Source organism: Hemiscyllium ocellatum, chromosome 45 (assembly GCF_020745735.1).
Source record: "Hemiscyllium ocellatum isolate sHemOce1 chromosome 45, sHemOce1.pat.X.cur, whole genome shotgun sequence".
Classification (NCBI taxonomy): domain Eukaryota; kingdom Metazoa; phylum Chordata; class Chondrichthyes; order Orectolobiformes; family Hemiscylliidae; genus Hemiscyllium; species Hemiscyllium ocellatum.
The window spans coordinates 12,256,002-12,328,090 of NC_083445.1; the positions used below are offsets into that span (position 1 = coordinate 12,256,002).

General features: G+C 46.0%; 1 protein-coding gene across 1 annotated transcript; it reads right to left on the reverse strand.

The window, feature by feature from the left end:
* Positions 1–16,255: 16,255 nt before the first annotated feature.
* LOC132836065 (G-protein coupled receptor 54-like) lies at positions 16,256–51,867 on the reverse strand. Its single transcript, XM_060855313.1, has 5 exons — positions 51,765–51,867; positions 26,012–26,136; positions 23,373–23,508; positions 19,928–20,175; positions 16,256–16,649 (listed from the first exon to the last, which is right to left on the reverse strand). Exons 1-5 carry the CDS (start codon positions 51,850–51,852, stop codon positions 16,290–16,292), a joined length of 957 nt encoding a protein of 318 aa, XP_060711296.1. The 5' UTR covers positions 51,853–51,867; the 3' UTR covers positions 16,256–16,289.
* Between the last annotated feature and the right edge of the window lie 20,222 nt (positions 51,868–72,089).

A 72,089-nucleotide genomic window follows, 5' to 3' on the forward strand; every position in this document is an offset into this window, starting at 1 on the left:
AGCATCGATGTAGAGTGGACCAAATGACAAGAAAACTCACATTGCCTTCTGAGAAAATCAGATCTTTCTTGGCGCATTCAGCCAGAGAATGTGTGTCACTCCAGTTCCAGATTTCACCGCTAACTTTCTCCCCTAAAGCTCTGCATGGATAGCCGTCAAGTCCAAACTGCGCTGGGTCAATTCTTGCTCAGTAAGATTGTTGAGGGGCCAAGGTGGGTAAATACAGTTACTGATATAGATGACAGAATAGGCTTGAAGGGATGAACGGCCTGGTCTGGTGGCCCATGTTCCTGTCACACACATGCCCCACAGCTTCTCCTTGACTGGGGGGGGGGGGTGGGGGTGGGTTCACTCTATGGGTGGCAGCCAATTTAATGAACCCCCTACTCCTGGCAGTGGGTAAGGAGTGAGGAGCAGAACTCCCCTTCCCTCGAAACAGCTCATCACCACCCTCCCCATCCTCCTGGTCGCCACCAGATCAGTGATTCCATCCTCTATGTGAGATAGGATTAATTACGCACCTCCAGTAATCTTAAATGGTTAAATTTTACATTCAGTGTGAGGGAGAGAAGAATGGGTCTAAGATGAGTGTTTTAAACTTAATTAAGGACCAGTATCAGGGCCTGAAAGCAAAACCGGCTGAAGTGAAGTGAAGTAGGTTAAGGGGGTTAGACCAATCGAGATACGGCGGCAGATATTTAAGGCGATATTTCAAAAGACACAAAACAGATTCATTCCAATGAAAAAGAAAAGATGACGGTCCTTCCCAGCTCAGATACTGGATGCTTCGGTTCCTGGTGAGTTGGGACTCCCACTTCCACAATGTCCACTCCAGATCCTGATCCCATGTTTGGCACACATCATTGATGGGTTGGCCATTTGGCCCCCCCAGAGCCTGCTCTCCCAGTTCATAAGATCACGGCTGTTCTCGCTGAAAAACCTACCCCCACATTCCCATCCACCTCGACAACCTTTCATGCCTTTGCTCACCAGGGTTCTATCCAGACCTGCCTTTAAAACAATATTCCACTGCAGCGATTCCAAACCGTACAAGATAGACAGGCAGGAAGCTGGAAGAACACAGCAGGCCAGGCAGCATCGGGAGGTAGAGAAGCTGATGTTTTGCGTGTAACCCTTCTTCAGGACAAATATCCACTCCAAACAAATCCAACATTTGCAATCCTCTTAGAGAAAAAAACTTTCCTAATTTCATCTTAAACAGGTGACCCCATCCTTTATTAAACAATAATCCTAAGTTCCATATTCTCCCGTAGGAGTATGCATCCACCCTGTCAGCACCTTCAGGATCCTGCACATTTCATTACGTCACCGGCCCCTTCATTAATTGTTCAGTCATTTTTTTTTAAGTCCTGCCAATCTTCTGACCTGCCACCTACGTTTGTGAAATTATATACTTTTCCTTTAAGTTTAACACTGGCTTTAACATTTTTAGTTAAATGGGGATAGTGGGGCCTCCCCTTAAAAGTTTTCCTTTCTCATTGGAATGGATTTGTTTCGTGGATTCTGAAATATTTCCTCAAATATCTGCCACTGTACCTCAATTGATCTAACCCCGAAACCGAGTTCACTTCAGCCAGTTTTGCTTTCATGTCCTCATATTTGTCCTAGACCCAATCTTCTCTCCCTCACACTGAATGTAAAATCTGATCATTTACGATTGCTGATACCTAGAGGAGCTGAATTAATCCTGTTCAGTTGCACAATATCGGATCTATTGCAGGCTTTTCTCTGGTCAGCCCCAAAAAGTGATGCTCTAAGAAACAAATCTGAAACATTCTGTGAACTCCTCTTAAGAGTTATAGAGTCCGACAGCACAGAAACTGGCCCTTCGGTCCAACCAGTCCATGCCAAACATAATCCCAAACTAAACTAGTCCCACATGCCTGCTCCAGGCCCATATCCCTCCAAACCTTTCCTATTCATTTACTTATCCAAATATCTTTTAAACATTGTAACTGTCCCCACGTCCACCACTTCCTCTGGCAGTTCATTCCACACACGAACCACCCTCTGTAAAACATTTGCCTCTTATGTCTTTTTAAAATCTCTCTCCTCTCACCTTAAAAATGTGCCCCTTAGTCTTGAAATTCCCCATCTTAGGGAAAAGACAATTCCCATGAACTCTACCCATAACCCCTGTGATTTTATAAACCTCTATGAGGCCGCTTCTCAACCTCCTACGCTCCAGTGAAAAAGGTCCCAGCCTATCCAACCTATCTGTATAACTCAAACCATCCTTACCTGGCAACATCCTGGTAAATCTCTTCAGTTATCCTTATGTCGATTCTAGATTTTATTGACTCATTTGATGTTTAGAGTCTATATGTAGATTAAAATCCTCCATAATCATTGCCTTAGCTTTCTAATACGTTCCCACTGTGTCTTCCTTTATACTGCCCCCTAGTGACTTATTTTCTCTAGTTGATCCAATGGCTTCTACTTCATGATTTTCTCAAAGTAGGTCATCCCTTTCTATTGTGCTAACGCTATAATTAATTAACATAGCCACCCTTCCACATTCTCCTCACTTCCTGTCATAACTAACTGTCCTGTAGCCTTCAATATTAAGGTCCCATTTTATCAACCTACAGTGAGGACTTTGTCACAGCTATCAGATCATTCACAGCGTCAAGTAGAGGTACAGCACGGAAACAGACCCTTTGGTCCAACTCGTCCATGCAGACCAGATATCCCAACCTAATCTACTCCCATTTGCCAGCACCCGGCCCATATCCCTCCAAACCCTTCCTATTCATGTACCCTCCCAGATGCCTTTTAAATATTGTAATTATACCAGCCTCCACCACTTCCTCTGGCAGCTCATACATACACGCACCACCCTCTGTGTGAAAACGTTGCCCCTTCAGTCCCTTTTAAATCTTTTCCCTCTCACCTTAAAACTATGCCCTCTAGTTTTGGACTCTCCTACCCTGAGGAAAAAGGTCTTGGCTAATCACCCTATCCATGCCCCTCATGATTTTATAAATCTCTATAAAGTCACCCTTCAGCCTCCAAGGCTCCAGGGAAAACAGCCCCAGCCTATTCAGCCTATCCCTACAGCTCATACCCTCCAACCCTGGCAACATCCTTATTTCAATTTGGGTTCAGTTAATCTGTTTTGTTCTGATGCCATAAGTTTTCAGATACAGAGACTTTAAATTTTTCCTTTTATGTGTTTACTTAACCTCTAGCATTATTAGATTACTTTCTGTGTGGAAACAGGCCTTTCGGCCCAACAAGTCCACACCGACCTGCCAATGCACAACCCACCCATATCCCTACATTTACCCCTTACCTAACACTACGGGCAATTTAGCATGGCCAATTCACCTGACCCGCACATTTTGGACTGTGGGAGGAAACCGGAGCACCCGGAGGAAACCCACGCAGACACGGGGAGAACGTGCAAACTCCACACAGACAGTCGCTTGAGGCGGGAATTGAACCCGGGTCTCTGGCGCTGTGAGGCAACAGTGCTAACCACTGTGCCACCGTGCCGCCCATTTGTTGATACAATCATGGATTTGTACTCTCCATCCTTCTCTGCTGTGGTCTTTTTTATCATTTCTCATATTAGCATCTTCCTCTTTTGCTTTATTGACCAAATCCTCCCAAATTTGATCCCTTGCCTCCACTACATCTCTACATCTTCCGTTGTCCAGCTCAGTAATGGATAGATGCATGAGTAGATGGGGAGCAGAGGGATACAGATACTTAGGAAGTGGGCGAAAGGTTTAGACAGTGGATTTGGATCGGTTCAGGCCTGGAGGGCCGAAGGGCCTGATCTTGGGCTGTAAATTTTCTTTGTTCTTGTTCTTAGTAGAGCAGCAGACCCAGGTGTAGGTCCATCCCAATGGTACCAAATCCACGTGCCCCCAGTCCTGGTGCCACAGACTGGACCCTATCTCTCCCACACCGGTCTTCACTCATTGCTCGGGCTTTATTTGGTCTACAATTTGCATGTGGCTCAGGAACTAATCCTGAGAGTATAACTTTTTGGGTTCCTCCATTTTTAAAAAAAATTGGCACCTAGGCCTCCTTACTGCCTGGGCAGAACGTCTCTCCTTGCCCTTCGTGGACCATTATGACTGGAACATTCCCCTCCAGCTGTGAGAGAGGGGGGTCCTAGAACTGGACAGGTAACATGGATTCTCTTGGCTGTGCAGAATGATGTCTATCCCCTCAGTATACTGCCACCTAGTGGAAACACATTTGTTTTCACTCAGCCCTCTCGCACCAAGTGACCATGGTCACTTCACTCATCCTCCCCTTAGACCTCACATGCATCCAAACAGGCTTACCTGGTGGGCATCACTGGCTGGGCCAACATTCATTGCCCGGAGGGCTGTTAAGAGTCAACCATGTTGTAGTGGGTCTGGAGTCACATGTAGGCCAGACCAGGTAAGGATGGCAGATTCCTTCCCTGACAGGCATTAATGAACCAGACGGGGTTTTCCCCAACAATGGTCGGCGTCCAATTCTTAATTCCAGATTTTTATTGAATTCACATTTCACCAAATGCCATGACGGGATTGAACCCAGCTTCTCAGAACATTAGTTGAGTGTCTGGATTAATAGGACCTGGCGATAATACCACGAGCCCACTGCCTCCCAAGGCTGTGGAAACCTCAAACCTAGCTTTCAATTGCAAAGGCCGAGGCTTCATGGACTCCCACCACCTGAGTCCCTTCACTCACTTCACTCTCTGTCACTGTCCCCTGTCCCCATTGATGGATCAGATCAGAACTCCGGGTGCTCCGGTTTCCTCCCACAATCCAAAGATGTGCAGGTTAGGTGAATTGGCCGTGATAAATTGCCCGTAGTGTTAGGTGTAGAGGAGTGGGTCTGGGTGGGTTGTGCATCGGAGGGTCGGTGTGGACTTGTTGGGCCAAAGGGCCTGTTTCCACACTGTAAGTAATCTAATCTAAAGACCCTATAGTAAGGGGCCCTCCCCGGTAACCTTTCCCCATTCACAGCTTGTAGCCCAGTCTGCTGCTCATAAACCCTGACATTTGAAAACAAATGTTTACAGCAGGCATGTCTGCCCCCATCACATAGGCATCAGAGAGCACCCACAGGCTGTAGTCATGGCACATTACCACGTCCTCGCCATCCTTAATGTACGATCATTAGATTAGATTCCCTACAGTATGGAAACAGGCCCTTCAGCTCAACAAGTCCACACCAACCCTCCGCAGTGCAACCCACCCAGACCCATACCCTTACCCCTACCCCTACCCCATATTCACCTCTGACTAATGCACCTGACACTATGGGACAATTCAGCCTAACCTGCACAGCTTTGGACTGTGGGGGGAAACCGGAGCACCCAGAGGAAACCCACGCAGGCACGGGGAGAATGCTCAAACTCCACACAGACAGTCTGCCCGAGGCTGGAATCGAACCCGGGTCCCTGGTGCTGGGAGGCAGCAGTGCTAACCACTGAGCCACCGTGCCACCCCACTTGATTATTTTATTCCTTTTTATTTCATGTGTTTTTGTTCTCTTTAATATATTTTATGAACTTTACCACCACTTCCTAAACTATTTGACACATCAGTAGTAGAATAGACCACTTCACAGATACTCAGCAAACAGTTTGTTTCTTTCATTCCCCCACCCCATCCCGGAGTGGAGTGAGAATCAATTCCTGTAGGTTAGAAGCTAAGAAACACTTCTTTTCCCCCTCAACACTGAACTCCCCTAATTCCCAAACTCTGGGCACTCTGCACATAGCCACACTCTCCACTAAATGCCTGGCTTCATACATGTCTGAAGTGATCCAATTAGTTGACCCTGGTAACCGTTTCCACATCGTTCCTGAATAATCTAATTTCAGCTCCTGTTCCAGTGAGGACCTGGTACAGCCCTGCTTAAGGCTGGGAGATTTATAACTGAAACAGTAGAAGCAATCCCTCACTCACTGACTGCCAATAGAACTGGGCCTATCTCTTTTCACGGTGCTCCGTCAATCCCACACAGCAGAGGTATCGCAACGAAATTCTCCACCCTGTCACACTGAGGGATGAGAGTATGTTCCTTTAATTCAGCACAGAGGGAGGCCATTTGGCCTAGCATTTCTGTATTGGCTCTCTGAATGAGCAATTCACCTAGTGCCAATCTCCCTGCAGCCCTGCCTGTAGTTGCTGGTTAGCGAGTAGACTAATTCCCTCTTGAATCCACCTCCACCACACTCTCAGGTGATACATTGCAGCTCCTCTGCACAAAGGCCTTTCAGCGATGTGGCCAATGCTTCTTTTGCAAATTAAATCTGTGCTTTCAGCCCTTTCACCACCTTGTTTTCCTCCCAGGACACCTTGCTCACACCTTCTCTCAACCTCATCCTCTGCAAAGAGCATTTCCAATCTCACTAAAGTGTATTCTGTTTGCTATTGTTGGTATTCCCCGCGATCCGAAAGCAGAGCGTTCCTATGAACCCTTTCACAAGCCAAAAAGGTGCAAAGCGAAGAAGTATCAACTTATTTGGGAAAAGGATCGCCTTTTCTTGTAAGAGTGAAAATCCTCTATGTGTTTTTGTCTTGGTTAGTGAAAGTAGGTCTTTCGTAAAAGCGAAGAGGCCTAAAACGAACTTTTGAAAAGCAGAGGGATACCTGCATTTAATTCCTCCCTTCCACTTGTCTCAGGTAACAGCCTCAACTCTGTGCACGGCCCATCCCCTCTCTGTCAGAAGATCAGACGTTCAATTTACGCTTGAAAGATGACACCCCGGCAGCCGAGGTCAGTGCAGTACTGGGGGAGTGCAGCACTGTCAGAGGTACCATCTTTCAGATGAGACACTAAACGTTATGACAACTGGAAGGTTTGACCTAGGAGGAGAGGCTGGATATGCTGGGACTTTTTGACTGGAGCATACGAGGTTGAGGTGGGAGCTTTGATTTGATTTGATTTATTATTGTCACATGTACCTAGATAGAGTGAAAGGTTTTGCATTATGAGCAGTACAGGCAGGTCATACCGTACAGAGCGCATTAGTATAATAGAACAGAGTGAGGAACACAAAGGTATGGCTGCAGAGAAGGTGAATAGAGAGTGAGATCAACATTAAATGTAAAATTTGGAAGTTCCAGAGGTTTATAAAATCATGAGGGGCGCAGATAAGGTGAATAGCAAAGGTCTTCTCCCTGGGATAGAGGGGTTCAAAACTAGAGGGTGTAGGTTTAAGGTGAGAGGAGTGAGGTTTAAAAGGGACCTGAGGGGCAACGTTTTCACATGGAAGGTGGTTTGTACGTGGAATGAACTGCCAGAGGAAGTGGTAGATGCAGGGATGGTTACAACAGCTAAAAGACATTTGGACTGGTATGTGAATAGGAAAGACTTGGTGGGATATGGGTTAAATGGCTCAGTGGTTAGCACGGCTGCCTCACAGCACCAGCGTCCCAGGTTCAAACCCAGCCATGGGTGACTGTCTGGGTGAAATTTGCATATTCTCCCTGTGTCTGCGTGAGTTTTCTCTGGTTTCTTCCCACAGTCCGAAGATGTGCAGGTCAGGCCAGGTGGATTGGCCACGCAAAATTGCCCATAGTGTTAGGTGCATTAGTCAGAGGGAAATGGGTCTGCGTGGGTTACTCTTTGGAGGGTGGGTGCCGACTGATTGGGCCCACATTGTAGGGGATCTAATCTAATCTGAAGTGGGGCTAGATTAGTTTGGGAAAGTTGGTCAGTATGGATGAATTGGACTGAAGGGCCGTACGTACTGGAGATGCACCCATCGATCACAAGATGGGTATTGAATGATGCATGGCCCCGTGCACAGAGAGTTTTATTGAAACACCCGGCTGTCTTTGTGGATCAGAAATTTAGTAGCACAAAAAAATAAAATCAAAGTCAGACGAAAGATGATGGTGAAACGTCGCACAACTTGCGGGCTGTAAATAATTACTGGGAGGGGAATCGAGCCAAAAGTACCACAGAGAGGAGCACAAATAAACAGGGAGAAAATAGCCTACAGCCGGGAAATACGTCTCCAGAGCAGAGCACTGGCTACTGCCATTTCGGGTCAGTTTATTGAAGATCTGACTGCAAGTCACATCTGTCAGACACTTGATATTCCCCTCCCGTTCTGTAGGGAATTATCCTTGGGATAACCTTGTCTGATTCGGCACAGGGTCCACTCAAAAGAGAACAACTCTTGCTGCGTTAACTGTCCTTGCCAATGGTCAACAGATCGCAATCGAGATGGCCAGTGTAAGGTCGGAAGCCATCTTTCTTACCCAGGGGTCAGTGAGAGTAGAACTGCATGAATGCTGTAGATAGATTTTTGAGGAGCTAGAGCAGCGAGTGATGGAGAAAGGAGTGGGAGGATAAGCTGATGGGGAAGGGTGGGAGGAGATTTGTGTGAAGACCAATGCAGACTAGCCCAGCTGAATGGCCTGAATACAATCTGCATTGGACAGAAACCAAGAATGGTGAGTGCTGACGAGAACTCTTCTCCCAAAATTTTCTGGAGTTAGAAATATTTTTTGTCAAGCTTCCTACCCCCTCCCCACCACCACCACCCCCTGCCACAAAGATCCTGTCTGTCTCTCAGCCAGTTGCCCTCTTTTGGCATTGCCCATGGGAGGTCAGGATGAAGCAAAGAGCCCTCCGATGGCGGGTATTGGTATCAGCACCCGGTGCCCAATGAAGCTCCACCTAGTGCTGGAAACGTGCAGCTGCAGAGTGGCCCATGGGAATCTGCTCATGGGAAAATCGCGCTGAGGCGCCACCAAGAGGCCTGGTGGAGAAGTGCTGACATTGGAAACACATCTTGCGAAGCTGCCCCAGATCCTGCAGCCGAGGGTTCGAGTCCCACTCCAGGACTTGAGGGCTGAGGAAGTTCATAACATGGACAAACAGGCCAATGATCAAATAGAAATTGCTAGAGAAACTCATCAGGGTCTGTGGAGAGAGAGAAAGCAGAGTTAACGTTTCAGGTCTAGTAACCCTTCGTCAAAATTTTGGAGTGTTGAATAAATCCTTTGGAAGAGATTCCTGGTCAACCATGTGAGGAAAGGAACAGTGCAGCCTTGACCATAGCTCCAAGCTACAACACGCTGCAACTAAAATTGGACTCCCTGTGTGAACTATGAGCCCCGTACCATCAAACCTCTCCCTCTGTACAGATACAATCATATAGAAGTTGCGGCAAGATCATAAATCGCTCTAGAGCCAAGTCAGATAAAGCATTTCAACTGAAACTCAACCTTCACATTCAGCGTTCAGCAATAGTTAGGAATGACTGCAAACAGGGACTCATTTACATCCGAGAGGCCGCACTTATCCATGATAAGATTGCTTTGGGTAATCATTTCTTGACACCCAGAAATACCCTCTCACCTTTGATTTGACCAGTTTACCCCTAACGCTTCAACCAACCCCAGCTAAGAAGATCATCTTAAGTATCAGGATTAAATTTTCCCTTCTCCATCGAGTCGTGCAGCACAGGGACAGACTGTTTGGTCCAACCAGTTCATAATCCCAAACTGAACCAGTCCCACCTGCCTACTCCTGGCCCATATCCCTCCAAACCTTTCCTGTTCATGTCCTTATCCAAATGTCTTTTAAACATTGTAACTGTACCCACATCCACCACTTCCTCAGGAAGTTCACTCCACACATGAGCTATCCTCTGTGTAAAGAAATTTGCCCCCTCATGTCTTTTTTAAATCTCTCTCCTCTCAAAAATCTTAAAACATTGTATAAAATGTCCCCCTCCACACACACACACACACACACACACACACACATCGAAGCTACTTCCATTTTCCCAGTGCCCCAAAGGTCTGGGTGAGTTACTCTTTGGAGGGTCAGTGTGGACTGGTTGGGCCGAAGGGCCTATTTCCACACTGTAGGGAATCTAATCTAATCTAATCTAAAATACTGGAAGTGCAGAGAGATGCTTCTCCTTATATCCCCTCTAACCCTCCTGCCCCTTACCTTTAATCGATGCTCTCAGTCGCTGATCCCAAGGGGCAAGTCCCTTCCTGTCTATGCCCATCATCATGTTAAACATCTCAATCATGTCCCCTCTCAGTCAGCTCTGCTCCAGTCTATCTAATCTCTCCAGTCCAGGCAACATCCTGGTAAATCTCCCTCTGCACCCTCTCCACATCCCTCCTATAATATGGGTTCCAGAACTGCACACAATACTCTAGCTGTGGCCTAACCAACCCATTCCAGCATCACTTCCCTGCTCTAAAACCCCATGCCTCAGCTAAAGAAGGCAAGTAGCCAATAGTCCTGCAAATAAAAGCTTTAAGACATAGGGGCAGTAGGCCATTCAACCCATCAACTCTGCTGCAATATTCAGTAAGCTCAAGGCTGATTGGATGATCATCAACTCTGCTGAACAAAGAGACCTTGGAGTGCAGGTTCATAGCTCCTTGAAAGTGGAGTCGCAGGTAGATAGGATAGTGAAGAAGGAGTTTGGTATGCTTTCCTTTATTGGTCAGCGCATTGAGTACAGGAGTTGGGAGGACATTGGTTAGGTCACTGTTGGAATATTGTGTGCAATTCTGGTCTCCTTTCTATTGGAAGGATGTTGTGAAACTTGAAAAGGCTCAGAAATTATTTACAAGGCTGTGCCAGAGTTGGAGGATTTGAGCTACAGGGAGAGGCTGAACAGGCTGGGACTGTTTTCCCGGGAGTGTCAGAGGCTGAGGGGTGACCTTATAGAGGTTTATAAAATCACGAGGGACATGGATAGGGTAAATAGGCAAAATCATTTCCCTGGGATGTGGGAGTCCAGAAGGAGATGGCATAGGTTTAGGATGAGAGGGGAAAGATATAAATGAGACCTAAGGGGCAACTTTTTCACGTAGAGGGTGGTATGTGTATGGAACGAGCTGCCAGAGGAAGTGGTACAATTACAATATTTAAAAGGCATTTGGAGGGGTATATGAATAGGAAGGGTTTGGAGGGATAGAGGTCGGGTGCAGGCAGGTGGGACTAGATTGGGTTGGGATATCTGGTCGGCATGGACAGGTTGGACCGAAGGGTCTGTTTCCATGCTGTACATCTCTATGACTCTATAAACCTCACTCTCCTCCCTTGTCCCTACAACCCTTGACTCCCTAACTGATTAAAAATGTCTACCTTAGCTGTGCATATGGGTAACATAGCAGACCTGAGCGTGATCGATAGTGAGGAATTCTATAGATTCACCACCCTCTTGAGAGAAGCAATTCCTCCTCATCTCTATCTCAAAGGTGCGACTGCTTGCTCTGAGGTGAAGCCCTGACATCCTCGATTCTCAGGCCCAAGGGGAAACAGCCTCTGTTTAAGATGAGAGCCTTCTTCTCATTAACGCTCACTCATGGTTATTCCTCTACCACTGCGGCCCTTCAACGCAGTCAAGAGGATGGTGCCAACAAACTAGCCCAACCATGAGCTGGCAGGGTTTGGTATCTCACCAGATTGCAGTGGTAGTGTCACTACCCTGGGCAGGGAGGCCCAGCTGCTCCAAAGGTGTGTAATACCATCTCTGAACCGGCTGCAGAGAAGAGGGGAGGTGATGGCCTGATGGCTTTATCAGTAGGCTATCAATCCCAAGACTCAGCTAAAGTCTGGGAGCCTGGGTTCAAATCCCCTCATGGCAGGTGACGAAATTTGAATTCAATAAAATTTTGGAATTAAGAATCTCATGATGACAATGAATCGATTGTCAGAAAAATTCATCTGGGTCACTAATGTCCCTTGAGGGAAGGAAGCTGCCATCTTTACCTGGCCTGGCCTGGCCTACACATGAATCCAGACGCAGCAATGGGGTGGACTCTTAAAAACCCTGTGGGCAATAAACGGTGGCCTAGCCAGTGACACCCTCATCCTGTGAATCAATGGAAAATAAAAGGTTCAACAGAATGCACATCAATTCAGAAGATTCAAGTGGAGGGATTGAAGGCCCAAATGCTGGATAAAATCTCGGCCCTTTCCTTTAGGTATCATAAGCTGGAATGTGCTGGGATGTAGCCCTTTACTCGCTTTCTCACTAATTTATACTGCACAGCACAATGCGCACATCGCGTCCTCTCACCCAGCGTTCAGAGCTGAAATGCCAAGTGATCCCAATATAGGGAATTATTCCCTATAGAGACAAAATGGACTGATTCCCCACCACCTGACTCCCTCCTTCACACTGGCTAGATACAGGAATACCACACACACACTTAACACACGTCGATTTTCCTGCTCCTCGGATGCTGCCTGACCTGCTGTGCTTTTCCACTCTAATCTAGATTTAACACAGCAGACAGGTTCACTAATGGAGCTGGTACACATTGTTAGAAACAGACTGGAAGAACACAACACAAATCATCTTTGCTTCCTCACTCCAATTTACTTTAACTCCAGCTGGTACTTCCAATTAGAATTAGCAACATGTGGATTTAAAATTAATTGAAATTCATCAGGATTTGAATCCCCCTCCTTTTAATAATATTTCAAGGCTTTGGGGGCATGCTGACCTTATAGTGGTTTATAAAATCAAGAGGGGCTGAGATAAGACAAATAGCAGATATCTTTTCCCTCAGATTTCAAGTTGGGGGGGGGGTGAATTTTTAAGGTGTAAGTAAGAACATTTTAAGAAGTGGCAATTTTTTTTACACAGAGAGTGGTTTGTGTGTGGAATGAACTTCCAGAGGGATGGTGGATGTGGGGACAGTTACAATGTTTAAAAGACATTTGGATAAGTCCATGAATAGGAAAGGTTTGGAGGGTTATGGGCCAGGAGCAGGCAGGTGGGACTAGTTTACTTTGGAACTATGATCGGCTGATTGGGCCAAAGGGTCTGTTTCCGTGCTGTAGGACTCTATGAACTCACAAAAACAGTCTTTATATAAAATGCAAGTTTCTTCATTTTTTTTTACCCTCTTTTATTTTCAGACGGTGGAATGGCTTTTGTAGTTATAGGGAGAGCAATAATTGAACAAGCCTCGCAATCCAGCTCCAAATGTCTACACTGTCTACACTCTGGTCAAAGCTGCCTCTCTATTGCAACTGGAATTACACCAGTCACAGGACAGTGGGTGGCACTCTTGCCTTTGTATCTGTCAGACACTGTCTTTGCAAAGAAAATATACAGTGGTTTTTGTTGAGATGCGTCCCGAGCAGCTCTGTGACGTGGGACTCTGTGCTCTACGGTCTGTTCCCCGAGATGGACACCTAGACAAATATTGACTGCGCCTGGATTCAGTGAGAGGTGAAGTCTGCCCGAAATGTGCTGGTCTTCCAATGCCAAGAGTTTGATTTGATTTTGATTTATTATTGTCACATGGTTTTGCGTGCAGTACAGGCAAATCTTACCATACAAAGTGCATCAGGGTAATAGAACAGAGCGAGGAATACAATGTCACAGCTACAGAGAAAGTGCACAGAGAGCGAGATCAACTTTAACTTTGAGAGGTGCATTCAGAACAGCAAGGAAGAAATTGCTGTCCAATCTATTGGTGCGTGTGTTTAAGCCTTTGTACCTTCTGCCTGACAGAAGAGGTTGGAAGAGATTCTAACCGGGGTTGGGAGGGTTCTTTGATGATGTTGGCTGCCTTCCCGAGATAGCGGGAAGTGTCGATGGAGTCAATGGATGGAAGGCTGGTTAGCGTGGGCTGTATTCACAACTCTCTGTAGTTTCTTACAGTGTTAGCCAGAGCAGTTGTCATCCCCAAGCCGCGATTCGTCCAGATAGCATGCGGTGCATCTCCAAACCTTGGTAAAAGTCTGTATGGATGTGCCGAATTCCCTCAGCCGCCTGAGGAAGTAGAGGTGCTGTTGGTCTTTCTTGACCAGTGAGTCAACGTGGGTGGATTAGGACAGATTGTTGGTAAGCGTAACTCCCAGGAACTTGATGGCTTCGACCCTGTCCACCTCAGCTCCATTGGTGTGGATAGAGACATGCCTGTCACCTTGCTTCCTGATGTCAATGACCACGTATTACAGATTGGAACATAGTCCACTATTCAAGCTTAGAGCAGTGGGGAAAGACAACAGTCCAAAGGCCTTTCAGCCACAGTACATTAAGAAGCTGGGGAAAAATACTTTGTGCTCGATGTTTGACAAGTAATGAGTCTTCAAAATACGAAATGTAATTCCAAATGTACTGTGTAACATAATGGTATAGGAAGAAAGGGGTTTTCGTTTGTTCATTATCATAGAGTCCCTACAGTGTGGAAACAGGCCATTCAGCCCACACTGACCCTCTGAAAAGTATCGCACCCAAACCCATTCCCCCTGACTAACGCACCTAACCCTCACATTCCTGAACACAATGGGCAATTTAGCACAGCCAATTTACCTAACATCTTTGGACCATGGGAGGAAACCCATGCAGATCCAGGGAGAATGCACAAACTCCACACAGTCACCTGAGGCTGGAATCGAACCCAGGTCCCTGGTGATGTAAGGCAGCAGTGCTAACCATTCAGCCACCATGTCACTTTATACATAATGTCAACTGTGCGCACTCACCTAATATGGTTTTAAAAACGTTATGAATAAAGTAGAGTTTTGGAAAAATAAAGTTTGAGGGTTATGGGTCCAAACTTCTGGATGATTGGACTCATAATCTAGGCTGACACTTCAGTGTGGTAGATGAGGTGCGTGACCATACTGGGGTTTTAAGAGGTCTATTGTCCTGAGTTATTTTTAATAAGAGGTTTTAAGACAGAGGTATAGAGTAGTCTACCAGAGCTACAGAGTAAACAGCTTGTGAGGCCTTGCATTTTTTTTTAAAGTTGCAACAATAGAAGCACCCTGAATGGGTGGGGTCAAGCTCCCACAGAACCAGGATTTTTTTTGTTTCTTTATTTTCAATAGCATTTGTTGCTGCAGTACCTTACTCCACGCTGGTCTCTCTCAGAGTTTTCTCTTGATGTTTTGCCTCTTGGGCTGCTGGAATTGCACGTGAGACAATTTGTTTTCTGAATGTGCTGTTTGCCAAGAGTGTGTTTATGGGATGTTACCATATTGGAACAGTTAATTAATAATAACTACAATATCTATTATTCTGTTAGCTTTTCCAATAAAGTTATTCCAATTTCTTCTTTCTTCTGTTGTATTTTAACTGCAGTGTTTGAATAAATTGTGATTTGCTTAATGTTGAGTCGTTTGACCAGTCGAATTGCATCTGGAACGCAACATCTTGAATTTCCCTTAAAAATAAGAGAAAGTTTGGGTCTAGGCTATCTTCTTGATATATTTTGAGGGGGTTTGGTCTGGTTCATAACAGTTGTTAAAACAAGACTCCACACTGTTTGAAATACAATTGAAGTACTCTTGCCTGTGTCCTGAACAAAGGCCATATTGCAGACATCACTGAAAACACATATCTTTTTATCATGCATTTCCACAGCTGCTTGTGCTCCTTTATTGTGAATAAAATGACTTGGATATTTCTAAATTACAACATGAAGCTACACTGTCAAAAGTAAAATTAACTGACATTGAAAGTGCAGAGGGTACCAAATGTTAATGTAAATCCCCATGTTACACTGCAACCTCCTTTCTTATGGGGAGTCAGCTCCCAGCATTTGTCTGTTCAAGCACGAGTCAATGATGCTCAACCCTCTTGCCCCCTACATAACCAAGAGCCTGTTAGCAACTTTTACCAACTTCCTCTCATCCATTAATCGCGTGGCTAATCTAGAATTTTGCAGTTTGGAATGTGACTCCTGTGTTAGCTCCGGCCCTATGGGTCTGGGTGGGTTACTCTTCGGAGGGTCGGTGTGGACTTGTTGGACCAAAGGGCCTGTTTCCAAACTGTAGGGAATCTAACCTAAACTAATCTATCTGACGAAGTGTTATGAATATCTGCAGTTGACCCAACATATGTACTATTTGACAACAATAAGCCATGCAGTCACACCTCACTCGAAGACTGGAAGTTTGTCCTTGACTCTGAGTTGGGTTGGGTTGATGTCAAGAGATGAGTTGAGTTGGATAGCTCCAATAGAGCGTCGATGGATCATTGGAATAGTTAAACTCCAAGATGGGGGGGGGGTTGGGTGGTTAGTATGTTAGATGCGTCATGGAGGGAATGGATTTAGAATCATACAGTGGAGATGAGGCCCTCCAGCCAATCGAGTCTACACCGAGTTGTTGGGCTGAATTGTGAACTCTCCGACACATGGAAATCATTCACAAGGTCTTTATCTAGAAGCTTGGCAAATGTCTCACTAATTCCAAGCATTATGAGTCAATGACGAAGAATTTCCATTTGCCATTCAGTTAACGATAACTGATTTATCGATAGTCAAAGTCAATTGTCATCTTCCAAGACCTTAAGACTCCTCTGTGACAAACTTCATTTCTGCATTCCTGGAGCCATTGGCAATACTGCTGTCTCTTACTCGTTTCCTGAACATAAAGGGGAAAGCTTTCTTGAAGGACTTTCTGAAACTCTCGCCCATGAAGGCATAGACGATAGGGTTGATCAAAGAGTTAGCGTATGACATGCAGTTGGCCCAAGTTTTGATCTTGTAGGTCTCATAGGTGGCCTGGAAGTTGATGTAAAAGCCCTGGAAGAGGATGAAGAGTTGGATGGGCCCCCAACAAATGGTAAACAGCAAGACAATCACCACCACCATCTTGGTCACCTTGGTCCTCATAGCGACCGACCTCTCCGATAGGTGGGGGACTTGCTGCAAGAAAGCACATGGGAATTCACAAGTAGCAATGCAACCTCATCCAACCGTCTGTTGTTCTGGTCCCACTTTTAACGAATCCCTACAGCGTGGAAGCAGATTATTCAGCCCACACTAATCCTCCAAAGTCCCACCCCATCCCTCATGGCCAATCCACCCTAACCTGCACATCTTTGGACTGTGGGAGAAATGTGCAAACTCCACCCGGTGAGTCACCCCGAGAGTAGAATCGAACCCAGGTCCCTGGCACTGTGAGGCAGGGGTGCTAACCACTGTGCCACCCATTTCATTGAATGGATCCACGGCAGATAGCAAAATATGAAACTAGACACAAATCCTTTTCTTGACGATGCAGTTACTCAGAGTGCACCATTACAGATCTCAGCCCCCCTACGTACCAATGCTCAGTAAGTTCCTTTCTAATCTCTTCCAAAAGGAATAAATGTTGATACAACTGCTGGTGGGCACCGTAACAAAACAATCAAAAGATCCACAGAATCTTAGAAAGGAAATTATATCCAAATGAAGTTAAAGTGTTACTTCTGGTTGTGATAATGCATCCTGTGGGGCCCTACCTGTTATAGGTGACTGGTTCCAAGCTGACGGACCCCTGCCCCTTCTACAAGCGGGAAAAGGGGTAGGTGGGTCCTGGTGCCACAAAGCCCCTCCCCAGTCGCTGCCCATATCCTTTAATGGGCACCTTGACCATGAGGCAGGGCCAGGCTCACTAGAAAGGTGGGTACCACTCCAGCTGACCCACTCCCCCCACCTGTGATAGGCAGCTGAAGGCCAGGAGGTGGGACTGAGCTGTGACCAAATGTTCAGGATCAGCCTCTTCAAATACTAAAAGGAGAACGTCCACCTCGGCAAATCTCGACACCTCCTACCTTTCCTCTCCTTGAGTTCCCTCGCTGAGGTCGGTCTAACCCATCACGATGGGTGAGCCAGTGAGGTGGGACTTGAATTCACCCTCAGCCATAACAGGATCGAACCCCGTGCTGTTGGCACCACTCTTAGTCCCGTTCAAATGTTCTCCAAATACTTTATCGAAAATGTCCCTCAACCTCTTCCCCCAAGTCTCTCCCTTTCACCCCCAGTCAGTCTTTCTCTCCCCCCACTATTCACACACTCACACTCTCTACTCACCCTTTGTCTCTCTCTCTCTCCTCTTCTCCCTATCCCCACCTCCAGATTCTCTATCTCCCCCTCTCCCAATCTCAAGTCTCTCTCCCTCCGTCTCCTGATCTCTAGTCTCTCTCTATCTATCTACCCCTCTCCCTATCCCCAGTCTCTCTCACTCCCTCTGCCTATCTGCAGTCTCTCCCTCTCTCTCTCTATCCCCTCCCTACCTCCCAGTCTCTCTCTCTCTGTCTCTCTACCCTCCTCTCCCTATCCTCAGTCTCTCTCCCCCTCCCTATCCTCAATCTCTCTCTCTTCTCCACCCCTCTCTATCTCCAGTCTCTCCCTCTCCCTTTCCCTATCCCCCGCCATTCTCTCTGTCTCTCCCCAACCCCTCCCTAATCCCAAACTCTCTTTCTCCCCATTCCCTCCCTATCTGAGGGCGGCACGGTGGCACAGTGGTTAGCACTGCTGCCTCACAGCGCCAGGGACCTGGGTTCGATTCCCACCTCAGGCGACTGACTGTGTGGAGTTTGCACGTTCTCCCCGTGTCTGCATGGGTTTCCTCCGGGTGCTCCGGTTTCCTCCCACAGTCCAAAGATGTGCGGGTCAGGTGAATTGGCCATGCTAAATTGCCCGTAGTGTTAGGTAAGGGGTATATGTAAGGGTATGGGTGGGTTGCGCTTCGCCGGGTCGGTGTGGACTTGTTGGGCCGAAGGGCCTGTTTCCACACTGTAAGTAATCTAATCTAATCTAATCCCCAGTCTCTTCCTCCCCCTTTTCCCATCCCCCGGACTCTCCTCTCCTTACACCCCCCAACCACTGTCTCTTTCTACTCCACCCCCTCCCTATCCAGTCTCTCTCTCCCCCTTTCCCTAAATCCTGCCACTCTCGCTCTCTCTCTTCCCACACCCTCCTACCTATCCCCATTTCTCTCAACATCAAAAGACAATTCGGAGAGAGAGAGAGAGTGGAGCAGTTGGGAGAGATTTCCCTGCTTTCCGATCCTGCTGACCACTCAGCAAGACCTACCAAAAGCGAACTAAAATCCAGGATTTGCAAGAGCTTGACCACACCCAGTCAGGGTACTTCTATTGTTCTATATTTTACAAAAAAAATACAAGGCCTCACAAGTTGTTTTTCTTTTCATAGATTGCACCACGCCTGTCCCCCAGTAAAGAAACCAGGTCAAAAAACAGCTCTTCAAGCCACATCGTCACTCACTCTCTCTCTTCCACTCCCTTCCCCAGTCTCTCTCTCTCTCTCGCCCTCTTTTCCCCTCCCTTCCCCAGTCTCTCTCTCTCTCTCTCTCTCTCTCCTCCCCTCCCTTCCCCACATTGCTTTCTCACCTCCACTCCCTTCCCCAACCTCTCTTCCCCTCCTTGCCTCCAGTCTCTCTCTCTCTCTCTCTCTCTCTCCCTCTCTCCTCCTGCTCCCTTCCCCAACCTCTCTCCCCTTCCTGACACCAGTCTCTCTCTCTCTCTCCTCCCTCTCCTTGCCCCAGTCTCTCTCTCTCTCTCTCTCTCTCTCCCTCTCTCCTCCTGCTCCCTTCCCCAACCTCTCTCCCCTTCCTGACACCAGTCTCTCTCTCTCTCTCCTCCCTCTCCTTGCCCCAGTCTCTCTCTCTCTCTCTCTCTCTCTCCCTCTCTCCTCCTGCTCCCTTCCCCAACCTCTCTCCCCTTCCTGACACCAGTCTCTCTCTCTCTCTCCTCCCTCTCCTTGCCCCAGTCTCTCTCTCTCTCTCTCTCTCTCTCCCTCTCTCCTCCTGCTCCCTTCCCCAATCTCTCTCCCCTTCCTGACACCAGTCTCTCTCTCTCCTCCCTCTCCTTGCCCCCAGTCTCTCTCTCTCTTCCCCCTTACCTTATCCCTAGCCTTTCTCTCGCTCTCTCTCCCATTCTCCCTACTCCCCAGTCTCTGTCTCTCTCCCCAGTCTCTTTCTCACTCTTTCTTCCCCCTCCCCCATCCTCAGTTTTTCTCTATCCCTCCCCCCAGCCTCACTCTCTCTCCTCCCCCTCCTTCCCCCCAGTCTCTCTCTCTCTCTCTTTTTCACCTCCCAAATCTGGTTCCCATTTTCCAAACGGACACTTCAAAAACTGTGTTGACTGTGAAGGTCACTGGGACACCTCAGGAAGCACCCGGCGAAGGGGCCTTCCCACTCTCTTTACCTGATAGTTGTTATCGATGGGTTCGACCATGGGCTGGCCCACTCGTTTCAACATGATGGTGTAGCACACGCAGATGGTGAGCAAGGGAAGCAGGTAGACTGCGAGAAACGTGTAGACGATGAAGGCTCGCTGCTGCGATGCTGTCGGAAAGGCTTCAATGCAATAAGTCTGCAGCCCATACCAGTAACCCCGCTCCAACCTGTGGTACATTGCCATGGGAACGGACAAGAGGAAGGAACCTGCAGAGGGACAACGGAGCGATGGAAAGTCAGAAACGAGCTCCTGGATCACGGAAGAGAAATCTGAGAATTAAAAGAGGTGAGAGGTTTACGAGCTCGGGATAGGATTCCGTCTTTATTCCCCGGGTTGGGGGATCGAGAGCTAGAGGGCATCAGTTTAAGGTTGGAGGGGAAAGAATAAAAAGGAACCTGAGGGGCAACTTTTTTTACACAGAGGGTGGCACGCATATGGTATGAGCTGCCCATGGAAGTGGCTGAGGCGGGTACATTAACAACATTTAAAAGGCATTTGGACAGATACATGGACAGAATATGCGCCAAATGGGGTTAGTGTGGGCAGACATTTTGGTTGAGACAGACCAGTTTGTGCCAAAGGGCCTGTCTCCGTGCTGTAAGAACAGCTGAAGGTGAAGCAGAAAAGTCTTGCTTTGAGATTTTTAACCCTGTCAAGTGAGACCGTGATATGAATGTTCCCATATAATCCCACCATTCCATAAAGATTCCATTAATCCTTGTAGTCTCGTGGTGATTCAGCAGAGAGAAGGATACGCGGGATTTATAATTCCATCCTTGCAGAGTGTGTCTTCAGGTGTCTGGGCTCCTTATCCCAGAATCTCCTCCCTGAAACTCTCCGCCTCTGCATATCGCCTGACAGCACACTCCGACCTACTGCTAATCCTTCGTAATATGCCCTTTTGATCTGAGGTTCAACTTTTTTTTCTGCAATTCATGAAGACTCCTGCAGTATTGAGGACATTCTTCTGCGCTGGTGAATGTTAAAGATGCCACTGGTACTATTTCAAACAGAACAGCAGGCACTTTCCCTGCCCAATGCTGTGGGACATTGCTGCTGGCAGCCCCAAAATGGCTGCCGCAAAATGGCCACAAGATGGCTGCCACACCAGAGCAAAACTAAGGAAGCCAATTATGTGAAGTTTTTTTTTAATTCATTCAGTGGATGAAGGCCGGGCCAGCATTTATTCCCCATCGGGCAGGTAAGAGTCAATCACATTGCTGTGGGTCTGGAGTCATATGGAGGCCAGACTAGATAAGAACGGCCATTTCCTTCCCTAAAGGAACATTAATGAACCAGACTGGCAATTGACAATGGAGTCATGGTCATCGTTTGACGCTTATCTCCATTTTTTTAAAAATTGAATTCAGGTGCCACCAGCTGCCACAGCAGGATTCCAACCCAGGTCCTCAGAATATTTCCTGGGTTTCTGGATTAACAGACAATATCACTACGCCAACACCTGATGTTGGCTACAGAATCAGACAGCGTGGAAACAGACCTCTCTGTCAGGATTTGTGTTTCTGATTGACCATAGGTGTCATCTCGTTTTATTGTCATTCTTACCACGTTAATCCAGACCCTGAAACGTAGCAGGTTATATAGTTGTACTTGTCATGACAGCTAGATCTCATTTTGCTCCCCCTGTCTAGCCCCAGCTCTCCTGTTTCAACTCAAGTACTTCCACAAGTGTGTGGCAATGAAATGAACTGAAGCAGCCCTTTCCTTGCCAGTGCCTCGTTATACGCTGCTTGAGGGCCCAGGTCACAACTTTGCTGAGCTCAAGAGTTTGCTTCCAACTTGGCCAGTACACGTGGAAGATGAGCCCAGACTGTGAGACACCCCTGAGGGTCAACAGCAAAATGTAATGCCTGAAGTCATACTGAGGGATCTGCCTCCAAACCATGTGAATAAAAGCTTTGTGATATAAGTCAATGCACAGCCATCTCATACGCAAGCATCTCCATTTGGTTCCTTCGTTGCTGGCTGTCCGAGCAGAAAGTCCCATTGGTCCAGGACTTAGCTCATCTGAAAGAATCTGTTTATACCAAGTTCCCAGCCATCTTTCCTACATGATTTGGAAGGCTCTAGACTGGTCACTCAGTGGTTAGCACTGCTGCCTCACAGCACCAGGGACCCAGGTTCAATTCCACCCTCAGGTAACTGTCTGTGCGTGGTGTTTGCACGTTCTCCTTGTGTCTGCATGGATTTTCTCTGGTTTCCTCCCATATGTCCTAAAATGTGCAGATTAGGATGGATTGGCCATGCTAAATTGCCCATAGTGTCCAGGGATGTATAGGTTAGAGTGGATTGGCAATGCTAAATTATCTATAGTGCCCAGGGATGTGCAGGTTAGGATGGATTGACCATGCTAAATTACCCATAGTGTCCAGGGATGTGTAGATTAAGTGGATTGGCTATGTTAATTTACCCATAGTGTCCAGAGATGTGCAGGTTTGGGTGGATTTGCCATGCTAAATTATCCATAATGTCCAGGGATATGCAGATTAGGTGCACTGACATGTTAAATTACCCATAGCAGATTAGGTGTATTGGTCATGCTAGATTCCTTGTAGTGTCTCGGGATACATGGGTTAGGGTGAATTAGCCAGGCTAAATTACCCATAGTGTCCAGGGATGCATGGGTTAGGGTGGATTGGCCATGTTAAATTCCCATAGTGCCCAGGGATGTGCAGGCTGGGTGGACTGGCCATGCTAAATTACCCATCGTGTCCGGGGATGTGCAGGTGAGGTGGATTAGTCATGCTAAATTACCCATAGAGCCGAGGGATGTGCAGCTGAGGTGAATTAGCCATGCTAAATTACCCATAGTGCCGAGGGATGTGCAGATGAGGTGAATTAACCATGCTAAATTACCCATAGTGCCGTGCCGAGGAATGTGCAGATGAGGTGAATTAGCCATGCGAAATTACCCATAGTGCCGAGGGATGTGCAGATGAGGTGAATTAACCATGCTAAATTACTCATAGTGCCGAGGGATGTGCAGATGAGGTGAATTAACCATGCTAAACTACCCGCAGTGCCAAGGGATGTGCAGATGAGGTGGATTAGCCATGGGGAAATGCAGGGTGGGTCTGGGTAGAATACTGACGCAGATGCTGATTGGCCTTTTCCCACCCATTCTAGAGGGAGTTCTCCAGCTCTGTGCTAGAGAGGGATAAACAGAAAGTTAACTTGTTCTTCTGTCTTCCTCGACCTTCTGTGTGTCAGTGATGTTGGTTATATAGTCAGACAGCACAGAAACAAACCCTTCCGTGCAACTAGTGCATGCCGACCACAATCCCAAACTAAACTAGACCCGCCGCCTGCACTTGGCCTATTTCCCTTCAAACCTTTTTTCTTTGTACTCCGTGATGTCAATCGATTTTTAGTTCACACTCACCGATCCAGATAAGCACACTGACCGCCATCGCTAGCCTCGGAGTACGGTGACGCAGTGAACGGAGAGGGTAAACAGTCGCATAACAACGGTCCACGCTCATCGCAGTGAGCGTGATACATGTCGCCTGGACAGTCACCTGAAGCAAAAGACAGAAATGGTGTTGGTGGGATTGCGGGATGGCAAATAGCAACACTCATTAGGGGTTACATTTGGAGTAGCCTTTGCACTATTAAAGGTGCCTTCTGTCACAATAGTGTGGCTTTAAAAGGTCATTTTGTCCTGTTTTTTTTTCTATAACAGATTGAATGAGAGGCACCGAGGTGTCTGTAAGAAAGTAAACAACTTGTGAGGCCTTGAGTTGAAACAATAGAAGCAGACTGGCTGGGTGTGGCCAGCTCTCACAGCCCAGGATTTGTAGGGTTTTTTTTCAGTTTTAGGTTTAGCTTTAGGCAGTTGCTTTTATGGACTTGAAGTAGTAAAAGTTATCTTTTCCCTCTCTTGGTCACAGCTAAAAGCTGGAGTTTCTCTCTGTTGCTGGGTTACGTGTGATACAAATTTATTTTTTCTGAACTTACCTTTATGCCAAAGGGTGTGTTGATGGGATGTTACTATATTGGAACAGTGCATCAGTAAAAGTTACTGTATCTACTCTGGTGTGGCTGCACTTGGACTATTGCATACAGTTCTGGTCACCACATTATAGGAAGGATGTGGAAGCATCGGAAAGGGTGCAGAGGAGAGTCACCAGGATGTTGCCTGGTGTGAAGGGAAAGTCGAATGAGGAAATGCTGAGGAACTTGAGGCTGCTTTCATTAGAAAGAAGAAGGTTGAGAGGTGACTTAATAGAGATATACAAGATGATCAGAGGACTAGATAGCATGGCCAGTGAGAGTCTTTTTATCTTGGGTGGTGATGGCTAGCACAAGGGGACATAGCTACAAATTGTGGGGTAATAGATATAGGACAGATGTCAGAGGTAGGTTCTTTACTCAGAGAGTACTAAGGGTGTGGAATACCCTGCCTGCAACAGTAGTAGACCTGCTAAATTTAAGAGGAGAAAGTGAGGACTGCAGATGCTGGAGATCAGAGCTGGAAATGTTTTGCTAGAAAAGCGCAGCAGATCAGGCGGCATCCAAGGAGCAGGAGAATCGATGTTTTGGGCATGAGCCCTTCTTCAGGAAGGGCTCATGCCCGAAACGTCGATTCTCCTGCTACTTGGATGCCGCCTGACATACTGCGCTTTTCCAGCAACAAATTTTCAACTGCTAAATTTAAGGGCATTTAAATGGTAAGTGGATAAACAGATGGATAATAATGGAATAGTGTAGGTTAGATGGGCTTCAGATTGGTTTCATAGGTCAGCGCAACATTGAGGGCCGAAGGGCCTGTACTGCACCATAACGTATCTATGATTCGGTTAACTTTTCCAATAGAGTTAAGTTATTCTAAGTCCTTCTTTCTTTAGTTGTATTACAACTGCAGTGTTTAAATAAATTCTGTTTTGCTTAACGTCACACTGCATCTGGAATATGGCATTTCACATCTTTAAAATAAGAAAGGGTGAGGGTCGAGGCTAGCTACTTAGAATATTTTGAGGTGGTTGGTCTGGTCCATAACACATCTCCTTCCTCGTTTTCAGAGGGCCATTAGAACAGTAATTGGCCATCTACGTGATTTGGATCCTGGTTATTCTTAACATCCTTTTCCAGTGAAACCTGCAGTGATGATGGATCAAACCACCTTCCCAAATCGACAGGCATTTTTTGGGAAAGAGTTTCAGATTTCCAATCCCATTCTTGGGTGAAGAAGTGCTTCCTGCACTAACTTCAATTTTACAATCAGCTCCCTTTTATATAATCATTCCTGTGCCTCCAAAGGAAATAGTTCTCTCTATGAAATCCTTTAAACCCCACAACCAGACCATCCATCAATCTCCTCTGAGTAAGGGGATACCATCTAAATTTAAGCAACGTACTTTTACAACTTATCAGTCCAACTAAAGCGTTGAGTTAGCAGAGTTAGTATTTCTCTGGGATTGAGTATCTATAAAGGATATTGCTGGGGATAAAAGGTCAAAGTTTTGTTTTGCTGTTTATGTTAAGATTCAAAGTTTGGGAGAAGATTTGTAGCTTGGGTGCTCGTTGTTGTGGTTCTGTTCACCGAGCTGGGAATTTATGTTGCAGACGTTTCGTCCCCTGTCTCGGTGACACCCTGAGTGCTTGGGAGCCTCCTGTGAAGCGCTTCTGTGATCTTTCCTCCGGCATTTGTAGTGGTTTGAATCTGCCGCTTCTGGTTGTCAGTTCCAGCTGTCCGCTGCAGTGGTCGGTATATTGGTCCAGGTTGATGTGCTTATTGATTGAGATTTTTTTAAACTTATGCTTTTTTTCTTTCCCATTGTGTTCTTTTGTTCAAGAACACTGGCAGCCTCTTGTGAATATAGACTCTTACTATCCATCCTGGGAACCAACTGCAAAAAGTAATCCTACGATCTATCATGCTGGGTTTCACTCTGGGATTTCACTTGTTCTGTATTACCACTAGCTTGTAGACCGTATAAACTGAGTCCACCCTGCATATTAGCACAGACCAATCCCAATCCACAGCTAATCGGGGATCAACTAGAGACGGCCACTTATTACCTGCTGTAAGTAGTTGACAAATTTGCACATGAAGTCTCCAAATATCCAGCTGGGCAGTGGATAAAGTGTGGCTGTAAATGGAACACAGCATACCAGGAAGATGATGTCTGTCGTTGCCAGATTTGCTGGAAATACAGAAAGAAAAAATGTCAGTCTCTTAGTCTTCAATGCTTTGGAATTGTATCAGACTACACTGTTCTTCAAGACAGAGGGAAACATAGAGAAAAGAACTGGCAGCACGGTGGCACAGTGGTTAGCACTGCTGCCTCACAGCACCTGAGACCCGGGTTCAATTCCCGACTCAGGCGACTGACTGTGTGGAGTTTGCACGTTCTCCCCGTGTCGGCGTGGGTTTCCTCCGGGTGCTCCGGTTTCCTCCCACAGTCCAAAGATGTGTGGGTCAGGTGAATTGGCCATGCTAAATTGTCTATAGTGTTAGGTAAGGGGTAAATGTAGGGATATGGGTGGGTTGCGCTTCGGTGGGTCAGTGTGGACTTGGGCCAAAGGGCCTGTTTCCACACTGTAAGTAATCTAATCTAACTAAAGCTCTTCTTTCTTGTGGAGGTGGGATATGGGGTGTAGAACCTGTGCTTTCTGTCACCCGCTGCCCTTTCTATCCCGGGATGGATGGGAGGACGATATTTCTGTTTGTGAAGTCCTGCACAGCATGAAAGCATCTCCTAATCTACATCCAACTTCATCCTGAATGTAATTGGTCACACTGACAAACGGTCATATTTGGACCGAGGAGTGGTTTACTTCAGGTGAAGCATGACCCAGAGAGGGAAATAATGAAAGAATAAATCAAAGAGTCCAATCATTCAGCAGTAAAATATCCTACAGCACTTTTCTGAAGACCAACATTGTGGTGTACTTGCCAATGTTGTTCTCTTATTTCACATAGTCAGTAGGACAGCAATATGCCTTTAAGAAATATGCTCATGATATTATCACTGTGTGCTCTGAAGGGCTCATACCCCATTGTACTCCAGTATCACATGAAGCCTGACACTCTACTGGAAGCACACTCCTTGTTGTAAGCTAGTAGCTTAATATTAGCCCCGACACTTATGTGCCTGAGGAATGAAATGTTGGTTAGCTGTATCAAATGTCTATTGGCCTCATCAATACCAGAATAAACAGATACACATATGTTATTCCATGTCAAATACAACACCCTGATGAAGACAAACTCAAACTAATTGCCCTGATCAACATTCACTCTCAGGAATACCAAAACAGATATTGTTCACCTCACAGCAAGATTCCACACATGTACAAATCGAATGCCACATTTATTTATCTGACAGTGTTTACATTTCCAATGTAACATTTTGCTAATTTGGTACACTGGGATGTCCTGTGGAAGTGAAAGGAGCTATATAAATGCAAGTTCTCTTGAAGACTCTGGAATAATTTAAGAAATGGTCCTGTAGTGTCATGGGTTAGATGGATAGTTCAGGATGGGTAAAAAGGAATTCATCTTTTGTAAGTACTCAACTTAATCACGTTTCTGATATTTTTCCACACACGACTCCACCCCTTAACAAAACTCCCAACATTTTGCCACTTTTATGAATTTATGTGATGTTCTCCCCTCCATCCTTTCATGGTTAGATCGTGCCAAGTAACATTGAGGAATAACTGGGATCAAAGAGATCACTCGAGTCTGTCGTTGGCTTTTAATGCTGAGGGATGTACATAATTTTCCTTTAGATTCAAAAACTTCAAAGAAGAGATTTTGCTTTTTTTTTAAACACCTGTGACACCGCATTTGTAAGTAAATAGTTTTATTCTGCACTGAACAGGTAAACTTTCTTGCAATGAGGTAAAAGATTTTCATTCATCACCACAAAAGTATCAAGGAACCTTTTACAATTGATTCCCAGAACAGTGTAAATGACACATAAGACATGATCATAAATCACTCAGTGTTGAGAGCTTTGATTAAATTAACGCAATTGGACTCCAAAAGCACACAATAACTGCAATGTCCCCAGGAGATAACATTAAACGTCAGCCAATATCTAATAAATTACCATTGATCCAAATGCCTCTCATGTTAATTCTTATTAATTCTGATATTTCATGTTCCATCTGCTGTGGGACTCTGGGACTAAGGGCTATAAACTGCCAAATCAGGACCAGGCCACTTAGAAATAATGAAATATTTCTTTGCACAACCCTCTTCCTCGAAATGGCGTAGATGCTGGATCAGTTGTTCATTTTAATTCTGAGATAGAGGAACTTTTGTTAAACCAAAAGTATTAAGGGACGTGGGCCAAAGGCTAGCGGAGTTATGCTATAGAGCAACCATGATCGTACTGAATAGCAGAATAGGCTTGAGGGGCTGAATGGCCTACTCCTGTTCCTACCTGTGGAAGACTCTCCTGCAATAATCAGTAAGTGGTGTGCCACTGTTCACTTAGGGAGTCTGTGTTGCTGGGCGAATCATGTACTTTTAAAAAACATTTATTTATGGGATGAGGGTGTCGCTGGCTAGGCAGCATTTATTGCCCAGAGGGCAGTTTAAGAGTCAACCACATTGCTGTGGGTCTGGAGTCACATGTAGGGCCAGACCAGGTAAGGATAGCAGCTTTGTTCTGTAAAGGACATGAGTGAACCAGATGGGGTTTAACCTGAAGCATCAGCTCTTAATTCCAGACTTTTATTGCATTAACCAGAGCGGATTCGAATCCAGGTTCGCAGAACATTACCTGGGTCGCTGGATTAACAGTCCAGCGATAATACCACTAGGCCATTACCTCCCATGCATGTGGTAGCCTGGAGCTACAGACAGTGTCAGTAGAGGCTCCGAGGTTGTCTCTATCATGCGATAGATCAGGAATCTCTCCTGCTCTTCCTGTTCGCTATTGCCATTGTGTTAGTAGGATTCACAGAAGCTGTTATTCAACCTACTTGGCCCCACTCCTCCCTTGGCCGTCGAGTTCTTGGTTGGAACCCGAGCTTAGGCTCAGTGGGAGAAATGCTGTCCACAAAACGTCGAACCAAAATCAGTTGGTGCCAACTTCATTAAGAATGGGAGCATTTCTCTAGAAAGCGAATAAAAGGAGATTGCAGGGGCTAGAATCAAGGTACAAATTAGCCATGCTCTCCCACCATTGTGCAACATGCTTAATCCCAATATTGTGTAAAGTGGCCATTTGGCCCATTAAATCTGCACCTATCCTCTGAAGAACCTCTCACCTCGACCCACCCCCAATTTCCCATGGCTAATCCACCTAGCCTGCACGTCCCTTGGCACTATGGGAAATTTAACACAGCCAAAATCACTCTAGCCTACACATCTTTGGACTGTGGGAGGAAACTCGAGCACCCAGACACAGACAGTCACTCAAAGGTGGAATTGAACCCGGGTCCCTGGCGCTGTGAGGCAGCAGTGCTAACCACTGAGCCGTCGTGCCACCTAAAGGGGCTCTCACTTGAGTCCTGCTCCTACGCCAATTGCTCTCAAAGATTTTACTCTGTAGACAACCTATCAGTCCAACTAGCTACTTTCACTTGACTTCACAGTTTGCCTCAGAATAGTCGGGAGGAATCATAGAACCCCTACAGTGTGGAAACAGGCCATTCTGCCCAACAAGTCCACACTGACCCTCCAAAGAGTAATGCACCCAGATTCATTCCCCTACCCTATTACTCAACATTTGCCCCTGACTAATGCATCTCACCTGGACACTATGGGTAATGTAGCACGGCCAATCTTTGGACTGTGGGAGGAAACCGCCACATCCGAAGGAAACCCACGCAGACACGGGGAGAACGTGCAAACTCCACACAGACAGTCGCCCGAGGTGGGAATTGAACCCGGGTCCTTGCTGCTGTGAGGCAGCAGTGCTAACCACTGTGCCACCCCCAAATGATGTCTACATATGACCACAGAATAATGAGCTGATGCCTGGTTTCGAACTGTGGTCTCACCTTGGGCTCCACATCCAGCTGGTTCCTTCTTATGGACTCCAGCACCACCATGCGACGAGAGTCCGACCTTGTGGTTCAAGGTGCTGGGAAAGGCACTAGCTACATTCAGCACATCTGGATCTCGAGTTGAGGGGACAGTCTGTCAAGCATTTCTCTTGCTGCATGTCAGTTTCAGGGACTTGTGGTTCACCCCTACACTCTGGGAGACCGTTTATCTGATGTGACAACTTTCTCAATGAAACAGAATGCTGCAAAGCCATGTGATGTGGTGGCATGATCATGTGATATAGAGGCGTGAACACGTGACATAGTGGCGTGATCATGTGATGTAGTGGCACGATCGCACCCCAAACCTCCCTCTCTGCTCTTTTGACCTGAAAATGACACAGGCCACAGGTACATTGAGCAAGATCGAGAGCCGGTTTCAATTTTCCTGGGACAGTCATGTCATGCTGACTTTGCAGCCCAGTAAGGTGTAAAGGACGGTGAGGGGCTCCGAGCCAGTGACTTCATGGAGAAAGAGCACAGGCATTAGAATGTGCACACACACATCAGCCTGTGGGGTGAATTTGTACTTACAGAATTACATTGTACTTTGCTCAAAAACTGCATGAATCCATGTAAGATTCTGCAAATCTGTCATTTTAGATTAGAATCAGTCTGAACATTGTGGCACAGACAGCCTCACAGGGAATTAACACCTTTATCTGAACCGACATGACACCGATTATTAAAGTGCACCTGAGAATGTAACTTTTTAGAAAGAGTTTTGCGATTCAAATATGAAAGAACTGAAACCAACATGATCATTCGAAAAGATGAGAGACTTAAACAATCTGAGTCTTTTTCAATATATAATTTCAGTTACATAACACTGTAAATTTTTGCTATAAATTCTGTGTCTTACGATCTTATTCTGCACAACCACCTGATGAAGGAGCAGTCCAATTAAACCTGTTGGACTATAACCTGGTGTTGTGTGATTTGTAACTTTGTACACTCCACTCCGACACCAGCATCTCCAAATCATTTAGAATTCCTGTCAGCAACATCTCATCAAAATTGACCTTAAAATTGGGATGGGGGTTCCCCTTAAAGGTCCTTTTGCTTCCTGTCACTTCCCTCAGGTATGTCAGTCAGGAACCTTCCAGTACTCTGGAAGAGGGAAGAGGTCAGGGATACAATGAAATCTTGGTCTGCTGTGGTCAGCAGTGGTCAGAGAAAGGTTGGGACAAATCCCCACTCAGAGAAAATACCATTCTAGGCCAGGCCAGTGTGGGGAAGGTCACTGCTCACTTAGGAAACAATTTTGGAAGGCTCCTCAGTAAAAAGTGTTGCCAGCTTTCATTTTCTTTGAAATGGTAGGTTAATATTGGGTTCAGTTCAATTTGTAGAATCCCTGCAGTGTGGAAACAGGCCATTTGGCCCAACAAGTCCACACCAACCCTCGGAAGAGTAACCCACCTGGATCCCTTCCTCTATATTTACCCCTGACTCATCCACCTAACCGACACATCCCTGGATACTATGGGCAAATTAGCATAGCCATCCACCTAACCCGCACATCTTTGGATTGTGGGAGGAAACTGAAGCACCCGGAGGAAACCCATGCAGACACTGTGAGAACGTGCAAACTTCACACAGATGGTTGCCTGAGGCTGGAATCTAACCCGGGTTCCTGGCGTTGAGAGGCAGAAGTGTTAACCACTGAGCTGAGCCACTCAATGGTCTAAAAGCCTCTGAATTATAATAAGGACTTAAAGGAATCGCATTTAATAGCATCTTCCGTGACCACAGCACTTTACATGGAATGAAGTATTTCTGAAGTGCATCACTGGTGTAGCACAGGAACAGCGGGAGCCAACTCGCACACAGCAAACTCCAGCAAATAGCAGCAATGACCAGACGATCAGTGTTGCCCAAGGTAGTTACTCATCCGGACACTGGGAGAACTTCTACCTTCGTTCTGAGGTTGACTGGTGACCAGGAAAATAACTGGACCCAGCCATTTCAGTCTGGAAATGATTCAGGAATGAAGCAGCCCATCCACCAGGTGACACTTTCACTCTGTCCCCACCACCATAAGACATAGGAGTGGAAGTAAGGCCATTCGGCCCATCGAGTCCACTCCACCATTCAATCATGGCTGATGGGCATTTCAACCCCACTTACCCGCACTCTCCCTGTATCCCTTAATTCCTTGCGAGATTAAGAATTTACCAATCCTGCAGCAGCAGTGTCTGCCATATACCAGACCGTATTGAGCAACTCCCCAAGAATCTCTCGACATCACCTTCTGAAGCTGGGGCACCACCACTGGGAAGGGCAGCAGATACATGGGAGCACGGTGCCTGTGAGTCCCTCTTCAAGCCACTCACCATCCTGGATCGGAACTCCGTCTCCGTCAATACTGCGCGGGAAGGACAGCCACCTGGAAGGTATTTTCCCAACGACTGGAAAGCAGAAATGTTGTCTTCTGGTTCCTGAAACCACTGCAACTCACAGCCCTCAGAGAGGTGTGGGGGATCAGGAAACATTAGAGAGACCATAGAACACCACTCCTTCAGTGGCGCTGTCTCAAGATCCTGGGTCTCACCACCTAACAGCATTGACGGTAGTCTCTCCAAACCACATGGAGTGCAACAATTCAAGATGGCAGCTCAGCCACCACCTTCCTGAGAGGCTTTGGGTTACAGGATGAGTGTTAGCAACACCCACATCTCATGAAGAAATTGTCTTCCGTTTCCCTTTCTCTCTTCCTATTCCTGTCTCTCTACACATCTCAACCCCATCTCTAATTACTACCCTTACTGATGAAAGGACAAATCTCAACAAAGACTGCCTGGACTGCTGACTGTTTCTGGTATTTCTTACTGTCTTTGGACTTAGAGTGACACGGTGGCTCAGTGGTTAGCACTGCTGCCTCGCAGCACCAGGGTCCCAGGTTCAATTCCAGCCTTGGGTGACTGTCTGCATAGAGCTTGCACATTCTCCCAGTGTCTGTGTGGGTTTCCTCTCACAGTCCAAAGATGTGCAGGTCAGGTGAGTTGGCCATGCTAAATTGCCCACAGTGTTAGGTGCAATAGTCAGAGGGGAATGGGTCTGGGTGGGTTACTCTTCGCAGGGTCGGTGTGGACTTGTTGGGCTGAAGGGCCTGTTTTCACTGTAGGGAATGTAATCTAGTAGCAAGCATTACCTGTCCCACAAAAAAAAACGCCTACCTAATCTGTGGTAACCAGGAAGGCTTGAATAGTTTTATGAATTTTTTAGCTTATTACTTTCCAAAACGTTGGTTAATATCAAACGATAACTGCCAGAAACACCACAGTTAAATTTAATGTACTGTCCTCCAGATATTTAAATTTTCACCACCTCTTAGCAAACATTCCTTTTTTTGTGTATGAGTTTGCACTATAATATTTACAGTCTTTGCAAGTCAGATGGAGTGGATTACAAATATAATCTTTGAGCTCTGGGACGTGCATTCAAATCTGTCTCATTTTGATTGGATTAAGATCTTTTCTCTCTGATCATGACTGGAAGTCTAAGTAGAATCAATTTGCCTATTTTCTACAACTAGAGAAGGATTAGTATTTTAAAAGTGCTACTATTGGTCCCAGTTGGCTCTTCATAAATGTATTTGTTGCGTATCTTAGTGTTGTGAATGAAATGCAGCTACTGAACTACTTTACTTTCAATGTCACAAAGAGTACAGTTACATTGCATGTTGGCGTCAATTTGCGGAGGGTAAAACTCCCATGAATCAGAAGCTCTGGGTTCAAGACACACAGCAGGATCATAGTTTTAAAAAAAAAATCAAAGTTGATACTGCATGGTAGTGCTGAGAGACTGCTGCACTGTCTGAGACATCTGGAGAGAGATGGACTGGTTCCTGTTGAGATACGTGATGCAGGACTCTGTGCTCTCCAGGTTGTTCCCCGGGACGCACACTGAGACAAACATCGACAGCACCCGGTGCACCATCAATGTGGCGAAAGGTGCTCTTTGGTCAGCCTGAAACTTATTGGTCTTCTAGAGCAAGGAAGTGACCCTGACCGAGTGTTGCAGTGCAGCACACTTCAAGGGCCAGGACTACATACCGAGGGACGCATTAAAGCTTGGGGCAGCTGCTGCCAGGGCTCATACCCCACCGTCTGAAGTCTTCCTGTTGAAGGTAAATAGGGGCCCGTTCAGTTATTGGATCCTCCCAATATCTCAAATGCACGCAAATAAAGTATCGTACAAGTAAGAGATGCCTGTGATTTGTTTGGATAGAGTCAAACTCCAATGTTTGTTTCCTTTATATGCTACTATACAGAACCCGACAGTGTTTGTGACTGTGCCTATACACAAAGATATTTTTTATGAATAAAGTATATTCTTGAAAGTAGTCTGAAGTATTGTCTTCCAGGTGAGACAAAATTCCAAAGGCCTGTCCGCCCTCTCAGGGTAGATGGAAAATTGTATGGTACTATTCCAAAGGATGGGCTAATTAAAGAACAAGGGAATTCCTGGAAGCTGGCACTCATCCTGGGATTCTATCAACAAGCCCATTGATGCAATGAAAACACAGGAAACAGTTCAACAACGAATCCAACTAACGCCTGAGCTACAGATCTTCACAAAAATGACCAATATTATCTCTCGATCAACATCAAAAAGAAGAGATTATCTGCGTGGTGATTGTGACGAGGTCAGCTAGCTGGACCTCATTGAGCTGTTAATCTGTCCCAGAGAGCCCTGGCTGACATTAGAAAGAAAGGTTAATTTTCCTGGTGGTGGAAATTGAATAAAGATTTGTACACTTTGACACACAGACACACAGACACACAGACACAAAAAATAAGCACTACCAAAGAAGAAACAAAGAAAAATAAGAAAGAAAAAGAATAAATAAGGGATTAGTCCCTGCCCTCCCCTTCAAAAAAAAATTTTAAAAAATAAAGAAAGGTTAAGGCTGCCTTTAGAGTGGCCAGAGGTGGGAGGGACAGTTGGCTTCCTGGGAGGGGTGTGGATTGCCTGCACTGTTTTTTATGTAAATGGACTGCCTTATATGTACTTATCATTGTTACTATTCTGTGATGATTGAAACTGGGATTTGTGGTTTGTCCTCATTTCCCTGAAAACTGGTTGAATGTCAGGGCTTGGGGCCTGGCTTAGCCACCCCTCTCCCTTGTAAATTGCTGTTTCTCTGTATACAGCTGTTAATGTTAAATGTTTGTAAACTGTACCATTTAATAAATTTTTTTTAAAAGGTTGAGATTCAGAGATATTCACACTCTGATACCTGGCTCTGTAGGAGACAGTGCTATAGTCAAGAATAGTTCACGTGCGAATAAAGAGTGACTTGGCGATGGGATACCGGTCTCTGTGGAGTTATTTTAATTTGAACACTGCGACATTGTTGGTTGTGGGAACTTACTGGGCACTAGTTGGTCACTACGTCTTTGATATGTCAAAACCGAGTGCACTTCATGCATTGCATTTGAGGGAGGAAGAACCCATAAGAAATTAAAAGGACTTAAATTAACTGTGTCCAGTTCTGGTCTCCCTGCTATAGGAAGGATATTAGGAAACTGGGGTTGACTCAGAAGAGATTGAGCAGAATGTTGCTGGGAGTGGAAGGTTTGAGTTAGAAGGAGAGGCTGGATAGGCTGGACATTTTTTCACTGGAGCATAGGAGGGTGAGAGGTGACCTTACAGAGCTTCATAAAATCATGAGGGGTATAAATAAGGTAAATGGCAGAAGTATTTTCCCTAGAGTGGGGGATTTTAAGATTGGGGGTCATATTTTTAAGGTGAAAGGAGAAAGATTTGAAAGAGACATGACGGGCATTTTTCTTTTGACACAGGAAGTGGTTGATGTGTGGAATAAACTTCCAGAGGAAGTGATGGATGTGGGTACAGTTACAATGTTTAAATGACATTTGGATAAGTCCATGAATAGGAAAGATTTGGAGGAATATGGGCCAGAAACAGGCAGGCGGGGCTAGTGGATTATGGTCAGCATGGACTGATTGGACCGAAGGGTCTGCTTCCATGCTGTATGATTCTATAACAACTTAAAGTCAAGTCATTTAAAACCATGACATTCCTAATAGCTCCTTGTGAGACTTCAAGACACACAGCTTATTATCACAAGTACCCTTACCATTATCTACAGCTGTAAACACTTGCACCTTATTTTTGAGTAATACAACCTGCTCACCACCTCCCCCCACCCCCCTCACCCCTGACAAATTTAACCTTTAACACCCCACTGCTGCCTCACAGCATCAGGGACCCAGGTTCAATACCAGCCCCAGGCGAATGTCTGTGTGGCGTTTGCACGTTCTCCTCGTGTCTGCGTGGGTTTCCTCTGGGTGCTCCGGTTTCCTCCCACAATCCAAAAGATGTGCAGGTCAAGGTGAATTGGCCATGCTAAATTGCCCAGAGTGTTCAGGGATGTGCAGGCTGGGTGCATTAGTCCGGGGTAAATGTCGAGTAATGGGGAATAGTTTGGGTGGGAAACTCTTCAGAGGGTCAGTGTGGACTTGTTGGGCCGAAGGGCTGAAGGGATTCTATGATTCATTGAGAGGAAAAACACTGTCTACGCTAACAACAGTGCAACTACATAGTCCAGGGGGCACAGCAGAGAAGGTCAAAAAGGTGTTCAACTTTCCAAATGGTCAACAATCCATACATACCGAAATCAAGAATGATTATCCTCAAATAGAAAGGAGCATTGTGACCTTAGTCATCTTCAAATGGCAGATAGAGTTAAAATATAGAAAGTTAAGGAACAGACAGTCATGGATCAATGGTCAAAGAATAGCTGGCTTAGGGGCAAGCAGTGAAAGCACATCAGTGAAAGATTTTGTTATGACTCTATAGTAGAACTTAAACAAATATTAGATTCTGAAAGAACTGCAGATGCTGGAAATCAGAAACAAAAGCAGAAATTGCTGTAAAAGCTCAGCTGGACTAGATTAGTTTAGGATATCTGGTCAGCATGGGCGAGTTGGACCGAAGAGTCTGTTTCTGTGCTGTACATCTCTATGACTGGTAACATCTGTGGAGAGAAATCAGACTTAGCGTTTCAGGTCGAGTGACCCTTCAAACCTGATGGTAACTAGGACAACCTTGGTTTTTATGCAGAACATAGGGTGGGGGAGTTGGGGTCAAATGGTAGCACGGTGGCTCAGTGGTTAGCACTGCTGCCTCACAGTGCCAGGGACCCAGGTTTGATTCCAGCCTCGGGTGACTATCTGTGTGGAGTTTCACACGTTCTCCGTGTCTGTGTGGGTTTCCTCCCAAAGATGTGGGATTGTTTTTTTTCCCAATCCAAAAGATGTGCAGCTTAAGTGAAGTGTCCGTGCTAAATTGCCCCATAGTGCTCAGGGATGTGTAGGTGAGATACAGTCATCAGGAGTAAATGTAGGGTAACAGGGTAGGGAAATGGGTTTGGGTGGGTTAATCTTTGGAGGGTTTGTTGGCTGAAGGGCCTGTTTCCATACTGTAGGGATTCAATGATAGCTGCAAAATGAGGACTGTTAGTGGTTAACAATGATGGTGTGTAATAGCAGACTATGTGATAACAAGGCCTGGTGTGTGAGGGTTGGAGGCAAGGACTTGGGACTCAATATTGAGTCCAGAAGGTTGTAGGGTCCCCATGCCGAACAGGAGATACAGATCATTGCTGGAGGTCTGCAAGGAGCCTGAGACAGAGATATTGGCTGGGGAATACTCACGAAAATCAGAATCCATTGACGTCAATTATTTTGTGCAAATATTTCCCACTGCAAATCAACACTGAACTACGTTAGAGACAAAAAAAAACTGCAGATCCCAGAATCCAACACTGAACAGCCCTCAGACCACAAAGCCAAGTATGATTCTCTTCCTGATGGCCTGAGAATCTAAGTAAAGAAAATCAGAAATTGCCGGAAAACCCAGCAGGTCAGACAGCACCTGTGGAGAGAAAGAGTTAACCTTTCAGGTCGAGTGAAAGACGAACTACCCATCTCCCATATCCAAAAGAGAACCCCATTCTCGGAAAACAGTGAAAACTGCAGATCACCTCAGTCTGTAAAGTTAGGGTCAGAGAGTCTGGGGGAGATGCAGTAGTAGTAAAGGCTATCATATGCATAAACGTACAAAATTTTAAAAAAATCAATAAACTCTGGAGGCAAATGTTGTATAAAAGAGTCTGACAGGGTCAATACTGAGGGGTACTGCTACCCTATGGAGTTGGGAGCGGAACAGCTTGGATCTTGAAGGAATAGGATCTACCATCTGATCCTCCTCAAAGCAGGTGTAAACGGTGACTTTCCAAGCAATGTAACCCGTAACTAGTTGCCAACGTGCAATAAACTGAGACTTGTTAACGAAAGGAGTCCCTTCGACCAAGAAGTGGATTTCCCTCCACCAACCTGAACCAAGCAAATCCTGTCGTTTCTCACACTTCATGAGCAGCAGCTCATCTGACCCAGTGATCTGGAGCGAGGCCATGCTCTTCAGGAACTGGGCTGACCAATCCTTCATCCCCTTCACCGTCAGGTCTGACCACCTGAAGGTGCTGGGTATTTGGTTCGGAGGGGCTGGGGTGCGTGCCAAGTCTTGGGGGGAGCGTATCAAGAAAGTGAGGCAGAAACTGGGCAGATGGAAGCTACGATCGCTCTCCATTGCTGGTAAAAACCTGGTCATCGGGTGTGAGGCACTGTCAGTGTTATTATATGTGGCACAGGTCTGGCCTATTCCCAGAACCTGTGCCGTCGCAGTCACCTGGGCCATCTTCCATTTTGTATGGAGATCAAAGGTGGCCAGGGTCCGAAGGGAAAAAAAAATACACCAAATGCCACCCTCACCCTGATTGCCACCTTTGTGTGTGGCTGCATCAAGCTGTGCGTGGATCCCCAGTACACAAACACCAAGTGTCACTACGTACTGAGGTTCTACCTGTCCCCGGTGTTGCGAAGGATGGGCCTGGCCTCGCTGCCGCGGAACGCTCCGAGTAGTTGGACCGTTCCGAATCACTTGCTCTTTGTGGAGAAATTTATAGAGAAAAACACCTTTGACCACAAGTCCATCAGGAAGTGGTCAGCATGTAGTGTCCTTGAGACCCTTTGGGAAAAGGAGAGAGCGGATCCTATCGAGCGGTTCCCTGAGCAGACTGTCAAAGCCATTTGGCAGAATGCCTCATCGCCAGAACTTTCCAACAAGCACCAAGACATGGCTTGGCTGGTGGGGAGAAGGGCTCTGCCTATGAGATCCTTTAAGCACGCCTAGACTCTCAGCCGCACCGCACGCTGCCCTCGAAGTGGCTGCGGGGGGACGAGACTGTCACACACCTCCTTCTGGAATGTGCCTATGCAAAGGAAGTCTGGAGGGAAATGCAGTGGTGTTTGTCGAGGTTCGTCCCGAGCAGCTCCGTGACGCGGGACTCCGTGCTCTACGGTCTGTTCCCCGGGACACATGCCGAGACGAACATCAACTGTGCCTAGAGGATCATCAACTCGGTGAAGGACGCTCTCTGGGCGGTCCAAAATCTGTTGATTTTCCAGCTGAAGGAACTGACCCTGACTGAGTGTTACGGACTGGCACATTCCAAGGTCCAGGACTACGTGTTGAAGGATGCGCTGAAGCTTGAGGCAGCTGCCGCCAAGTTGCGGTGGGGAAAGACCACCGTGTAAAGTCTGCCTGCATAAGAACAGGGGGCCCACGCAGTAAGTGGGCTCCGCTGACACTTCAGCTAAACATATGGATATATGTACGTATATATGAATGATTACTCAATCACTGTATGCAAAGAAATGGAATGTTTACGTATGCACAGCATGACCAATTGTACAGATCTAAATATTTTTATGAATAAAGTATATTTTTTGAAATAAAAAAAAATCTGGTACAGCCATACAACACTAAATCCATCTCCTCCCATTGAAAGAAAGATGACAATTTATCGCCACTTGTGCTCTTCAATGAGCAACGCAGTGAAAGGCTTCGACTGTCACCACAATCCACCATTTTGAATTGTTTAAGAAGAGAAAGATAAGGCGGAATAAGTCCATCTTCATTCCACCACATCCACCATGGGTTCCGAGACAGCTGACCAACACCACCTGTGCCGGTGTCCCTCTGTCGCCTCGCTGCCGCCTGTGCCAAAGTAGGAGACGCCCCTCTTCAGAGGCCATCTCTTCATTGCTGGGCCCATCTGGCCGCTGATTCCAGGTCCCGTGCTGGACCCACACTAGCCCAGCAACCAGGAGACTGCAGCTCCGCAACTGCAACTGCCAACAGGGAGTGGCCGGTTCCAGGCCCACCACAACCAGGAGCTGACACCACCACCTCACCAGTTATCTGGAGACCCTGCTCTCGGCCTACAAAACCAAGAGTTGCCACCACCACCTCATGGATTACCAGGTGTCCCTATTCTGGGCCTACCTCAACCAGAAGCTACCACCACCACCTCAACAATTACCTGGAGACCCTGCTCCGGGCCTACAAAACCAAGAGTTGCCACCACCGCCTCACTGATTACCAGAGATCCCTGCTTCGGGTCTACCACAACCAGGAATCCTTGGCTCCACCACCAGGCCAGGCCGCCACCTTACCAAAAGTCCCACTCCCCTCTGTGATGTCACCCCCTCCAGCACCACCAACAGGAAGATGAAGGAAAAAAAAGGTAAAAAGAAAGAAGAAAGGGAAGGAAAGATGGGAGAAAACAGCCGTCTGGATTAGAAGGGCCTAGGAGCCCAGACGCAGCCTACCTTGCCAGTGCCACCATCTTCTTCTTGCTCTCCCTAGTAACAATTGTACGGAGTGTTGGTGAGGCTGCATCTGGAGTACCGTGTACAGTTCAGGTCCCTGTATTTAAGAAAGGATGTCCAGGCACTGGAAGCCATTCAAATAGATTCACTGGGCTGAATCCTGGAATGAAATGGGTGACTTATCAAGTACAGATAACCAGGTTGAGCCTTCATTCATTAGCATTCGGAGGAGTGAAGGGTGATCTTATCGAAACATACAAGATTCTGAGGGAGCATGGCAAGGCAGGCGCTTGTGAAGAGGTTTCCATGGGTGGGGGGGGGATCTCAAACTAAGAGAAAGGCAGACGGGACACAAATGTAAAACTGAGTTGCAAAGAAATTTCTTCTGAGGGCAGTGAATGTCTAGAGCTCACTACCCCAGAAATCTATGGAGGCAAAATATTTAAAGAAAAGGTAGATAGATTTCTAGCTGAGTGGAGGGCTATTAGGGACAAAAGAATAGTTTGCGGCCTGCAGCAGATCAGACATTACCTTGTTGAATGGGGGTGGGGGGGAAGCAGGCTGGAGGGGCTGAGTGGCCCATTCCCTTTCCTGTTTCCATATTTAAAAAGCTCAAAGCCTTCTTACATTGCAACACCCAATTATTGAGGGAGCAACATCTGTAATTAAGCAGCTGATTGTTTTGTTTAGTTCAAGTGGCATTAGATCAACAAAATGTCATGCAATGATTAAATGCCTGAGTCAGTGGTAAAGCAGCAGAACACTGTTCTTTTCACTGGGATTTAAATAGTTTGCAATGCCGGAGGTGTAAAATGGTTGTCACATGTACCAAAGTACAGTGACAAGCTTTGTTGGTGAGCAGTACAGGCAGATCACAGTAAGCAAGGACATACAGATCAAAACAGGCTTAGAGGTGTACAGGTTACTTTGCACAGGGAGTGCATGAGGTGAGATCAGCGTTACCAAGATCAGCGTTATTTGAGGCTAGAGAATCCATTCATCAGTCTTACAATGGCTGGGAAGCAGCTGTTCCTGAACCTGTTGGTGCGCGTTCAGGCTTCTGTATTTTCCCCCTAACGGAAGAGGTTGTAATAGAACATTACTGGGGTAGGTGTTGGCAGCCTTTCTGCTGCAGAGAGAGGTGTAAATGGTGTCCAAGGATGGAAGGTTGGCTTCAGTGATGGTCTGGGCTGCGCACACCACCTCCTGCAGTTTCTCAGTCCTGGGCAGAGCAGCTGCCACACCAGGCCGTTATGCACCCAGACAGTTTGCTTTCAGTGGTGAGGATCCTTCCACACATGCCGAATTTCCCGAGCCGCCTGAGGAAGAAGAGGCCTTCTTGACTGTCGCATCTACGTAGGAAGTCAAGACAGGTCGTCGGTTATCCGAGGAACTTGACACTCTCCACCCAATCAACCTCAGCTCTGTTCTCCTCCTTTCTTTCTGAAGCCAACACTCAGTTCTTCAGTTTTGCCGATGTTGAGAGAGAGAGAGGTTGTTCTCGTTGCAACATGTCACCAAGCTCTCTATTTCCCTTCTCTGCAAACTTGTAGATGATATTCATTCGGAATTTGGCAACACAGTCAAGGGTGTGCAGGAAGTACAGTAGGGGGCTGAGGATGAATCCTGATAAGGTGGACAGCAGATAAATGGCTTCCACTCAAATCTATGAATTCCATGAACGCTCTCACTTCACTGAAATTCAAGTTGAAACCATCATCTCCTGATAAGCTGAATAACCATTTTCCAGCTCCAGTGTTTCAAGCTATTTAAATCCTAGTGAAAAGACTGTTCTGCACTGTCTCGGGCATTTATCATTGCAGTTTGGAAGACTGCTCCTTGACAGATTTTAGCTAGAAGCTCAGAAAGCACTACAGAAGTACAATTCTTCCTCAGTCAAAAAACGCTCACTTGTTCCACTGCCTGGCATATTTAATCCAAAATGAATATACTGCAATTGAAAAATGTGAAACCATTTCACAGGGATCGTTTTCACTCTGATGGTGCATGTGGAGTGCATTATTAAAGCAAAATTACATCCCAACAATAAAATGTCTCACACCCAAACTCAGTAACTTTTTAATACACATTCGTTTCTTAAGTTTATTTCAAACTGTGGTCCCACATCTCCAGGATAGAGACAGTTAATAGCCAAATGTTGGTTTCCCCAAACAAGAACATACCAGAACAGATAGGACTTTCCTTGATTCCTGGCTGAATGCTCAATGTATTTGGTGGGAGGGGTGTTATCCATGTGTCCTGAAACCCAGTCTGAAACTAATCCCTCTGGCCCATTCTCTATCCATTACTCTGCAGAAGTTCAAACATTCACCTACCTTTCCCTTGAAAGATCCACTCACCACTTCCTGAGCTCTCTGCCAGAGGGCAGGTCTGGTCCACACCACCATTATCTGCTCCTGCGCTAGGCCAAGGAGGCAACTCCTCAATCCACCCCAGCTGGAGCGGGGGAAAATCGAACCTCGAATCTGATCCGCCACAGTCGTCTGAGCCAACTGCTACACCCCACCCAGGAGTGTGAGCTGCGGAGTGGGAACATGCTCTTTTAGGTACATGTTGTAGCTATGGATAGCAATGGGAGCAGCTCCCAATTTCTTATCACATGACTGACCAGGCGAGGCCATATTGCCTGCCATTTTTGATGATGCTGTCACTTTAAGAGGTTGCGTTGTCCTGGGTGTATCTTGAGGAGAGATTGTAAGACAGAGGTTCAGAGCTGGCTAGTTAAAACCACCATTAAACAGCTCGGGAGGCTTTGGGTGTTTGTTTAAAACAATCTGGAATGGTATGACCAGCTCTCACAGATCAGGATCTCTGGGTAGCATCAGAAGCTATTGGCTTCTCAACAGAGTTGGAAGCTTCAGTGAATGTTTCCTGGCTGCTACGCTCTCTGAATTTTCTCTTGGTGTTATCTTCCTCCTGAATTGGAGAACTGCATGTGAGAATCTGTGTCTGAACTTGCCTTTTCTTTTGCCAAGGGGTGTGTTTGTGGGATGTTAGGACATTGGAACAGTTAATTAGTAATAGTTGCTTGATCCATCGTTCTGTTAAGTTTTCCAATAGAGTTGTTATTCTAAAATCCTCTTTCTTTAACTACAATGTTTAAATAAATTGTTGCTTAACCTGAAGGAGTTTGTAGTGGTTCTGTTCGCCGAGCTGGAAGTTTTTGTTGCAAACGTTTCGTCCCCTGGCTAGGAGACATCATCAGTGCTGTGGAGCCTCCTGCGAAGCGCTTCTTTGATGTTTCTTCCGGCATTTATAGTGGTCTATCCTTGCCGCTTCCGGGTGTCAGTTTCAGCTGTCCGCTGTAGTGGTTGGTATATTGGGTCCAGGTTGATGTGTCTGTTGATGGAATTTGTAGATGAATGCCATGCCTCTAGGAATTCCCTGGCTGTTCTCTGTCTGGCTTGCCCTATGATAGTAGTGTTTTCCCAGTCGAATTCATGTTGCTTGTTGTCTGAGTGTGTGGCTATTAGGGATAGCTGGTCGTGTCGTTTCGTGGTTAGTTGGTGTTCATGTATGCGGATTGTTAGCGGTCTTCCTGTTTGTCCTATATAGTGTTTTGTGCAGTCCTTGCATGGTATTTTATAAACTATATTAGTTTTGCTCATGTTGGGTATTGGCTCCTTTGTTCTAGTAAGTTGTTGTCTGAGCGTGGCTGTTGGTTTGTGTGCCGTTATGAGTCCTAGGGGTCGCAGTAGTCTGGCTGTCAGTTCTGAAACGCTCCTGATGTATGGCAGTGTGGCTAGTCCTTTTGGTTGTGGCATGTCCTCGTTCCGTGGTCTATCTCTTAGGCATCTGTTGATAAAGTTGCGCGGGTATCCGTTTTTGGCGAATACCTTGTATAGGTGTTCCTCTTCTTCTTTTCGCAGTTCTGGTGTACTGCAGTGTGTTGTAGCTCTTTTGAATAGTGTCCTGATGCAGCTTTGTTTGTGTGTGTTGGGGTGGTTACTTTCATAGTTTAGGACTTGGTCTGTGTGTGTTGTTTTCCTGTGTACCCTTGTGGTGAATTCTCCGTTCGGTGTTCTCTGTACTATCACGTCTAGGAATGGGAGTTGGCTATCCTTTTCTACTTCTCTCGTGAATCCGTGTTTTTGATGATTACGAAAGTGTCATCGACATATCTGTCCCAGAGTTTGGGTTGAATTTGTGGTAGGGCTGTTTGTTCTAACCTTTGCATAACTGCCTCTGCTATGAGTCCCGAGATTGGTGATCCCATGGGTGTTCCGTTGATTTGTTCGTATATCTGGTTGTTGAATGTAAAGTGTGTAGTGAGGCATAGGTCCAGTAGTTTAAGTATGCAGTCTTTGTTGATAGGTTCCGCCTCCTGTTTTCTGTTATTTATGTCCAGTAGGTTGGCTATTGTTTCTCTGGCTAGGGTTTTGTCAATCGAAGTGAACAGTGCCGTCACGTCAAATGAGATCATGGTTTCTTCTTTGTCTATGTGTGTATTCCTGATGGTGTCCAAGAATTCCTGTGTTGATTGTATGGAGTGTTTGGATCCGCTGACCAGGTGTTTCAGTTTCTGTTGTAGTTCTTTGGCCAGTTTGTATGCTGGTGTCCCTGGTAGTGATACTATGGGTCTGAGTGGGATGTCTGGTTTGTGTACTTTGGGTAGTCCATAGAATCTGGGGGTGTTGTTGCTTTCCGGTTTCATTCTTCGTAGGTCCGCTTTGGTTATCTGTCCGTTTTTTTTGTAGATTCCTTAGAGTGTTATTTATTCTATTGGTGAGTTGTGGTGTGGGGTCCGAATCCTTCATTTGGTAGGTGTTGGTGTCTGCTAGTAGGTGTTGTGCTTTTTTGATGTAGTCTGATTTATCTAGGATGACAGTCATTCTGCCACACTCACAGGCATCCGATTCACGAGAGAAGTAGAAAAGGATAGCCAACTCCCATTCCTAGACGTGATAGTACAGAGAACACCAAACGGAGAATTCACCACAAGGGTACACAGGAAAACAACACACACAGACCAAGTCCTAAACTATGAAAGTAACCACCCCAACACACACAAACAAAGCTGCATCAGGACACTATTCAAAAGAGCTACAACACACTGCAGTACACCAGAACTGCGAAAAGAAGAAGAGGAACACCTATACAAGGTATTCGCCAAAAACGGATACCCGCGCAACTTTATCAACCGATGCCTAAGAGATAGACCACGGAACGAGGACATGCCACAACCAAAAGGACTAGCCACACTACCATACATCAGGAGCGTTTCAGAACTGACAGCCAGACTACTGCGACCCCTAGGACTCATAACGGCACACAAACCAACAGCCACGCTCAGACAACAACTTACTAGAACAAAGGAGCCAATACCCAACATGAGCAAAACTAATATAGTTTATAAAATACCATGCAAGGACTGCACAAAACACTATATAGGACAAACAGGAAGACAGCTAACAATCCGCATACATGAACACCAACTAGCCACGAAACGACACGACCAGCTATCCCTAATAGCCACACACTCAGACAACAAGCAACATGAATTCGACTGGGAAAACACTACTATCATAGGGCAAGCCAGACAGAGAACAGCCAGGGAATTCCTAGAGGCATGGCATTCATCCACAAATTCCATCAACAGACACATCGACCTGGACCCAATATACCAATCACTACAGCGGACAGCTGAAACTGACACCCGGAAGCGGCAAGGACAGACCACTATAAATGCCGGAAGAAACATCAAAGAAGCGCTTCGCTGGAGGCTCCACAGCACTGATGATGTCTCCTAGCCAGGGGACGAAACGTTTGCAACAAAAACTTCCAGCTCGGCGAACAGAACCACTACAACAAGCACCCGAGCTACAAATCTTTGCACAAACTTTGAACTCAAGGAGTTTGGCCAGTATCTGGAGCAGACACCTCACATCTGCCTTTCAAGTACAAAAAAAGTTATGGTCTAGGCTTCCTTTGTAACATATTTTGAGGGGGTCTGGGTCTGGTCCATAACACATTGGTGTGTTGGAAGTATTTACAAAGTTGCTCATCAACCTGTTCCTGCCACATTACAGACACGGCTTCCTTAGTTTAATCCAGCACAAAGGTAGGAATACCAAACACCACACCACAGGATCTCCCACCTTTACCGACTCCTTGTGATAAAAGATTTTATGCATTTGATTACAACCCTCTGCATTAAAAAAACTTAATCTTGCTTTATTCCTGTGTGTTATTTTATACATTTATGAACCCATCTTACATCGTTAGCCGCTAACAGCTTACACTCACCCTCCTAGCGGATGTTTACTCCTTACCCCCCTCCCCCACCCTAGCTTCTGCATAAAAAAACATTTTCCTCACTACTATCAGTTATGAGGAAGGGTCACCAAACTGGAAACATTAAGTCTAATTTCTCTTCACAGAGGCTGCCAGACCTGCTGAGCTTTTCCAGCAATTTCTGTTTTTGTTTCTAATTTAGACCATCCACAGTTCTTTTGGCCTTGATCAGAGGAGGAGGGGGAGACCTTACAGAAATTAATAAAATCATAAAGGGGCATGGATAGGGTGAATAGTCAAGGTCTTTTCCCCAGGGTACGGGAGTCCAAAACTAGAGGGCATAGGATTAAGGTGAGAGCGGAAAGATTTAAAAGGGACCTACAGGGCACCTTTTTCTCTCAGATGGTGCATATGTGGAATGAGTTGCCAGAGGAAGTGGTGGAGGCTGGTACAATTACAACATTTAAAAGGCATCTGGATGGGTATATGAATAGGAAGGGTTTGGAGGGATATTGTCAAAATGCGAGCAAATGGGAGTAGATTAATTTAGGATAGCTGGTCAGCATGGATGAGTTGGACCAAAGGATTTGCTCCCATGCTGTACATCTCTCTGCTCTATGACCTGCCAACGTTGAACTGTGGAAATTGGACCCTTCAGTATAACTGCTGTTGGGTATGACTTCTTTAGCGGCACCTCTTGATCTCATTGATTGTATGGGATCTGAACATGTCCCACATTAAAAAAAGCTGCAATTATACAGCCCGAGATGCGTACTCCACTTGTTTACCAATCCATATCTCCACGTCATCCTCATCCACTCAACTCTTGTCTTGGATGTGCTCAGAAACATGTGGAGAACATTATTTTCAACGCGGTGTTGTGCCGTGGGTTACCCTTCCATATGGAGTGTATGCAAAAGAACAGTTGTTGTCACTGAATCAATGAAGTCATCGGATAGGTTAGTTCAAACAAAACACTCCAACTTATGGTTGCAATCTGTTTCTTTGTGAGGTTAGTTGAAGGATAAATATTGGTGTGAAACCCCAGATCTTCAACTTTGGGTAATAGGATCTCTTGGATCAGTTTTCCGGGACAGACTAGCCTTTGGTTTAACATCTTATCTGAGAGACGGCTCTTCCAACAGTGCAGCACTCCTGCAGTGCTGAACTAGTATTGTCAACTGGATCAAGTAGTCATCTTTGCATTGACTGGACAATGCAGCACTATTTCCAACAAATCTGTTGGAAAAAAATGGACTTTCTAACCATTCCTCAAATTCACGGTTGAGAATTTCAGTCAGGGCATGAGGACTAATACATAGAGATAGCACATAGCTGATTTTTGGACACCAGTTGCTCAATTTTTAAAACAGAAATCTATGTTTTCACAAAGCTTGTGTATCACAGCATGGGAAATTAACATTCCAGCTATTTATAAGGTTTTAAATCTGTGGTTCTCACATTGAAAACTGGGGGTCAGTGCAAATGAGTATTGCAGCCAGTAGTTTCAGGCTGTTAAATGTTTCTGTAACTGAACTGAAAGGTTTGTTTCTTCTGCACTGCAATCACTATTTGTATATTTGACGAAACTCTTGGTCAATTCTAAGCTTGCCACTTGCCTGGTTGAGCCAGCACTGCCGACAGTAGTCGTGAAAGGTGTGAGTGACAGAAATTCTGCATTTTTTAGAAAGCTTAGGAGCATTGATATTTCATTCAGTCATACAGTCTGAGAGTTATGCAGATGTAGAACCCAGAAACAGACCTTTCTCTCCAACCCATCCATACCTAAATTAATTTAGTTCCGTTTGCCAGCATTTCGCCCATATACCTCTCAACCCGAGGGGGACTGCAGATAATGGAGAGTCAGAGTCAAAAAGTTTGGTGTTGGAAAAGCACAGCAGGTCAGGCAGCATCCGAGGTGGAGGAGGGTCGAAATTTCGGGCATAAGCCCTTCATCATACCCGAAACACCAACCCTCCTCCTCCTCAGATGCTGCCTGACCTGCTGTGCTTTTCCAACACGAAACTTTTTGACTCCCTCCAAACCCTTCCTATTCATATACCCATCCAAATGCCTTTTAAATGTTGTAATTGTACCAGCCTTCACCACTTCCATTTGGCAGCTCACTCCATACATGCACCACCCTCTGTGTGAAAAAAGTTCCCCCTTAGATCCCTGTTAAATCTTTCCCCTCTTACCTTAAACCTACCCCCACGAATTTTGGACTCCCTTATCCCGGGGAAAGGACCTTGTCCATTTACCCTATCCATGTCCCTCATGACTTTATAAACTTCTATAAAGGTCACTCCTCAGCCTCTGACGCTCCAGGGAAAACAGCCTCAGCCTATTCAGCCTCTCCCTGTAGCTCAAACCCTCCAACCCTGGCAACATTCTTCGAGCATGTCCCACCCTCTTACCTGATTGTCAGCATCTGTTTAACAATAAGGGGACCACCCATTTAGGACAGAGTTGGGAGTTCTTTATCCCCCTTACAGAGAATCATGAACCTTTGGAACTCTCTTCCTCAAAAGGAGCTAGAATGTAGAGTCTTTGAACATTTTTACAGCTGAGCCAGACAGAGGCTTGTTAAGCAAGTAGAGGGGGAAGGTGAAAGATTGTTGAGGTAAAGTGGGAACATGGAGTAGGCAGAGTATTAAATAGTGGAGCAGGCTTGAGGGGCCGAATGGACTACTATTGATCCTGATTAATATGTGCAACACTGTTTACTCACCTTCCAAACATAACCCTAAATACTTTTCACCAACAAGGCTACTGATCATAGCCTTAAAGTTTCAGCTGACCCAGCATCTACAATTTATTTGAGGGGGAAGGGGAGAGATGGAAGTGCCCTCCATTCAGTATTTTTGAATGGTCTCTTTCTTCATCTTAATACAACTCTTTACTCATTTGTAAAGATACATTGCAAAATATTCTGACCAGAAAATTACAAAAGGTGCGATAAAAATTAAACCCCCTGCACTGCAGGAAGTGTCAAATCCACATAGCCATCTGAATAGTATCCCACCCTATCCTTTTACATTTCCCATGACTAACCCACAGATCTCTTGACCCTATGGGCAACTTAGCACTGCCTATACATACTAACCTGCACATAGAAACCCACACAGACACGGGGAAGCATATGCAAATGCCACATAGACACTCACCCGAGGCAGCAATCAAACCCAGGTCCCTGTCACAGAGCAGCAGCAGTGCTAACCACTGAGCCACTTTGTCTGTCTGTCTGCTGTGCTCGCAGTGCATCCCACCACCATCCAGACTCAAGATACAGTGAAGGAGAAAGTGAGGACTGCAAATGCTGGAGGTCAGAGCTGGAAATGTGTTGCTGGAAAAGCGCAACAGGTCAGGCAGCATCCAAGGAACAGGAGAATCAACGTTTCGGGCATGAGCCCTTCTTCAGGAATCCTGAAGAAGGGCTCATGCCCGAAACAGCGATTCTCCTGCTCCTTGGATGCTGCCTGACCTGCTGCGCTTTTCCAGCAACACATTTCCAGCTCAAGATACAGTGAAGCCAAGGTCAGTCATCTGTCTGTGAAGCAAAACCTTTAAACCCCTAACAACATCTGTGCTGCACATGTGCCCTTCTCAGGGCAAATTGTCCAGACTCCTACCAGAGCAGAGGGCTGCTGTCTCATTTAGAGAGAGACAGACAGACAGACCTAGTGGTGGTTTAACCAGAGCGTCACCACACCTCAGGTGAGCAGAGAGGTTGAGAAGGAGATCCCTTCACAGTAATCTTAGCAGGTGTGGGAGCTAGGGCATGAGGTGCCCATGACTACTACAAAAGTTGACCCCAAGTGAGGGATAAGTGCAGCAGGTCAGGCAGCATCCAAGGAACAGGAAATTTGACGTTTCGGGCAAAAGCGATTCCTGAAGAAGGGCTCATGCCCGAAACGTCGAATTTCCTGTTCCTTGGATGCTGCCTGACCTGCTGCACTTTTCCAGCAACACATTTTCAGCTCTGATCTCCAGCATCTGCAGACTTCACTTTCTGGATCAGTGGTGCTGGAAGAGCACAGCAGTTCAGGCAGCATCCAATGAGCAGCAAAATGTACTCTATGCTACTCTCTCCCCACCCCACCCCCTCTAGCTTATCTCTCCATGCTTCCAGCTCACTGCCTTTATTCCTGATGAAGGGCTTTTGCCCAAAACGTCGATTTCGCTGCTCCAGGGATGCTGCCTGAACTGCTGTGCTCTTCCAGCACCACTAATCCAGAATCTGGTTTCCAGTATCTGCTGGCATTGTTTTTACCTAGACTTCACTTTCTCCCCAAGTGAGGGATGTAGACTGGCACACTCCAAGGTCCAGGACGACATGCTGAGGGATGCACTAAAGCCTAGGTCAGCTGCTGCCAAGGGGCAGTGGGGAAAGATGTGAGGTCTTCCTGCTGAAAGTAAATGGGGATCCATTCAGCTATCAAACCCACCCAGTGCCTCAAACACAAATATAATCTCCTTTCAGTTTAAACTGCCTTTGTCTTGTTGGGATACAGTAAAACTCCAATGTTTGCTTGTTTCTGCTGTACAGAACCGAACAACTTCAATGACTCTATAGAGTCATTGAAGTTGTTCGGTTTTAATATATATATATTTGTGAATAAAGTACATATTTGAAATTTTAAAAATCACAGGCTAGTTGGGGATCCGGCTCTAAATGTTGCCTTTCCCCTGTATGTTCACAAACAGCCCACAGCCTCCACCTTTTAGAAATCGCATTTTCCTTTTCTCTCTCTCGAATTCCCCGATTCTAATCGATAATATCTACATTACACACACACACGCCTCACCGATGTAGAAATTGGTGGCCGTCCTCATCTGCCGGTGTTTGCTGATCACATAAATCACCAGCGAGTTTCCGACTAGTCCCAGCAACATGATCAACGCGAAGAGCAGGGGCACCAGCCAGGAATCGGTGAGGAACGGCGGGCTCTCCTCGCCCGTCAGGTTGGTATCGGAGCCGATACCTGCGCCGATACCTAAGCTGGACTCCCCCCTGCCCCTCGCCCAGAGCCCGGAATCGGTGGCCAACTCCAGCAACGTCGCCCCCGCTCCTCCCCGGAGACTAATCGATTCGATACCTCCCCGATTAGTAACCGATACCCCGGCGGCGGCGGCTCCTCTCTCCGCGCCGCCCGTGGGGGGCTCGGTCAGTCCGGAGTTGGTACCGATACCGCTATCGATACCTGACCCGTTTGGGCGAGACATGGCTAGTTCCGATTTAGGGCAGGTGGGGGAATCGATATCAGTCGCGGGTCATCGGCTCTCCCGGCAATAGTCGAAGGCAAATTCAAACTGACTCCAATCGCGTTCCGGGGAGGGGAGAGGCAGGAGAATGAGCTCCTCACTGTCCAAGCTGCAGCTCAAGACTGGACTCACTTCACATCTACTGCCCTCTCTCGATCAGCAAACGTGGGGTGGGGGGGATCTCTGAGCTCTTGCACTTGCTGGGACCTGGAGTCTAATCGATGCCCCAGCCCAACACGACTTCCTTCCCTCAGGGAAATACAAACCAGCCCCTTTCACCGTGTCCCTGGGGCTGAGGTGTAGACCTGACTCTGTAAGAGATGTCTTTGGATGGAGTCAAACTCCACTGTCTGTCTCTGCTCCCTTGATGCAGAACCCAACTGCGCTTGTGACAATGGTCTATATGCAAAGATATTTTTTCTCTCTTGAAATGCCGTCATAAAAAAAATTAGACTGTGAATCTGCAGACCCAGAACTGAATGTTTTTTCCATGTCAATCTGATTCAGGGATGTTCTCTGGTGTGGCTCAGTGGTTAGCGCCAGGGACCCGGGTTCAATCCCACCCTTTGACACAGGGAAAATGTGCAAACTCTACACACCCACCAATGTGGATATCCTCCAGTTCCAAGATAGAATAGAATGTTCGCAGAATCCCTTCAGTGTGGAAACAGGCCCAACAGGTCCACACCGACCCTCCGAACAGTAACCCACCCAAACCCATTCCCCTACCCTACATTTACCCCTGACTAATGCACCTAACCTATATATTCCTGAATGCTATGAGCAATTCAACATGGCCAATTCATCTAACCTGCGCATCTTTGAATTGTGCAGGTCAGGGTGGACTGGCCATGCTAAATTGCCCAAAGTGTCCAGGGATATGCAGGATAGTGTAGATTGTCCATAGTATCCAGAGATGTGCAGGTTAGGGTGGATTGGCCATGCTAAATTGCCCCATAGTGTCCAAGGATGTGCAGGTCAAGGTGGATTGGCCATGCTAAATTGCCCCATAGTGTCCAAGGATGTGCAGGTTAGGGTGGACTGGTCATGCTAAATTGTCCATAGTACCCAGGGATGTGCAGGTTAGGGTGCACTGGCCATGCTAAATTGTCCATAGTGTCCAGGGATGTGCTGGTTAGGATGGATTCGCCATGGGAATGCAGGGTCACAGGGTCAGGGTGGTTTGGTGTGGATTTGATGTGCTGAATGGACTTCCATGTCATAGGGGCTCCATTCTATGATTCAGGTGGGGTTTGTTCCTTTGTTTTTGTGAACTCGCAGCATGAGGGCATCTCCAGCCAGACCCAGCATTTATTGCCCATCCCTAATTGCCCAGTTAAGAATCAACCACATCACTGTGGGTCTGGAGTCACATGTAAGCCAGATCAGGTAAGGATTGCAGTTTCCTTCCCTAAAGGGCATCAGTGAACCACATGGGGTTTTCCAATGGCTTCATGGTCATCATTAGACTCCAGATTTTTTTAGAATTCAGATTCCGCCATCATTCATGGCAGGATCTTAACCCAGGTGCCCAGAACATCAGCTGAGTTTTTGGATTTATAGTCTAGTGACAATATCATGAGGCCGTTGTCTCGCTGGACCTCCTGGTTCAGAGACTGGGGCACTCTCACTGTGCTAGAACAGCCCAACTTCATGATAGATCATTCCTAATCAACCCGTTGGGGGATGATATTACAAACCACCAAACCACCTGGGACACCTGAACCCAGGACTCCTGGCTTAGAGTTAAGATCACTACCACTGTACCCAAAGGAAACTGTACACGCTCATGATAGTTAATTTTAAATCAACCTGCCCAGAGATATTATCACTGACCTTGCCACTTGAACCAAGGATTCTTACTCAAAGATAAGTACAGTACTATATAACCTCATGATAGCTAGATCAACCAGTCAGGAGATGTTATTACATCCCTCTGGAGCAGGTGGGGCTTGAACCCAGGTCTTTCTGCCTCAGAGGTTGGGACACTACCGTTGCGCTGCAAGAGCCTTTACAATCTCATGATTTGTCTTCATCCATCACCCAGCACTATCAAAAGGTGAGGGAGAGGGGGCTAAATCCACATGGAATTGGAAGGGTAGAGAAAGCACAGTCTCCTCTGCTGTGCCCATCTCTCTCTAAAGGTATCAGGATTATTGGTGGGCATCACGTGCTCCCTCTGCAAGGGCACATACATAGCTGCAGAAGATGGGCAGGTTGTCAGCAAAAGATGAACCCCTCCGTACCCCGCTGTCTGGACCTGTTTATAACCAGCCACAAACAGCCACAGCAGACCCACAAAGAAGTCCCTCCAATCTTCTAGCTCCCCTCCATACCCGGGTGCCCGAAGATCAAACAGCTAAGGAGGGAGTGCAGTCGCCCACAACCAATGGTCCATGGACTCCACAAAGCATTCAGTCATGCTGGGAATCTGAGAACCAGCCACGGTCTGCAGTTATACTGCTGCATGCGACACCCTTCACCGCCCCCCCCCCCCCCCCCCCCCCATCCACCCAGACACATTCCACTCTACGTTCACCCCTGACTAATGCCCTTAACTTATACATCCCTGAACACTATGGGCAATTTAGAGTAGCCAATCTACCTTAACCTCCACATCTTTGGAGGATTGTGGGGAGGTAACCCACACAGACATGGGGAGAATGTGCAAACTCCACACAGAGAGTCGCCCGAGGCTGGAATCATACCCTGGTCCCTGGTGCTGTGAGGCAGCAGTGCTAACCACTGAGCCACCATGCCACCTGCCATGTTTAATCGGAGGGTCACTATGCCTTGAGTGAGGAGAGGGGCTGAGAAGATGGGACCTTCATGATAATTTCAGCCAGTACATTGTTAAGGTCACTCTGTTATAATCCAGCAAACTGATCCACTATCCACCCCCTAGTGATGGATATTTTTAATCCTCCTGTTCAGACATGCTGCTACATACCTTTGGAGGGAGAGAGATTTGGACCCTCCTGGTCTAGAGCTCTGACACTACCAACATGCCCACAACCTTCTGATAGCTATTTTTCTAACCCAGCAGTTCAGAGATATTAATACTCACCTCTGAGCAGGTGGGACTTGAACCCAGGCCTCCTGGTCCAGAGGTAGGGATGTCACCAATGTGCCTCAACAGCCCCTGGCACAACCTCATAATATTCACACTGAGGCCAAGTGACCACCATGACTAACAGCCAATCAAGTTAACCTAGCAACAGCTAGAGCCAATTGTTAAATTAGCCTGACTCTGATGTAAGGCGATGATCAATCAGGGGTTTAAAAACCAGGACTCCACATGGTTTCAGCTAAGCACTGAAAACTCTTCAGGTTAGAACCACCTGTCAATCTCTGTAGATGATGGGAGTGCATCAGAGATGGAGACTTTTGAGAGGGGGAAACCGATCAATGGATTTTTATCCAGGTATAGCTGTGAAAGTTATTGCACTGTTAAATATACCCTTTTCCTTCAACTAACTTTCTCAAATTGACTATTCAAACAGTTTTTGTCTTAGTTGCTAGCAATCTGTCTGGGGAAACCAATCCTGACAACTTTTAACCATTAGCATAATACGGTGAGTGTTGGGGATCTGAAATGAAGACAGGAATTGCTGGAGAAACTCAACAGGTCTGGCAGCATTTGGAGAGAGAAGCAGAGCTAATGTTTCTGATCCAACATGACATCTTCAGAATGAAAACTGAAAAAGAGTCATAGTGGATTCAAAACATTAACTCTGTTTCTCTCTCCATAGGTGCCCAGAGAAATCTTTTACACACACAACTTAAATTCTGACTCACCGCTGCAATCAGTCCTAGACAGATAAATAAGAATATAGAAGATTGCAAACAGACTAAGATTCAATATTGCGATTAAAGGACCTCTTCATTTCTTTAGATTGTAACAAATGTCTGGCTCTATGCCACCAGAGCAAACTCAACCAAAGCAAACATAACTTTAAACTGGGATGGTGAGCTGGGAATTTCTTGTAGAATTTGTTTGTCAGGGCCAACTTTTTTTATTTCATTTATCATTTTCAAAAAATACGCATAGTCACAAATGCAGTTTGCTCTTTTCATTAGCATGTGAAGAAAACAAACATTGAAGTTTGACAAACAAACCAAGGCACCTCTTACTTATGCAACATCATGTTTTTATATAATTAGATTACCAAGATAACTGAATGGGACCCGCTTACCTTCAGCAGGAAGACTCAGACGGTGGTCTTTCCCCACTGCGCCTTGGCAGTAGCTGCCCCAAGCTTCAGTGTGTCCCTCAGCACGTAGTCCTGGACTTTGGAATGTGCCAGTCTGCAATACTCGGTCAGGGTCAACTCCTTGCTCTGGAAGACCCACAAGTTTCAGGCAGACCAAAGAACATCTTTCACTGTGTTGATGGTTCTCCAGGCGCGGTCTATGTTTGTCTCAGTATGCTTCCCAGGAACAGCCCATAGAGCACAAAGTCCCACCTCACAGAGCTGCTCGAGATGAATCTCAACAAAGAGACTTCCTTTTCAAATGTGGCTGGCAAGGCATGAATCAAACACATGACTGAAGGATTGTCACCTCTGTTAAATTTGCACTAATTGTTATTCTCTCCCTAATGCCAACGACTGCACAAAATCACTTCTTAATTTATACCAGGAGAAAAAAACTCCTAATACACAAAATATCGTGTTATGAAACTAGAGGAGGTGGATATAGAGTCAGAGTTATAGATCAGAAACAGACTGTTCGGTCCAACTCGTTCATCTCGACTGGATATCATAAATTAATCTAGTCCCATTTGCCTGCACTTGGCCCATATCCCTCTAAACCCTTCCTATTCATATACCCATCCAAATGCCTTTTAAAGGTTGAAATTGTACCAACCTCCACCACTTCCTCTGGCACCCACCCTCTGCATGAAAAAGTTGCCCCTGAGGTCCCTTTTATATCTTTCCCCTCTCACTCTAAACCTATGCCCTTTACTTATGGTCTCCCCTACCCCTAGGGGACTTTGTCTATTTATCCTATCAATCCCCCTCATGATTTTGTAAACCTCTATAAGGTCATCCCTCAACCTCCAACACTCCAGGGAAAATAGCCCCAGCCTGTTCAGCCTCTCCCTGTAGCTTAAAGCTTCCAACCCTGGCAACATCTTTGTAAATCTTTTCTGAACCCTTTTCAAGTTTCACGACATCCTTCCTATAGCAGGGAGACCAGAATTGCATGCAGTATTCCAAAAGTGGCCTCATTAATGTCCTGTGCAGCTACAACATGTAGCACAACTGGGCGGCATGGTGGCACAGTGGTTAGCACTGCTGCCTCACAGCGCCTGAGACCCGGGTTCAATTCCCGACTCAGGCAACAGACTGTGTGGAGTTTGCACGTTCTCCCCGTGTCTGCGTGGGTTTCCTCCGGGTGCTCCGGTTTCCTCCCACAGTCCAAAGATGTGTGGGTCAGGTGAATTGGCCATGCTAAATTGCCCGTAGTGTTAGGTAAGGGGTAAATGTAGGGGTATGGGTGGGTTGTGCTTCGGCGGGTCGGTGTGGACTTGTTGGGCCGAAGGGCCTGTTTCCACACTGTAAGTCTAATCTAAAAAAAACACGAACTGAACATGACCTCCCAACTCCTGTCACCAATGTTCTGACCAATAAAGGAAAGCACACCAAACAGAATTAGCTGGATAACTCTGCAGTTAAGGTAGCAGTTGTAAGGGAGGATCCCAATTAATGGACTTAATCTTCCCAGGTAAAGGCAGCTGTGGAGGTGGTGAGGGGTGGGGTTAAGGAAGAAAATTCAATTGACTGTTGTCAGAATAGTTTCATGACATGTCCCCATTTCTGTGCAAATTTTCCTGGAGACAAGATCCCAGCAGCAGGTATTGAGAGAGACAATGACTATTGGAATTGGATTGCAATGTTACTGATACATCAGTAGCAATTTCTCCCAGATTCCCATTCCCGCTGGGTCAGTGAAATTGAGCAGAGGTGACTTCACAGCTGGAGGTCAACATTACAAGTAATACTTTGTTTTCACAAAAGTATATTCCATTCACCAAATTTATAAAGGTAGATTCAAAAACATTTCAAATTGACTATTACAGGAGATACTGTGAAATTGAAGTTTTCTCCAGGTTCTACTCCAAATAGCCTCAATTCATGTTCAGTAGTGTTGATATTGATCATATACATTCCTTATCAAACACACAGCACAAACAGGATTACAGTTTCCAGCGCTTCAGTGTTCTATGAATCCACAATTGTTCAGTGGTTAGCACTGCTGCCTCACAGTTCCAGGGATCTGGGTTTGATTCAGGAGACTGTGTGGAATTTGCATGTTCTCCCCATGTCTGCTTGGGTTTACTCCCACAGTCCATAGATGTGCAGGATAGGCTGGATTGGCCATGCTAAATTGCCCTCTCACCCTAAACCTATGCCCTCTAGTTCTGGATTCCCATACCCTGGGGAAAAGACCTTGCCTATTTACCCTATCCATGCCCCTCATGACCATAAGATGCAGGAGCAGAAATTAGGCCAATCAACCCATCATGTCTGCTCCGCCATTCAATCATGGCTGAAAAGTTTCCCAACCCCATCTTCCTGCTTTCTCCCCATAACCCTTGGTCCCTTCTACAATCAAGAACCTATCTATCTCCAGCTTAAATATACTCAATGACCTGGCCTCCACAGCATTCCGTGGCAGTGAATTCCATAGATTCACCACTCTCTGACTGAAGTAGTTTCTCCTTATCTCCATTTTAAAAGGTCTTCCCTTTACCCTAAGGCTGTGCCCTCAGGTCCTAGTCTCTCTTACCTATGGAAACATCTTCCCAACATCTACTCTGTTCCAGTGATTCAATATTCTGTATGTTCCTTCATCTAGATCTTAAATGTATAAAGTGAAAAGTTGTGGTCCCAACACTGAGCCTTGCAGAACACCAGCTGCCACCCTGAGAAGGACCCTTTTCTCCCCACTCTGCTTCCTGCCAGACAGCCAAACTTCTATTTCATGCGAGCACCTTGCCTCTGACAGCATGGGCTATCTTACTCAATAGCCTCCTGTGCGGCACCTTGCCAAAGGTCTAGTTGAAGTCCAGGTAGGTAACATTCATTAATTCTCCATGGTCTAACCTACTTGTTACTTCCTCAAAATGCTCTAACAGATTTATCAGGCATGACCTCCCCTTGCTGAAACCATGCTGACTCTGCCTATTTTACCATAGACTTCCAAATATTCAGAAATCTCGTCCTTCATAATGGATTCCAGGATCTTACCCATGACTAAGGTCAGGCAAATTGGTCTGTAATTTTCTGTCTTATTCCCTTTTTAAACAGAGATGTCACATTAGCAATTTTCCAGTCCTCTGGGACCCTCCCCGATTCTAGTAGTTCCTGAAAGATTGCCACTATTGCCCCCACTATCTCTTCAGCTATCTCCCTTAGGATAAGGAGGGGTTTAGAGGGATATGGGCCAAGTGCAGCCAAATGGGAGTCGATTAGTTTGGGATATCAGGTTGGCATGAACGAGTTGGACTGAAGGGTCTGTTTCCATCCTGTAAATCTCTGACTCTGGAGTGTAATCCATCTGGTCCTGGTGATTAATCCACCTTCAGGCCAGTTTTTCTAGCACCTTCGCCTTGGTGATGGCCACCATACTCAGCTCTGCCCCCTCACTCTCAAATTTTTGGAATATTACTCATGTCTTCCACCATGGAAACTGATGCAAAGTAATTATTCAGTTCCTCAGCCATTTCCTTGTTCCCTACTACTATCTCTCCAGTGTCATTTTCCAGCAGTCCAATGTCCATTTTTGCCTCTCTTTTGCCCTTTATATATCTGAAGAAACTCTTACAATCTTCCTTTATATTACTGGCTAGCTTACCCTCATATTTAATCTTTTCCCTCCTTATTTCTTTATTTGTTGCCCTTTGAAAGCTTCCTGATCTTCTGGTTTCCCAATGTAGTTCACCACATGCTTTCTTTTTTGTTTTTATGCTATCCCTAACTTCCCTAGTCAGCTACAATTGTATCATCCTCCCTGTACCATGCTTCTTTTTCCTCAGGATGAATCTCTGCCGTGTCTCCTGAGTTACTCCCAGAAACTCCTGCCATTGCTGTTCCACTGTCTTTCCTGCTGGGCTTCTCTCCCAGTCAGTTCTACCCAGCTCCTCCCTCATGCCTCTGTAGTTGCCTTTATTCACCTGTAATACCGTTACCACTATTTCTATCTTTGACCCCCTCAAATTGCAGAGTAAATTCAATCATGTTGTTCAATCCTTCACCTTAAGCTCCCTTATCATGTCTGCCTCATTATGCAACTCTAATTGGCTGTTCCCTAGTGCGCTCCACCACAAGCTGTTCCAAAATGCCATTCTGTAAACATTCCACAAATTCCTTTCCTTGCAATCAACTATCAACCTAATTTTCCCAGTCCACCTGCATACTGAAATCCCCCATGATCACTACAACTTTGCCTTTCCTACACATCTTTTCTATCTCCTGGTGTACCTTACGCCCCAGCTCCTGCCTACTGTTTGGAGGACTGATCATAACTCCAACTATGGAGTTTTTAACCTTAGTGGTTCCCACACAGATTCTACACCATCTGACCCTACCTCGTTTCTTACAATTAATTTAATTTTGTTTCTTACTCAATGGGAAACCCTACCCTCTCTGCCCACCTGCCTATCTTTTCGATAGGATGTCTATCCTTGAATATTCAGGTCCAATCCTGATCCCTTTGAAACGACGTCTCCGGGATGCCTACCACGTCATACCTCTCCAGTGTCATTTTCCAGCAGTCCAATATCCACTTTTGCCTCTCATATATCTGAAGAAACTCTTACAATCTTCCTTTGTATTACTGGCTAGCTTACCCTCATATTTAACCTTCAATCTGTGCCACAAGCTCATTTGTCTTTTTCCTTAAATTGCAGGCATTTAGATAAAACACCTTCAGCCTGGTATTTAACCATCCCTCTTCTCATTGTCATTCGTTTGTCCAGTGTGCTTGAGGTTTGATAGCTAATCCTTCCCAAGCACTCTGTCCTATTTGTGTCTGTGCTGGGGATTTTAATCTCCTCCCTTGAGTTCTGCACTCTTACCTCCTCTTAATTCGGGTTTTCTAATTTCCCTTATAATTGAACCCTGCCCCCTTTATTGCTTTTCAAGCCCCATGTGCAGTCCTGGATATGTGACTCCTTAGGACTTTGGTCCTTGCACAGTTCAGATGAAGATTGTTCCATTGGAACAGATCGCTTCCTCCCTAGTACTGGTGCCAATGTCTCATGAATTCAAACCCATTTCTCCCACACCAATCTTCGAACCACGGTTTTACTTACTTAACCTTATTGTGACCCTCTGTCAATTAAATCGTGGCTCAGGTGGTAATCCAGAAATTATTATCTTTTTTGGCTCTGCTTTTAATTTAGCCCCTAGCTGTTCATACTCCCTTAGCAGAACCTTTGCTCTAACTTTATCAATGTCGTTAGTACCTATGTGGACCACAGCCACTGGATCTTTACCCTCCCACTCCAGGTTCCTCTGCAGCTCAGATGAGATATCCCGAACCCAAGCACCAGGCAGGCAACACAACCTTTGGGACTCTCAGTCCTGGTGGCAGAGATCAGTGTCTATACCTCTAGCTATTCTATCTCCAGTTACAACATTTCTCTTCTCTCCCCTCACTTGAATGGCAGCCTGCACCACAGTGATGCAGGCAGTTGACTCATCCTCCCTGCAATCCCCATTCCCATCCACACAGGGAGCAAAACTCTTGAATCTATTGGAAAAGGAGGGGCTGAGGTTCCTGGATCCCTCTACCTGCCTCACTCACAGCTGCACCCTCCTGTCCTTGACCACTGGCTGAATTCAGTCTAAGGGGTGTGATTGTCTCCTGAAACACTCCCCCCCTCCCCGATGTGTCGCAATGTTTGAAACTCAAACTCCAGCACATTAACTTTGAGGTGGAGGTCTTCCAGCAACCAGCATTTACTACAGAGATGGTCACTGGGAATCACAGTGGATCCACTGGCTCCCACATCATGCAGAAGCAAAACGTCACCTGACCCTTCATCCGGATATGGGACTAGATTGGGTTGGGATATCTGGTCGGCATGGACAGGTTGGACCGAAGGGTCTGTTTCCATGCTGTACATCCCTATGACTCCATTTGTTTTAATTAGGTTTGGATTTGTTTTTTTTAAACGTTTAACTGTTTTTGTATCTCTGCTTATGCAAGTTGTAAGCAATAAATTAATAAGATGCAATTTAGCACAGATTCAAATTTAACTGATCCCTTATCAGCCAAACTAATCTTAGCCCTCCTGTGACTTCACCTTTCAGTTTTCCACTCAGATGCAGAATCAGAACCTCACCATCCTAGAATGGTCTCCGCTCAGCTCCTTTCCCAAAGTGAAGGCCCCAGCTCTACGCGGTAAGTTTTTATACCACTTACCTTCCCAGAATGCTCTGCATTCGGCTCCTTTCCCGAAGTGAAGGCCCCAGCTCTACGCGGTAAGTTTTTATACCACTTACCTTCCCAGAATGCTCTGCATTCGGCTCCTTTCCCGAAGTGAAGGCCCCAGCTCTACGCGGTAAGTTTTTATACCACTTACCTTCCCAGAATGCTCTGCATTCGGCTCCTTTCCCAAAGTGAAGGCCCCAGCTCTACGCGGTAAGTTTTTATACCACTTACCTTCCCAGAATGCTCTGCATTCGGCTCCTTTCCCGAAGTGAAGGCCCCAGCTCTACGCGGTAAGTTTTTATACCACTTACCTTCCCAGAATGCTCTGCATTCGGCTCCTTTCCCAAAGTGAAGGCCCCAGCTCTACGCGGTAAGTTTTTAATACCACTTACCTTCCCAGAATGCTCTGCATTCGGCTCCTTTCCCAAAGTGAAGGCCCCAGCTCTACGCGGTAAGTTTTTATACCACTTACCTTCCCAGAATGCTCTGCATTCGGCTCCTTTCCCGAAGTGAAGGCCCCAGGTCTACGTGGTAAGTTTTTATACCACTTACCTTCCCAGAATGCTCTGCGCTCAGCTCCTCTCCCGAAATGAAGGCCCCAAGTAGATGCAGTAAGTTTTTATACTACTTACCTTCCCAGAATGCCCTGCGCTTGGCTCCACTCCCAAAGACCAATATTTTCCATTTTTCGGTTTAGCTTTAAGCTGTTGCTGTTGTGGGCTTGGAGAAGTAGAAGCCATCTTTTCCCTCTCACTCAGTCACAGCTAGAAGCTGGCGGTTCCTTTGTGAACTTGCCTTTTAGCCAAAGGGTGTATTTATGGGATGTTACTGTATTGGAACAGTTAGTTACTAATAGTTACAGTATCGGTTATTCAGTTAATTTTCCCATGTGAATTAAGTTATTCTAAATCTCTCTTTCATTTGTTTATATTTTAACCATAGTGTTTAAATAAATGGTGTTTTTGCTTAATGTTGAGTAGTTTGACTAGTCACATTGCCTTAAAAGTAAGAGAAAGTTAGCATCTAGGCTACCTTCTTATCATATTTTGTAGGGGTCTGGTCTCATCCATAACTGGCAGAAGTGGGTACTGCAGATGCTGGCGATTAGAGTCAAGATTAGAGTGGTGCTGGAAAAGCGCAGCAGGTCAGGCATCATCCGAGGAGCCGGAAAATCAACGTTTCAGGCAAAAGCCCTTCATCAGGAATCTGTAACTGATGCTGCCTGACCTGCTGTGCTTTTCCAGCACCACTCTAATCTTGACTCTCATCCATAACAATCTGGCCTCGTTTTCTTATGCATTCACACAACACTTTCATATTCTGTATTCTGGTTTGTTTGTAACATTGTCAAAGTTGTGATAATTAGAACTTACCTATCTGCTGTGGGTTTGTGTCTGTCAGGTAGCTCTTTCAACAGAGTTCACTTAAATACCTGGTTCCAACCAGAAGTTTTTCTTATGCTCCGTCTGCTTCGGGATATTTTTAAACTGCTACTGAAAACACACCTACAGTTGCCCCGAACTTCAATTAGTCAAAGTTAACTTACTATAAATTAAAGTGGGCCTTAACTTAGAAGGCAACATTGTAGTTTCATTGTCTAATGTAAAGGCCCACACTAATTAATTAGTTTTCAGTTGTGTTGGTCAAAACAAAATATTTACCTGGCCACAGAGAACTCCAAATTTTTTCTCCAGAATAATCCCTTCAGCGTGGAAACAGTCCATTTGGCCCCACAAATCCACACCTATCCTCCAAAGAGTAATCCACTCCCCTACTTATTCTCCATTTACCCCTGACTAATACATCTAATCTACACATCCCTGAACACTAGGGGCAATTTAACATTGACAATTCATCTAAGCTGCAAATCTTTGGAATGTGGGAAGAAACCGGAGAAAACCAGCACAGACACAGAGAGAGCGCGCACACTCCACACAGACAGTTGCCCGAGGCTGGAATCACACCCAGGTCTCTGGCGCTGTGAGGCAGCAGTGCTAACCGCTGAGCCACCATGTCACTTCAGATATCTTCAAAGACCATCTAAAACATTCAAATGGGTCGATAGCTTGGTTAGTGTCTCTTTCAAAAGATGTCACCTCCAACAATACAGGAGTCCTTCCGTCCTGGAATTACATGTCAGACAAGATCAGTCAGCCTCAAACTGCAGTCTGTTGGACATGATGTGGTGTTGGACTGGGGTGGATAAAGACAGAAGTCACACGATACCAGGTTATATTCCAACAGGTTTATTTGAAATCACAAGCTTTTGGAGCGCTGTTCCCTCACTACCCTTCACCTGATGAAGGAGCTGTGTTCCCAATAAACCTGTTGGACTATAACCTGGTTGACTTCTGACTACAGTCTCATGGTGACACAGGGTTCCGATGAGGCAGGGGTAGGCAAACTAGTGAGAAGAGCCCCTCCTAAAGGTGGATGATGGTAGCAACAGCCCAGTCCACTCTGGTCAAGGGTAGAAAATGAGCAATGGGTGGTGGTCATTTTGAAGCAGGCCGGAATGCCTGATCTAAAATGGGAAGTCTACATGGCTACTTTCCCATATCAACCTGCTTCAGAGCTGTTACAACACACCTCAGGAGCAGGTGGGACCTGGACCCAGGTCTGCTCTCTCAGAGGTAGGGACACTATCATGCAGTACAAAAGTCCTTGGAGCAGCTGTGAGAATGGCAATGGCAATAACCAGGGAGACCACAAGGTTGGTGGTAGACACCATGTCCCTAAGAGAGGTTTGTTTTTTTTTAAAATAGTGAAGTACTACATGCTTAAAGAAAGGTGACCACAATACTAATTCAGGTAAAAGCAAATTACTGCAGATGCTGGAATCTGAAACCAAAAGAGAAAATGCTGGAAAATCTCAGCAGGTCTGGCAGCATCTGTAAGGAGAGAAAAGGGCTGACGTTTCGAGTCTAACTGACCCATTGTCAAATTCAGGTACTGTCTGGAAGTGGAGAGTAGTTTGTGAGTGTTATCAGCAATCACTGCACCAAGGACAGACATGTTTTGCAATTAGAGGTGGGAACACCCACCCTCCATGTAACTGTAAGTAAATCTCTGCTCCCTCAAAAGCATTATTTATGACTCTTTAATGCAAAACATCTACACTGTGAGTCTCGTATTATCATCTAAGGAGTGGTGATCTGTGATTACAAATTCATTTAAAAATTGTTCTTCAATCAAAGTCTTTCAAGAACCTAAATGATGCTGGAATGGAAAGTGGGGTTTGCCTGGTTTGTACGCTAGTAGAGGGAATTGGTTTATCTCCGTTAGCTGGATTGTTGGTTTATAGTGCAGTACGATGCTAACAGTGTGGGTTCAATTCTCACCACTGGTTTGAGGTTCCCATGAAGGATTCTCCTCAGCATCTTCCTTCACCTGAGGACTAGTGTCACTTTGCCCTATGGTCTGGTAAGACTATAGCAATTTCTGGATTAGTGGTGCTGGAAGAGCACAGCAGTTCAGGCAGCATCCAAAGTCAGCGAAATCGACGTTTCGGGCAAAAGCCCTTCATCAGGAATAAAGGCAGTGAGCCTGAAGTGTGGAGAGATAATCGAGAGGAGGGTGGGGGTGGGGAGCATAGAATACAATAGGTGAGTGGGGGAGAGGGTGGAGTGGATAGGTGGAAAAGAAGATAGGCAGGTCGGACAAGTCCGGACAAGTCATGGGGACAGTGCCGAGCTGGAAGTTTGGAACTAGGGTGAGATGGGGGAAGGGGAAATGAGGGAACTGTTGAAGTCCACATTGATGCCCTGGGGTTGAAGTGTTCCGAGGCGGAAGATGAGGCGTTCTTCCTCCAGGCGTCTGGTGGTGAGGGAGCGGCGGTGAAGGAGGCCCAGGACCTCCAAGTCCTCGGCAGAGTGGGAGGGGGAGTTGAAATGTTGGGCCATGGAGCGGTGTGGTTGATTGGTGCGGGTATCTCGGAGATGTTCCCTAAAGCGCTCTGCTAGGAGGCGTCCAGTCTCCCCAATGTAGAGGAGACCGCATCGGGAGCAACGGATACAATAAATGATATTAGTGGATGTGCAGGTTACAATAAATGATATTAGTGGATGTGCACAGCCAACCAACATTAGTAGAGATACTGTGTGCAAGTAACCCTGAGTAAATAACTTGCTTCTCTGTTGAAAGATGCTGACAACAGTAGCCTTCAACAAATCAACCAAACACACACAAGAGGAGTAAACAAGATACTTAAACCGAATAAAATTGATTTTTAATGTCTTCCCTTTACAGGATTGCACTGTAGACTTTGTTTCTTTAATGACTTGTCTAACTAAGAAAATGCAGCCATTATGTAACCCAGGCACATTTATCTTCCAAATAGATTCAGTTAAAGAGACCAAAATGCCAATTGTGCTAAGTGCCACATTCAATATCTCAATGAAATCTCACATTCAAATTATGTAGGCTGCTTTTCCAATTAACATTACACAAAAAAAGTGGTTTTAGAACCCATCAAATTTACACAAACACCCTTAAATATTCAATGAGAAGGAGCTATTTAATTTTCATAACCTATCAAGTATTCATTGAATTATGTGTTCAGTCTCTTGGTAATAAGAACTCAAAGCAGATATAGCTACTCCAGAGTGTTTTGCAGTTGTCATTGGGTTAGTGAAACAGGCTTGGAATACATGATTTGGAAAGGCCAGTGTTGGACTGGGGTGTACAAAGTTACAAATCACACAACACCAGGTAATGTTCCAACAGGTTAAATTGGAAGCACTAGCTTTTGGAGCGCTGCTCCTCCATCAGGTGGTTGTTGAGTGCACAATTGTACGACACAGAATTCATAGCAAAAGTTTACAGTGTAATGTAACTGAAAGTATATGTTGAAAAATACCTTAATTGTTTGTTAAGTCTCTCATCTGTTAGAATGACCATGATAGTTTCACTTCTTTCATATGTAAATCGCAAAACTTTTTAAAAAAATGTTACATTCTCAAGTGAACTTTAACAATTGGTGTCAGTCCAGATAATGTTTGGATTAGCCTGGAATATCAATGATAGGGTTCATTCGTAAATCACTTACTGATTTCATTCCTTTCTTTATTCACTCATGGGATGTGGGAGTTACCATCTAAGTCAACATATATTGTCCATCCCTAATTGCCCTTACAAAGCTGGCTTCTTGAACCGCTACAGTCCTTGGGGTGTCGGGATGCCAATGGTGCTTTAAGGAAAAGAGTTCTAGGATCTTAACTTAGCCACACTGAAAGGCACGTGATTCATTTCCAAGTCAGGATGGTGGCATTCTCAAATATCTGCTGCCTTTGACTTTCTAGGTGGTTGAGGTTGAAGGTTTGGAAGGTGCTGTTGAAGGAACTAGGATGAGTTCATTGACACTTGGCAAGGCATGTGTTCAGATATCCAAACCACTCAGCCTGTGCTCCTCACAATTCAGCTCACAAGGCTTACAGGTACCACACCCATTTAATTTAATGGGCCTGGAATTTGGCATTTGCTCGTTTCAATGCTTTTGACCCCTCAATGAATAAAGCACTCAGAGTAACATGTAAAGTCACTGCAGTGCTGCTCTCTCATTAGCGATTACTGGGGTGGTGGTTTAACCTGAGGGTCACCGTGCCTCAGGGAAGGGAAAGGTGAAGGGGAAAATGCTTCTTGATAATCTCAGCCGGTGTGGAAATTGAACCTACGTCGTGTGGTATCACCCTGCCTTACAAACCAGCTATCTAGCTAATTGGCCCCCATCTTGGGTAAGAGAGATGTATTTAATTGGAATTGGGGATTTGAAGGTGGACTGGCATTGGAGGGGGAGAGAACGTTCCCCTAAATGCAACATATTTTGCACTTGAAAATGGGAAGCTGGAAGTTGAAACTCTAGAGAAAAGAAGGCAACTTGGCTCAACTCCCCAGTGGTCTCTTCAATTAATTTTGAGAACCCACAGGCCCTCTGGCCCAACAAGTCCACACCAACCCTCTGGAGAGTAACCCACCCAGAACAATTCCCCCAGCCTATATTTGCACCTATCACTATGGTCAATTTAGCATGGCCAGTTCATCTGACCTGCAACATCTTCGGACTGTGAGAGGAAACCGGAGCAGCCGGAGGAAACCCGCGCAGACACGGGGAGAATGTGCAAACTCTACACCGACAGTCACCCGAGGCTGGAATTGAACCCAGGTCCCTGGTGCTGGGAGGCAGCAGTGCTAACCACTGAGGCACTGTGCCACCCCTTAAATATCTTCAGTATGAACGTTTTGTTCTGGTTTTCTTCTTGATATTTGTGTTACACACCGATAAAGCACAATAGTAACAAGCCCTTTCAAACAGGAGGTTGTCAAATGTCAAAGGAAAAATACCTAAATGGGGTACTCCAGTGAACGACTGCCTTGTGAGTAGACTTTCTTCACAAAAGTGCGATTGACAAAGGTTACCACTTTTTTGAAAAGTATCTGTACCTCCTGCTCTGAGTCCTGGCCAAATGGGTGTAAGTTAGTCCGTTGTCCCTTGCTGTTAGTATTGCCACACCCCAGACAATTACTAGCTGCTGCTGAGGGCAAATGCAAAGAGATTGCAGGACCCTTCCTCCCTTTCCAGCTGTCAGTTCAGCGCCTCCCCTGCCTACAGTTCATGATACAAACGATAGACGGACATGTATCTAAAATGCTAGGAGAAAGTGAGGACTGCAAATGCTGGAGATCAGAGTCAAAACGCACGGTGCTGGAAAAGCACAGCAGGTCAGGCAGCATCCGAGGAGCAGGAGGGTCAGCATTTCATCCCTGATGAAGGGCTTATGCCTGAGACGTCGACTCTCCTGCTCCTCGGATGCTGCCTGACCAGCTGTGATTTTCCAGCACCTCACTTTTCAACACTTATCTAAAATGCACCTCTCCTGAATTCAGGATGTCTCAAAGTGAATTGCAGCCATTTTTTGTAGATTTAGAGACCAAAGGAAAACTGCAGATGCTGGAATCCAAGGCAGACAGGCAGGAGGCTGGGAGAACACAGCAAGCCAGGGCAGCATCAGGAGGTGGAGAAGTTGACGTTTTGGATATAAATCTTCATGTCTGAAGAAGGGTTACACCTGAAACGTCAACTTCTCCACCTCCTGATGCTGCGTTCTATCAGCTTCTTGCCTGTCTACGTTTTGAAAAGTAGCCAAAGTTATTATTTTTTTCATTCATGGGATGGGCAAAGTCTGTATTTATTGCCCATCCCTAATTGTCTTGAGAAAGTGGTGGTAAGTTACCTTCTCAAACCTTCTCTCAGTGCTAGGGACCTGGGTTCGATTCCAATCTCATGCAATTGTCTGTGTGGAGTTTGCACATTCTCCCTGTATCTGTGTGGGTTTCCTCCCACAGTCCAACAATGTTCAGATTAGGTGAATTTGCCATGCTAAATTGCCCACAGTGTTCAGGTAGGTTAGATGCATTGGTCAGGGGTTAGATAAAGAGGAATGGGTCTGAGTGGGATACTCTTTGGGGCGTTGGTGTGGACTTGCTGGGCTGAAGGGCCTGTTTCCCCACACTGTAGGGACTTTACAAATCACTGAAATCCATGGTGCTGTTAGGGAGGGAGTCTGGCTACCTACACATCTCTGAATATTATGGGTCAATCCATCCTGCACACTATGGGCAAGTTAGCATGACCAATCCACCCTAACCTGCACATCTTGTACTGTGGGAAGAAACGCATGTGGACACAGGGAGAATGTGCAAACTCCACACAGACAGTCGCCCGAGGGTGGAATCGAACCTGGCTCGCTGCGAGGCAGCAGTGCTAATCACCGAGCCACCACACCACCCACATCAGAGAACAAACAAAGTTTGGATTTAACTTCTGCAATTAAATATGATATACAGTTTTGGTCTCCTGATTTGAGAAGCAAATGTTTATCAAATTGATTCCTGAGGTGTCAGGACTGATGTATGAGGAGAGATTGAATCCGTTAGGATTGTATTCAGTGGAATTTTAAAAGAATGAAGGAGGTTCTCATAGAAGCCTATAAAAGTTTAACAGGACTAGACAGGTTAGATGCAGGATGTTCCCCATATTGGGGGAGTCCTAAACCAGGGGTCACAGTTCAAGGATTAGGGGTAAAGCCTTTAGGACTGAGATGGAGGAGTAATTTCTTTACCCAGAGAGCCTGTGGAATTCATGGCCACAGGAAGTGATTGAGAGCAAAACATTAGGTGTTTTCAAGAAGAAGATAGATATAGTTATGGAATCATAGAGTTGTACAGCATAGGAACAGACCCTTCGGCCCAACTCATCCATGCCGACCAGATATCCTAACCTAATCTAGTCCCATTTGCCAGCATTTGGCCCTCATCTCTTTAAACCCTTCCTATTCGTATACCCATCTGGATGCCTTTTGGATGTTGTAATTGTACCAGCCTCCACCACTTCCTCTGGCAGCTCATTCCATACACGCACCACCCTCTGTGTGAAAAGGTTGCCCCTTAGGTCCCTTTTAAATCTTTCCCCTCTCACCTTAAACCTCTGTCCTCTAGTTTTGGACACCCCTACCCTGGGGAAAAAAACTCTTGTGACTGAAGGGATCCAGGGATAAGGGGGGTGGGAGCGGGTAGAGTGGGATTAGGGTATTGAGTTCAATGATCAGCCATGATCATATTGAATGACGGAGCAGACTGAGGGATCAAAAGGCCTACCCTTGCTGCTAGTTTCTATCTACCTGCTTAGATGAAAGAAGTCAGCACTCCTGACAATGCAGCACAGCCTCAGCACTGCAAAGGACTTGGGCTTTGAATACATAGACTTCATTGGCAAGAACATTGATACTACAAGAGATGACAGAAGAAGAATAATGACCCTGTCCCACTGAGGCCATTCCTTTCCAAACAACCCAAAAAAAATCACAGATTTTAATTTTATTGGCTTAATCCTTTCCGAAGTAGTTTACCACATCAGGTGTTCCCAGTGTGGTCTTCTCTGCATCAAAGAGACCCAACGTAAACTTAGGGAATGGTTCACCGAGCATCACAGCTGGGCCTGCTGGGGCAGACCTGACCTCCCAGTCACGGCCCATTTTAATTCCCCTTCCCCATCCCTTTCTGACATGACCATCCTCTGCCTCCTCCACTGCCACAGCGAATCAGCCCGGCAATTGGAGGAACAACACCTCACCTTCCGCCCGGGCAGCCTACAGCCCGGAGAACTCAACAGTGAGTTCTCCTATTTCAAATACCCACCCCCCCACTACCTTCCCAGCCCCTCCCCCTCCCTTCCACTCCCATCAACCGGATTCATTCCTCCATTGACCAACCAGGTTGTGCCCTCTACCTGTCTTCACCTATCCCCACTTCATCCCTTTATCTGCAGCTCCCCCTACACCCACCCCCAGTCCTAAAGAAGGGTTACACTCGAAATGTTGTCTTCTCCACCTCCCAAGATTGCCTGGCCTGCTGTTTACCTCCAGCCT

What these genes read in the sequence shown, in the direction of transcription:
- LOC132836065 (XM_060855313.1), bottom strand. Translation starts at nt 51,852, where the DNA reads ATGTTGCTGGGACTAGTCGGAAACTCGCTGGTGATTTATGTGATCAGC. An exon ending in GGCCACCAATTTCTACATCG is followed by an intron (nt 26,137 to 51,764) that starts GTGAGGCGTGTG and finishes CTGTATTTCCAG; the next exon opens with CAAATCTGGCAACGACAGAC. An exon ending in TTGTCAACTACTTACAGCAG is followed by an intron (nt 23,509 to 26,011) that starts GTAATAAGTGGC and finishes CTTTTGCTTCAG; the next exon opens with GTGACTGTCCAGGCGACATG.